We start from the raw sequence: 53,713 nt of genomic DNA on the forward strand, positions 1-53,713 counted from the left end.
TTACTAATCATTTATTTGTTAAATGGATGAAATCCCATTTCTGACTCATTTTGCCTATTTCTGTATGGCATCACAAAGCATAACAACCAACCACAGACCTTAGCTCAACAAGTCCACCAGCTTGGTGCAAGTACCAGTGCAACAGCAGGGACACTTAAAAGTAGAAGAGAAAAGACTGCATTCATATATCACAGTATAGATACCAGGAACTATTCATGAACTGTTCACCAGCAGTGTTCTTCAAGGCTCACAAAATGTGTGTAGCATGCTGGAGGGTGTACAAACATTTGCAGAAGACAACTGTGGTGGCAAAAGTGATCTGTGTTGTGGAATAAAAAAGAGGCTTCTTACACATCATAGACCTCCTCTTCCATGGCATGACTGACCTCTCTACTAAGATGATCAAAGGTGTTGCGTCTCAGGATCTCCCAGCCACGGTGAGAACTAGTTCTGGATGTGCTCCGTGACAATGACAGAGCAGACAGTTCCTTCTTGTACATGATATTCCTATTGATTTCCAGCTTTTCTGAACCTTTGTCATAGTTGTCCCTATCCTGAGCCTTAAATGCTTCTGTGTACCACATCATCTTGTGTTTGTTGGGATCAACTCTGTCTTCAACTCTGTAAGAGGATAAAATATATAAACTGAATGAAGCAGAAACATGCCAGTTTATCAACAAAACCAGTCACAAGAAGCAATCCCCTCCCAAAAATATACTTTCTGACCCAAAAATTCCAGAAAATCTACATAGAAACAGGAAACTGATTATAGGCATAGTACTAGCAGTTGCTGGCACACAATTATCTCCTAGAGCACCATCCCCATCACTGACTTTAGTACCCTTATCTGTCTGTGGTTTCCTGTCCTTTAACTGATTTCCCAGCCATTATTTGTCCTTACCATTTTGCCAGCTGTAAGCTATTGGCAGACCTACCCCACCTGACTCTAGCTCCAGATCCTTTGTACATACACATATATTCATCCATTTCCTTTGTTCTTGTCTTTTTTCCTCTGATACTCCAGGATGTCTCTGGATGTCACTTCTCTTATTCCGAACTTTTATTTAGCTGCTTCTCTACATCCCATCTGCATATTGGACTGAAGGTGCAGCATATTGGTACCACTTTATGTCTACTTGTTCTGCCCAGCAAACCCGAAAATCCACAATGTTCATTTCAGAGAATCACAGAATCACAGAATGTTAGGGATTGGAAGGGACCTTGAAAGATCATCTAGCCTGATCCCCCTGCCAGAGCAGGAACACCAGGATGAGGCTACACAGGAAGGCATCCAGGCGTGTTTTCAATCTCTCCAGAGAAGGAGACTCCACAACCTCCCTGGACAGCATGTTCCATTGTTCTGTCACCTTCACTGTGAAGAAGTTTCTTCTGATATTTAAGTGGAACCTCCTGTGCTCCAGTTTGTACTCATTGCTCCTTGTCCTATCATTGGTTGTCACCGAGAAAAGCCTGGCTCCATCCTTGTGACACTCACCCTTTACATATTTACAAACATTAATGAGGTCACACCCCAGTCTCCTCTTCTCTAAGCTCAAGAGCCCCAGCTCCCTCAGCCTTTCCTCACATGGGAGATGCTCCACTCCCTTAATCATCTTCGTGGATCTGCACTGGACTCTCTCAAGCCATTCCCTGTCCTTCCTGAACTGAGGGGCCCAGAACTGGACAAAATATTCCAGATGCAGTCTCACCAGGGCAGAGTAGAGGGGGAGGAAAACCTCTCTCAGCCTACTAACCACACCCCTTGTAATACACCCCAGGATGCCATTTGCCTTCCTGGCCACAAGGGCACAGTGCTGGTTCATGGTCATCCTGCTGTCCACCAGGAACCCCAGGTCCCTTTCCCCTACACTGCTCTTTAACAGGTCATTCCCCAACTTATACTGGAAGGTAGGGTTGTTCCTACCCAGGTGCAAGACTCTATCTACACTTGTGATTGTTATATTTCATTAAATTTTTCCCCACCCAACTCTCCAGCTTGTCCAGGTCTCCCTGGATGGCAGCACAGCCTTCTGGTGTGTCAGCCACTCCTCCCAGCTTGGTGTCATCAGCAAACTTACCAATAGTGCACTCTATTCCCCCATCCAAGTTGTTGATGAATATATTGAATAGTACTGGTCCCAGTACCGACCCTTGAGGCACTCCACTAGATACAGGCCTCCAACTAGACTCTGCCACATTGACCACGACTCTCTGGCTTCTTTCCTTCAGCCAGTTCACAGTCCACCTCACTACCCGATCATCCAGTCAATACTTCCTCAGTTTACCAGTGTGGATGCTGTGGGAGACTGTATCAAATGCTTTACTGAAATCAAGGTAGACCACATCCACTGCTTTGCCATCATCTATCCACCTGGTTATGTCCTCATAAAAGTCTGAGGTTAAACATGACTTCCCCTTGGTGAATCCATGTTGACTGCCTCTAATGACCCTCTTATCTTTGATATGCCTTGAGATGGCGCCAAGGATAAGTTGTTCCATCATCTTTCCAGGGATGGAAGTGAGGCTGACTGGTCTATAGTTACTCGGGTCCTCCTTCTTGCCCTTTTTAAAGACTGAAGTGACATCTGCTTTCCTCCAGTCCTTAGGCACCTCTCCCATTTCCCAAGACTTAGCAAAGATGATGGAGAATGGCCATCACTTCAGCCAGTTCCCTCAGCACCTGCGGGTGCATCCCATCTGGACCCATGGATTTATGGATGTCCAGCTTGCTTAATTGGTCCCTAACCCAGTCCTCATCAACCAAGGCAGACTCCTCCATTGTCCTGCCTTCCTCTGGGGCCTCAGGGGTATGGGGCTCCTCAGGACAGCCTCTAGCAGAGTAGACAGAGACAAAGAAGGCATTCAGTAACTCTGCCTTCTCTGTATCTTCTGTCACCAGGACACCCACCCCACTCATCAGTGGGCCTACATTGCCTCTAGTGTTAATTTCATCTGCCACGAAGAAGCTCTTTCTGTTGTCCTTGACCCCTCTACCAAGGTTTAATTCTAAGGAGGCCTTAGCTTTCCTAGTTGCCTCCCTATCACCTCTGACAACTGCCTTATATTCTTCCCAAGAGGCCAGCCCCTCCTTCCATGATCTGTAAACTCTCCTCTTCCACTTGAGCTTGCCCAGCAGTTCTCTGTTTAACCAAGCAGGTCTCCTGGCTCCCTTCCTTGACTTCCTGTGTGTCGGGATGCTCTGATCTTGAGCTCGGAAGAAGCAGTCCCTGAATGCTAACCAACTACCTTGGGCCCTTTTACCTTCAAGCAGCCTTGCCCATGGGATTTCCCCTAGCAATTGCTTGAAAAAGCAAAGTTTGCCCTACTGAGGTCCGGGTTGTGATTCCACTTGGTATTCTGTTCCTGCCACATGAGAACCTGAACTCCACCATCTCTTGATCACTGCAACCAAGGCAGCCCTCAACCTCTGCTGCTTCAACCAGACCCTCGTTAGCGAGGATGACATCCAGCAGCGCTCCTCTTCTAGTTGGCTCATGCACCATTTGCATCAGGAAGTTATCGCCAATGCACTGGAGGAACCTCCTGGACTGTGGCTGGTTGGCTGAGTAGTTCTTCCAGCAAACATCAGGGTAGTTAAAATTCCCTGCAACACCCAGGGCCTGTAATTGGGAGGCTGCTTTCAGCTGCCTATAGAAGGCCTCGTCAACTTCCTTGCCCTGATCTGGTGGCCTGTAATAGACACCCACAACAGTATCTCCCCTGCCAGCTTGCCCCTTAATTCTCACCCACAGACTCTCAATTTGCTCCTCATCCACCCCTGGACAGTACTCAATACATTGTAGTTGCTGTCTCACATAAAGAGCAACTCCACCACCTCACCTTGCCAAACTGTCTTTCCTGAGAAGGATATAGCCATCCATGACCACATTACAGTCACGTGAGCTGTCCCACCATATCTCTGTAATTGCCACCCATTCTCTGCTAAAACTTGCAGAACGTCATATTTCATACAGTCACCACACACCAATTAAAGATAATGCAGTTAGAAAAGATACATGTTCAAATAAAGCTTTTTCTTTTTTCTTTTCTTTTCCTTTCTCCTTTCCTTTCTCCTTTCCTTTCTCCTTTCCTTTCTCCTTTCCTTTCCTTTCCTTTCCTCACCCTGGTATAAATATTGATTAAATCAGAAATAATGAGGAATCTAGTGTTATCTAGACAACAGATAATTTGCTATTTCAGTGCCTAAACTGAAATCATGGACCTAAGACTTGGCCACCTGTTGCAGTTTTTGCAAAGTATAGTATATTTACTAGGTTCACACCAGAAAGAAATCTTGTCTTTAATTATTCCTGTCCTGTTTTTGAAGAATCTGTAGTGCAGTTCATTGCTGCTGAATGCCTAATTGATTTATTCTGTCTGTGCCATTTCACACATCTAATAGATAGGGACAGCCAAACAAGCACAGCAGTGAAGCTTTGTGATAGTCATTGTAAGAAGTTCAAAAGAAAAAATCAAGCCTCATAACCCACGCAACTTCTGGGGTCTGCCTCCTGTGACTACTGCATAAGAAAACATCAGCTGATTTCTCAAGGAACTGCACAACAGAGCTTTCTGAGAGCTTTCTGTGCTTGTCTATCAGTCACGGAAAGAAAACCGATTGGGGTCTGTATTATGGAAAGGAAGGACTCCAAACACTCCTCGCCAGGCCACTGGAAAGGCACTTTATTAACATCCATACATTGGATTTTTCTTCTGGGATCCTTACATGCACACACTGGAAGAGAACTCACCTGAGATACCATCGGTCCCCTAGCCCATAATCCCGCCCACAGATTCCAAAGCGAGGCCAGAGACACCGTGGCAGTTTCCGCTCCAGCATGACAGTAGTAGCAACAACCTTTAGAATTTAAAAAAAAAAAAAAAATAGAAATAACTCAGATGAATTAGAAAGAAATCAGACTATCTTTCAAAACTATCAGTTTCATGAGTACTGACTCATTACTGTACCTCATTATAGCTCATGTGCTAAAGAAAAATCAGAAAGTCAATAAAGTTTATTATAGGAAAATTCACTGGTTTTGTCCTAACTGTGCTGTGTTTTGAGGAAGCAATGGTCCTCTTAAAACACTGTTAAATTTCTTTCCTTTTATACCTGATGGCAATGAGTAGGGTAATTAATTTGCAGGCTAGACAACAGTACTGTATCTTCATTAGCTATCATCAGAACTTACAAATGTGGCCAGAAAACTACATTTAACCATTTGAATTATTGCTTTCTCACAGAAAAATACTAGGAAAATGATTTCCTGTTGAGCAGCTATATAACTGATCTGGTTGAATTTTTTTGCCTTTTGAGCAAGAAAGTCAGGCCAACTTCTTTTAATGGATCTAAAGATGTTACTGACCTACTTGTAATCATTACCTTGCATTCTATCTCACCTCAGTCAATTACTAAAATTATAATTTAACTTTCAGTTACACAGAAATGTTATTTTTAGAAAAAGATGCACCTTTAATTCTATTTAACAAGAGATTCCATGAGTAAGGAACAAATAGCTAGGGAGACACAGGATGGACAAGAAAGGCTGGATGGGCTTCCAGCTGCTATTTGAAATAAGGTAGGAGTACCAGCATAGTAAAGATATACTGGAAGACAATTTCACATGGGAAGTTATGCAGAAAAGTATTCTTGCACTGAGACACTTCAGACTTATAGAAAGGATGAAAGAAATTGGTGGCTGATGTACAGAAACTGTAAAACAGAGTTAAAAGGACATGGTTGCTGTTTTAACCCTTGAGAAAACTGAATGCCAGGGAAAGGTTTTAAAGTACCTCCTTTAGAGAACAGATGGCAGAGTAATCGCACTATCTAGCACATTTTCCCTGGACAATATTTCCCCTTCTTTATTCAAAATGAATCCCCTACCTAGATTAGATTACCTGGGCTCTCCAGAGCTCATCCCGCTCATGGGCCACTCTCCAGTGGGTGTCACCCATCATGGCAATTAACAGGTTGAGCATAAGAAGGGTGGCAATGATGGCGAAGGCAAAGTATACCACACTGTACATAAAAGGCAGGTCCACATCATAGTTGGCAGGGCCATCAATGATAGTGAGGAACAGCTCAAAGGTGGTGAACAAGGACATGGGATAGTTGTAGAACTGCCCAAGGTTTTTTGGATTCTCTGTCTGGAAGATGATGTAAAAAGCTGGAGGAGAGGAACAGGAATAAAAAATAGAGAATTTAACAATGGGAATCACATTCCAAGGGCAACAACAGGGAATAAGAGACACTGACAACACAAAGTGGTCTGGGAAGAAGCTGCATGTGTTTCTATGCTAGTGAAGTACCCAACAAAACAAAGACAAATCTCTGACTAGAATCACTGGTCTCCATCATAAAATGTCTCAGTATTTCTTTGACTATTTATTTGTGATCTTCTTCTTCCAGGATATAATAGATCTATTTGTGTTAATCTCATTTTCTGAATACAAATATCATAAATGCAATGTGTTTTTAAACCCTGACTTACATATAAATAAATATTTGGATTATCCTAATTTCTATTGCCCTGGAAAGAGCAAGAATTGAAAATCAGACTCATGAGAACAGAAATCAGTACTGGGAAAATGACTGTACTCAAAGAAATAGAAGCTATACATCACATCCACCTTTGCCAGATAACTCAAAGGGCAACCCGAGAATAAATCAAAACCCACACACTAAATTCATGCTAAAAAAGTTGTCAGGGGTAACATAACGCTGTTTTCCTTTTGTAGACTCACCTGATGCAAAGCCTAGTATCACCACAGCCATGAGCCAGCAAAAGCGCATAAGATCTCCAAATATCATCTGTAGAGCAAAGACAGAGCCATCATAAGGCCTGCACCAAGTCACAGTGCAATCCTATGTAAATAATTTTCCAGATTATAAGACCATGAGTGTCCAGTGTAAAGGAAACTTCTGCAGTAAAGAGAGAATGTAAAGGTCCCAAGCCCTCCACACAGACAAGAATTTGTCAATTTGCCATTTATACTAGTCCTGATGGAGAAAAAATATTCTTTCAGTTCTCTCTGTCTACAAAGAGATGTCGGAATGTGCATAACAAGCCCATATTTGTTTGTGTCTTATACCTTCTGGATCATGATGGTAAAGGGTCCGAGCATCTGGAAGCCTCGTGCGAAGTACATGACATTGCACCATCCTAGCACCAGGGCAAAGGACATGGGGACCACCTCACCAGTTATGCTGGTGAGACGCATCACCATGGTTACTAGAATCATGCAAGCATATGTGATGCTGCAAAGGAAGAAGAAACAGTGAAAAATATTTGGTAAAGAAACCTCACCCTCTTTTTTCTTTTCAAAAATTCCAAGATGGGCACATTTAGCCACCAGCCCCATAGGCAGAGTTCTCAGCACTATCAACTCTACCTGTCCACTTGCCTAGCTTCCTACACACCAGTTGAGCCAGTAAGAGAAGTAAATCAAGAGAAGGAATACTCTAAAATAATGGAGAAAGTGATTAATCTCACAGAAGACAACAGTGGGGAAAATAAGAGACAATATATTTATTAGACTTAAAAAGTGGTGTACTTACACAATTATGTGAAAAGGCCCTCCTAGGATGGTTTGTCCAAAGTATTTTGCTGCTCCAACTCTAAGGATATCTGGGATCTAAGAGAGACATCCTATTGACCTTAAGACTTGGATGGATTCCACTATACTATTAAATATCATGCTAAGTGCCAATATTCACATGATCTTGGGGCCGGCTGCATCTGCTTTGTTTGCTGGGTCATAGTTTGATTTCTATATTACTTTAAAAACTGAATGTTGAGCCAGGTTGGCCCCTCTCAAAATGTGACAGAGATTGCTGGAAAATCTAAGAATGCTTGGGCAGGTTGAGAGACTTTGGTATGAGGTAGAGAGATGTTGCAGCACAGAGCTGTGAGCTTGAAGTTCATGTGGATAAGTAGAAACCAGACAAACAGCTGAGCCTCAGAAGTGAAGACTAAAGAGATCTTCTTGGGAATCAAATGAGTTTGTTATAATTCGGACTCGCTCTGTTAGTTGTAGTATGGCCCCAGAGTCCTGACCAAACACAAGAAGAAGGATATATCCTTCCAAAACGTATATGGGCAGAGAGAAAGCTGTTTACAAGCCCCATTTTACTTCAGTTCACCCTGGCATCATCATTTGAGTTTTCTCATATAAATGTTTCAGTCATCTATTTCATACTATAATAAAATCAAGTGGGGGGATGCATTTGTTATAATTTAAAGAACTTTTGTTTTGTTTCATTTTGTTTTGGTTTCAGTTTTGGTTTTTGTTGTTGTTTTTTGTTTTCTTTTCTTTTCTTTGGAGAGTTCATGGTAAGAACAGCTAAACAAGTCCACCTCAGAATTCTGGTTGAATAAGGATCCTGTTATAGGCCAATACCATCACTGATCTCCAATTAAATATAAACTTCTCTGTGTATGCACAGAAATTGCTTTAGCCAGCACCCTTAAACACATGAGTATTTAGGGGTGCTGGGTGGAGAATCTGTAAGAATCTCATGCAACGGCTGGGATTCAGCTGGACCCACAGATGGTGCTAATGAGAACCGTGGCTTTACCTGACAGATAGTATTTAACAGCATGGCCAGCCCTTCTAATTGTGTCTTCCACACGTGGAGTCTTACTAGTAGGTTGTCACACTCTCTGTTTCATCCAATAGATGCTGTTGACAGAGTCTATTGATATGGTGTATACCAAAGCACTTAGACTAAGCAAATAGCCCCTACCAAGTTGTGAGCAGATATCATGTTTGTCTAGTAGGTAAAATCTGTCTTGATTAAACTTGAGACTATATAGCTCACTGTTTCTTTTACCTCAAGAATCAAAATAACTATAGCTCCAACAACTGTGATCAGCTCCCCCACCAGCCTCAGCTCATCCTCATATGTCACATATGATTCCTGGAAAGAAAAAAAAAAAGGTGAAAGAAAATTTAAAAAGAAGATGGGGGAAAGTAAGGCCCAGTGTTAGTGTAATAAACATGACTAAGCCTGACAAGGTCAGAGGAACCAGCCTAGTCCCAGCTATGGAGAATGCTCCTCATTGACAAAGGTCAGCTGGCAGACAGAGAAAAGGACAGCTGCAATAGCTGGCAACTCCTACAGACACAGTACCTGCAGCATTTTCTGGACATAAATTGTATTGTCTCTGCTGCTTGTTTTGTTGCCTGTTCGGGGTTTCAGTGGTCGGTAGACACAGCACATAGTGAAGCAGACCATGTAGAGTATATAGAATAAAGTCAGGAAACAGAAATATGGACGACCATACATATTCCACTTCAGGCTCACCAGCTCCTTCACAGGTGTTAGGTCCAAGATCTGGCGTGCCTAAGAATGACAGAAAGAATTAATTGACATAGGGGCATTTGTTTATAAGCATCATTCACAGTTTCCTGGGAGAATGTTAACAAAATATTCCCACCTACTGCATTCAGCATTTTGCAAAATGCAGTGCTCAAGTGAGTTTGGATTTGCTCAGTTTGCCACTAAAGAGCTTTGAAAAAAAAACGTAAAAAACCATATCCTGCAGAGAACATCTTTTGAGTACCAGTGGGAAGTGCAAGAGAAGTATGATAGATAGTGGAGTAAGTTTGTTGTCTGAGTAGGCCTGAACTGATATTAACACTTGAGACAAACCTACAATCTAGGTCCATGAATACAAATATATGAGGATATGCTACAGAAAATAAGAAGTATTATTGTGGCCTCCAAGATCTGCAGTAGCTGAAGAGCTAAATTTCTACCTTGGAATCAAACGGATCACCTTGATGTATTTTCAAAACAAAATGTTACTTTTTTATTCAGTTATAACCCATAATCTGTTAAAGTGAAAGCAGAACAAAGGTATTTTGTTTATTGGCACCTGCAAGCCCAGAAAATCAGCATGGAATCTTTTTGTGGTTTTCTGTCATCTCACTATTACTGTTAAGGGTCCATCCGCAATTTGGAAGAAATCAGTATAGCTGAACTGAAAATACAATTGCAATGTTTTCCTACAGTTCAAGAGTGAGCCTGTAATCCTTCATCTGTCTTCCCTATCTGGAAGTGTAATTTCTATTGATGTAAGTAGAATATGTAAATACTTAAAGTGTAGAAACAGGACTACAGCTGATATGTTTATGAAGGATCAAAGTTTGCTTTCCAGGTTAAGGGGCTCGGTCTACTCCAGAGATAGTCTAAAGAAATTGGATTCATCATATGTAGGGTTCATATGATCAATAAGCTACTTTTCCAAGAAACATTTTTGAGGTTGCCAGCTAAGTGCCAAAATGTCAACAAGGCCTTTTCTGTAAAAGCGAAACAAAGGCACAAATATAATTAACTGGAAATTACGCTCAGCTCTAATGGCACCTTGAGGGTAAAAGTGCAAGGAATATGTATGTGGGCATCACTCTCAAATGGCCTAAGAAGTGTCCTAAAAGATCAAACGAAAATGAGAGAGAGCCTTAGGTGTTCTGTTTTGTGTAGAAGTCAGTATTCTAGAATTCTTTGCATAGGAGAGTAAAATTATTTTTCAAAAGGATGGTAGAAGTTTAGAAACTTACTATAACCTTCCTGTAGATTAGTTCCCTTCTATTTTTGCCACTTTTAATCCACTTAAGGGTCAGGGAATGTATCTTAGTACCTATTTGTTTATGCATCTCTCTTAATACAAGAAGAACCTGCTTCTGACTAGGGCCTGATACTGGACTGGGAGGATATGAGAGAATGGGGTGACAGATTGCATTCTTCTAGAGCAGACATCAAGTATTTTTGACCAAACACATATCAAATACAAATGAAAAAAAAAAATTATCTATGCATGCAAAAATCATTTATTGCATATTTAAGAGCATTCTGGAAAACAAAGACATCATAATATCTCGTGGTATTTGGGGACATCTTATCCTCTGAAGTTAGGAATCTTGGATCTGCATGCACCATATGTTTTGGGAGGAGATGGGCACCATATTCTTTTTTCTTTTAGGACTATGGTTTAGTCTTCTGGATGACTTCTTAGTTTGTTCTGGTTTTTTGACACAGACTTCTTTCCATTGAACTCCTGTATGTATTGCCACACAGAGAAATTTAGAGGATTTTAAATTAAAGCAAGTGAGAGTTTCATAAGCTTCCTCCACATTGTGCAAAGTTCTCCGGGAGCTGAAACTTTTATTAGACAAGTTTGGCTACAATTTTGATAGTTGAAAATAATACAGGATGGATAGAATTGCACAAATTAAAGTGTTTTCTGATTAATTTCCTGCCCTATTAGGGTTATTTAAGATGATTACAACTGATAGGGTAGTGTACCTTGAGAATCTTAAACACATCTGTCTAAGCTTGCCATTATACTTTCCTGTTATTATCTTAGTGATCCTTTTACAAGGGTTTGAGCCTGCAGCAGAGATAATTCAACTACTTTGTTTGGAGTCATGACCTGGACAAGCAACATCATTAAATGAAGGGAAAAATAATAATAAGCGGTTTTAAAATGCATTGCAGATTAGGATTTCTGAACATAGTTGTGTCTCACAAGGACATTGTGACAGTCAGTCAGTATCACCGTTATAGAAAGCTACTTGCTAGAGCTACTCAAGAGCTGCTTTTCACTGATATCTTTGAGCCTGGTGAAAGAGAGAGAACCCTTTACTGAATCACACAATGTCATTTCCTATGGAGTGCTCATACTAAGTTCTTTCAATCATCTGCAAGTTTCACACCTCAGAAGATGTAGCCAGACCATTAAAAAGCTACTAGATTTCATGTGTTCCCTGCAGCACATGGTACAAAGTCCTTGCTCTTTGGATAACATAAAACAGCTTGAACCTTCAAACTCATAATTCATCTCCTTTTATAATCACCACGATCTGCACACAGTACCTCTCTCTTCTTGGCTGAAACAATGAGCTCAAGGAAGGACTGATCTTCAGCCCAGGAGTCAATCTCTGTGAGATCATAAAGCACAGAGGTCAAGGGGCCAAAAGACCAGAGAATGTGCTTCCGCTTCTGCATAAGGTATTGAAACATCTGAGAAGAAAAGAATGGGGTGGAGGATATCAGAAGTTTCCAGTATACAGTGTATTTGCAATAAAAACAAATAAAGTTGCTAAAAAGCATTAATTACAATGTCTTTTCCTTTAACTTGGCAGTTGTTGTGTTTCCCATATCTCTCAGGAACAATTATAGCAGGCTAAGAAGTGAGAGGACTTTTTCTGACTCCCACTTGATAGCTAGCTCATGCTTGAGGTAAAGGATGAGTGACTCTTATTCTAAATTTTAATCAAACTGCTGAAGATATTTGACACTGTTTCACATCATGACAATAGATTTCATATGGAATTATGTGTTGATTAGAAAAAATTATTTTATACTCTTCTACAAATTATCAAGAGAGAGGTGTGGCAAGGGAAATGATCCTGTCCTTTGTGCATCTACAGAGGAAACACTAACCATCTTTTTCTTTTTGTTAAGGGGAAGGATGAGAGTTTACATTAAATAAGGAGTTCTTGACTATGAATAAATGTTGATGCCTGAATAGGTTTCCTATGTGTCACACTTAGGGTAATGAAATCTAAACAAAAAAACCCAATAATTTCAGTCAGAATTCTAAAAAATTACTTGGAGTGGATCTTTCTGTTAACACCCATTTAATTCAACTCTTCAAAAGTGGTTCAAAAGATTATTCTTTCAGCACTCATTTCTTTAATTAGGGTCAAGAAATTTCTTATGCAGGTTTTCTGGTCCTATATGAGACTTCCGGAAAAAAACAAAGAAACAAAACCCCACACCAATACCCCTGAAAACCCCAGCTTGTTATGTATATTCTACCCACTGAGAACATGCAGAAACTCAGTCTGGATTATGTTGTTTCAAGTTCTCTATTTCTGAATAACCTCTTTTGTATGTAGGTAACTGTGTCATTTAAACTTACCACGGTATTGCCCTCAACTCCAGCCAGTTTGAATGGAGTAAGCCCCTCATTATTAGGAATTAATTCAAGTGATCCTGGTCCATCTTTGTTTCTGTCATAGGAAAGCATCAGGCTGTACATGTGGCAGGCAAATGTTTTATTAGGTTGGAGGACCAGGATGTGAAGAACAGTGTTACCTAAGAAGGAAGCAGACCAGATAAAGAATAGCCCTGACATGTGCAAAGACTGGCAACTGAATAATGCCATTAACAGTGGCTTTCATTTTCCTCACGTCTCATTCCACAGCTGTTTGTAATGAGAGAAAAATATGTGCATACAGAGATGACAGGATCTTATTTAAAGTATCCAGATCCACTGCATACAACTCACTGGACCCCACAGAACATACCCAGATAATCTTGAGCTCTAATGTCAGCTCCATTTTCAATGAGCAACTGTACAATTTCCTCATTTCCCACACAGGCAGCAAATGATAAAACATGTTCGCCTGCAAAGAAAGAAATGGAGAGAAAGATTAAGACCACGGGAGGCAGGAGAGGCTGAAGCATGCAAGTGAAATCTATCCATGCTATGAAGCCAGAGGTTATGAAAGGAAGAGTTCCTTCAGTTGACCTGTAAATTTCCTGACCTATTCCTCATCTTACTCAGAAAGGAAAAGAAGACCTGCCTCACACAACACTAAAAGGAAGAAGTATTATTTTCAGATTATCTTCATAAGAAGGTTGACACGTAAGTTGCAGTATATGCTGCTAGGAAGAAATAAGTTATAATTCTTGTGCATTTTTTATTTTTTGTATACATGGAAATATATAAAACGTGTATAATTTATATATTTATATTTATGTAGTATGCACACACTCAGATGGAGTCTTACAGCCTGCTAAAAGGTGTGTGACTGATGACACTTGGAGACAGGAGCCTCTGTTTATCTGGTTTAGATGGGAAACAAAGAAAGCTTCCCTCATCACTCCGCTGATTCCCTTCCATAGCAAGCAAGGGGAGAAGATAAGGCCGTACCGAAATAGAGAAGACTCTGGGATCTGTGCCTGAAGAAGTTCCCAGTGGCTCGTGCTGTGCAGGCATTGGCCCCTCTCTTGAGTAAAGCCTTCACCAAAGTGACATTCTGGTTCACTGCTGCAATGTGGAGAGCTGTCTGCCCTGTAGGACACAGAAATAAACCCTTGCCTTCCAAGAAAGCAGTTTCAGGTTGATCAGTAGCCTCTTGTTTCACATTTCACTCACGGTAAAACTATGTTTTTTGAAACTGCATCCATAGTGGTTGCATGATTTAGCTTTATCCGTGTTGTGTGCAGAAGGTTGGACTACAGATTGTCCACGGGTCCCATGCTATTTGAATATTTTAGGAATTAATCAATAGTGACTTTACAACACGACCAAAAAACCCCAACAGGATGCACTTTCCAGGTTTTTTCAGGGGCGGGGACAGGGTGGGGTAGGGAGAAGGGGAGAACTAGATGTGCCACACTCTTCCAGGAAGCACACTGAAAGCTCATGTCTGGCAGAAAGGACTATGCTTTCCTTCAAGGTACGTGAAGGCCAGGTCAAGACAGAGCTCCCAAAGAAGACTTGGCCTAGTCCATAAAACTAGGTATTAGAATTTTTTAAACTCCACTTTTATTATTTTAGTGGTTTCAAGACCCTGTTTTGCATTTTTGTGTAGTCAATCAGAACCATTCTTTAAAAACTTGGCTCAGAGTCTAGATTCAAAAGCAGTGGCCACATTTGCTTTCAGTCCCTATTCTTTGCCAACCAAAGAACCATTTATTCTCCTTTCAGAGGAGATCAGGTAGTTGTCCCATTTGTTACACGTCTATGACAAACAGCAAGCTGTATATATCCTTGCAATCCCAGTACAGCCAACAGGCCCACCTGGTGTTAAGGGTTTATCAATTACGCGTTTGCAAATGTGTGTACTTGGGTTTAATATAAAACCACTTTCCACAAATGGTCAGGAGCCATTTGTATGTTGGTTTTGCTATATAGCATTCGAGCAATATATTGAACCAGGAGCAGTATAAGCCACTTCCCTAAATGTGTGGGTAGTACTTCCTCTCTCCCCCTACAGATCCTGCCCAACCTAATTCCCTGAGATGTTACCTTCATAGAGCTCTGACGTCATCCTCTCATTGACAAGCTCAGGAGCTGCTTCCATCAGTGTCACTGCAGCCTCCACATTATCATACCAGGCAGCTACATGAAGTGCAGTCTCTCCCACTGCACCTGAAAACAGTAAGAGAAGCATATGAGTCATCTAGATATTCACTATATGGATTTATTGGTGTTGAGAGTTATGGGACTGTTAGATCCTCCTTTGAGTACTTCCAGGTGTTGCCACCTCATATGTCATGATAACAGCCACATAACTACATAGTCTCTGTCCTTCACCCCATCAAAATCTGAAAGCTGAACAGAGTTTTCAGGTGCCTGTAAAGTGACAGCAGACTTAGGTGTGAAGTGAATGGACACACAGCCCTCCCACAGCAAACCACCTCCCTCAGGCCCTCTTAGAAAAAAGGCCTGTTTGATCTGTAAACCTCTGATTTTCACCATTCCTTCAGGGTTTGATGAGCTCTCCAAGTTATAAAACACACTTTGTTGCAAAGCTGAGTCTGCTAACAGAGATGTTTCAACAAACTAACAAACATACAAATCGTTGTAGCAGGCTCTTGTCTTCCACAGAAAACAATTTGTTGAGTTACCTCTCTGATAAATATCACATGTTCTGTCAGTGAGAAGTTTCCTAATAGCTGGGAGGTTGTTCTCTTTGGCAGCATGGAGGAGTGGAGTTTCCCAGATCCTGTAGTCAAGAAAAAGTATCTGATAAGAAACACTGTCAAACACATGACGCCTCTCTGCAGAGCTCAAGACTGTATGTATCTTCAACATTTTTACTGAAAGATCAGGAATGCATACTTACCATCGGAGGTATTTTTTTGAATGAAAAAAAAAAAAAAAAGAAAAGCACCTGCAAAAGCGAACAAGTGCAGTACTAAAAACCCAGGATTTACTTAACCATATGGTGGCAGCAGAGGGAAAGATAGGAAAAAAGGAATAACCAATATGTTTCTGGTTTATACAGCCCTCATTTTTGAGCCACAGAAGATAGCAAACGATGGCTGGGTCACTCTGATACCCCTCCTGCCAGTAGACCAGTTACCTCAGGTGCCAGAAAAAGCCAGTAGTTTTTCTACACAGCGCAATAAATTAAAAAAGGATCAATATCTGATTACTCCCATAATGGCTGGAAAATAAAAAGTACAAACAAGAATTTCCCCTGTGTCATAACAATGCTTCCTATGGTACAGTTAAAAGAGTGTGCTCTGAAATGTAGTTCCTCATCACACAAAGTTATGAGGAAAAATTTGAAAGTTTAGCTGTTCTATTTTTTTCTCTGATGCTGAAAAAATGGAGGAATTTGTCGAGAACTGATATGTATGCCTGTCCTGGGAACAAGCATGCCATCAAACAAGTTCTAGACTGAAAGGTTCACTTACAGTTGAAGAATGCCCTTGGGTATTCCATGAGGCTCTGGTTTATTTCAGTAGATCCTTTGGGGCTAATGAAGAATAGACAAGCACAGTCACCAAATTTTGACTTCACAACAAGGTCCTTTGATGTAACAGCAGGCTAAGGGAGGTGATGCTCGCCCTCTGCTCATTTCTGGTAAGGTCATACCCAGAGTCCTTTGTCTGCTTCTAGGTTCCCCAGTACAAAAGACATAGGGAGCTACTGGAGAGAGTTCAGTGAAGGACTCAAAAGATGATTATGGATCTGGAGCACCTCTCATATGACAAAAGGCTGAGAGAGCTGGAACTCTTTGGCCTCCGGAAGAGAAGGCTTGGGTGGGGTTCTTATCAATGTGTATAACTACATGACGAGAGGGTGCAAAGAGTTACCTGCAATGCCTGCTTGCTCAGCATCCAACCAAGCTTGCCAATGTTCAAAATAATGAGTTGGCCACCCAAAAATCACAAAGAAAAAATAGAAGAAAATCTACTAATTTGGGGTAAATATTTCTATTATCCTTAAATATATTCAGAGTTGTCTTTTAATTCATAAAATGTGTCTTGCAGTAGAGTTTTTTTATTTTTCTTTTTATACAAATAAAGAATTCTAAGTAGTCCAAGATTTAAGGGGAAGAAAGACACTCAAAACCAAAGAAACAGCCTACATTTCATAAATTTTCAGCATGAAATAGAAATAGATTCCTCTTTCCAAATAGAATAAATTCAGTTTTAAGTCTCTGTTCAGATGCAAATTTTGTGTTTTATCTCATCTCTGCTTTCTTATAATACAGATGTTTAATTTGTTGTTAATTATCTAGCATGGCTCAGGTGAAGCTGTAATGTGTGATATGGAATAGGTCTAAGGAACACAGTACAACGATGACAAATTCAAGCTGATATGAACAAGGACAATGTGAGACCTCATTTTCCTGCCAGCCCCAGCCTGTCCTTTTACTGCAATACTGTTCCAGTATTTTACGACCCTTATTGTAAAAAATTTCCTCCTCATGCCTAGCCTGAATCTTCCCTCCTTAAATTTAAAACCACAACCCCTTGTCCTATAATAACAGGCCCTGCTAAAAAGTTTGTCCCCTTCTTTCTTTTGGGCCCCTTTTAAGTACTGAAAGGCCGCAGCAAGGTCTCCCTGGAGCCTTCTCTTCTCCAGGCTGAACAACCCCAACTCTCTCAACCTGTCTTCACAGGAGAGATGTTCCATCCATTTGATCATTTTTGTGACCCTCCTCTGGCCCCTCTCCCATAGGTCCATGTCTTTCCTGTACTGAGGGCTCCAGAGCTGGACACAGGACTCCTGGTGGAGGGGCAGAATCACCACCCCTGACCTACTGGCCATGTTCCTTTTGGTGAAGTCCAAGATACAATTGGCCTTCTGGTCTGCAAATGGGCCTTCTGGGCCGGCACATTGCTGGCTCACGTTCAGTCTTTCATCCACCAGTGTCCTCCAGTCCTTCTCCACAGAGCTGCTCTCAATTCTTTCATCCCCTAGCCTGTATTGATATCTGGGGTCCCCGAACCCAGGTGCTGGACCTTGCACTTGGCCTTGCTGAACCTCATGAGTATCACATGGACCCACTTCTCGAGCTTGTCCAGGTCCCCTGGGATGGCATCCCGTCCCTCAGATCTGTCAACTGCACCATTCAACTTGGTGTCATCTGCGAACTTGCTGACGGTGCACTTGATCCCAATATCTATGTCACTAATGAAGATATTAAACAGTACTGGTCCCAGTACGGACCCCTGAGTGACACCACTTGTTACTGATGTCCATCCAGACATTGTGCCATTGACCACTACTGTCTGGGTGCAACCATCCAGCCAGTTCCTCATCCACCAAACAGTTCACCCATCAAATCCATATATCTCCAATTTAGAGGGAAGGATGTTGTGAGGGACCATGTCAAAGGCTTTACAGAAGTCCAGATAGATGACATCCATAGCTCTTCCTTTGTCCACTGAGGTAGTTACTCCATTGTAGAAGGCCACTAGGTTGGCCATGCAAGACTTGTGCTTTGTGAAGCCATGTTGGCTGTCTTTAATCACCTGCCTGTCCTCCATGTGCCTTAGCATAGCCTCTAGGAGGATACGTTCCATGATACACCCGGGCATAGATGTGATGCTGACAGGTTGGTAGTTCCCGGGGTCCTCCTTTCTACTCTTTTTAAAAATGGGTGCAATGTTTCCCTTTTTCCAGTCACCAGAGACTCTACCTGACTGCCATGACTTCTCAAATATCATGGAGAATGGTTTGGCAGCTACATCAGCCAATTCCCTCAGAACTCTGGGATACATCTCATCAGGTCCCATGGACTTAGGTATATTCAGATTCCTTTAGTGGTCACAAACCAGATCCTCACAGTGGGAGGGACTTTGCTCCCCCAGTCTCTGTCTTGCAGATCATTTTCCACTCTAGAAGCATGGGAAGAGACGTTGCCCATCAAGACTGAGGCAAAAATGTTCTTGAGTACTTTAGCCTTCTCCTTGTTTGTTGTCACCAGTTTACCAGTCTTGCTTATCTGGGGGGACATGGTTTCTCTGACCTTCCTTTTCTGGGTGACATACCTGTAGCAGACTTTCTTGTTCTTTGTGTCCCTTGTCAAGTTCAGTTCCAGCTGTGCCTTGGCCTTCCTGACCCCATATCTGCACAACTGGGCAGTGTCCGTATACTCTTCCCACAATCCCTGTCCCTGCTTCCACTGCCTGTGCATTTCCTTCTTGCCCTTTAGTTTGACCAGCAGGTCTCAGCGCAGCCATGCCAGCCTCTTGCCCTCCTTTCCCAATTTCTAACACCTGGGGATCGCCAGCTCTTGTGCTCTATGAAAAACTTCCTTAAAGATCTGCCAGTTCTGTTCTGCTTCTTTGTCCCGGATGGCAGTTTCCCAGGGGAACCTGTTGACTAGCTCCTTGAAGAGCTGGAAGTTGGCTTTTCTAAAATCCAGACTTTACTCTTCACCTGTCCCACATCCCTCGGTACTGCGAACTCCATGAGTGCGTGATCACTGCAGCTCAGACTGCCTCCAGTCTTGACGTCACCAATTAGCTCTCTTGCATTGTATATGAATATAAATGACCCAATGCACAAAATATTTTCTCAGAACTTGTACTTATTAAGCATATGTTGATTTAAAAATAAAACCAGGGGAAAACAGGCAACATAAATTCTGTCTTACAGAAATATATACTTATTACTTTAAATTATTTTTTATGAACAACAGAATCTTGAAACAAAGCAAGAAAATGATATGTCATTATCTCTGGATTTAATCTGAAATGTGTGAGTATTCCACACCTTTATAGCAGAAAGATAGTGACACTTAAGAGAATTTGGGAGACAAAGCAAAACAAAAAGAAGTGCCACATTAGACAGATAAATAGGAGTAATTTAAGTAAGTGTAAATTAATTAATGGGCATGGTCTACAAGTAATAAAAGTATAATTGAACATTATATTTATCATTCCATAACAGGAGCATTTCCTATCACCAACAGCACCCCATTATCTAAGTCACTGGAAACTAGTAGAAAAACTCTGAAGAACAGAGGAGAAATAAAAGTCTTCAGAATATAAAGAATCATCCTGAACAAACCAGGGAGCCATTCTGAGATATTTTTATGTGTCCTTCAAACTCCTAGCCTTGCTGCTTTGTGAAACATTCTTTATTTAGCCTTCTGATGTGTCGGTTGAAGTAGTTGCTAATTACAAGATGATTTGATGTAAACATTGCATCTAGGATCAGACAAATAGGAACAAAATAAAGAAGCACTCTGAGCAAAAGTTGTAAGATTCAATATCAGTGAAGCAAGCTTGCCATCTCTGCTATTATTTTAGCTGAGAAAGACTATGTTCCTGGAGAATGTAAGTTTTGGTGGCAGGAAGTGGGAAGGAGGTGAGGTTTCAATGATATAAACAGTGCTACAATTAACATGTTGATGCTTTACTGGGTAGACCTTTATCCCTCAAATGACCTCACAAGAGGAGGCAGGATTGTGCAAGAGACAATGTGGGAGGACACAAACAATACCTTTCTCACAAAATTCTCCAAAGCCCTTGTAAACAACCAATTAAATTACAAGCCTGCTAAGAAGGACACACCTAATAACTACTATACCCAGCTTTCAGAAATTTAGGGCAAAATTGTCAAACCTTTCTACTTGTTGTAGGAACCTCCAACCAGACTTAAAGAACCAGATATCTCAAGCCAAATAGCAAGCTGGTGAAGAACCCAGAAATGTTGGTAAATGTTATGGCACACTGCCTCTGACATCTCAAAAGTCCATGACTTACATGTTTATAACATATGCATTTACTCTTATTTAATTTTCTGTCCCCATCTGAGGCTCTCATTGAAAATATACCATTATCATTATCAACTCATTTGTAATGCATTACGGAAATGTGCTGAGCATATATATGTGAAGTATTAGGTGAGCCACATTCACAAATATAAAAAATAAAACAAAGTCACCTGAATCTAGAACCTTCAAAACATTTAATTTTTTAAAGTTCTGTATATCTAACCAATTTTCTTCCTGACACATCAAGCACAGCATAAATTTTACATTTTACAGCTCTAGTTCCTGTGTGTCAAAGCAGCAGCAGCTAAAATCTGTAACCCAGTCTCTTAACAGAGCTGCCTACAGTAGGCACTTGCTTTCCATAACATACAATTATGTCAGTGGATGGAGAAGGTAGCTTTCAGAGAATGATTCAGCAGAGACCTATTTAGATACTCTAAATCATTCTCTTCATCAGCTCTGAAGTCAAGGGACACTAAGCTCCTAATTTAGCCAGCTAAGTTAGGTCTGTAACACCAGGCAGCACTGATGTTGCTTTATAGGGTCAGTTTAGGATAAGCACGGCTACGTAGCTAACCAGTAGTTCTGATGGGCAATGAAAACCACAACAGTATCTGCATGGATGTGCTCCTGGTTTCTTCTTGCTGAGCTAAGGAATGCAGCTGTGTTGAGGCACCTAGTAAGCCTTGATCATGTGTTACTATATCAGCCAGTTGTCTTAACAGATGATTCAATCATATACTCAGGAACTGCGAGTTGTTTTTCAATATAGGTGAGGACAAAATCAGGAACACCCAAAAATGCATTGTGAAACAAAGAGAAGATAGAATGTAGGTCAGATTCTGACTGAGAGAGTCATGTAAAATAGTTTTGAACAAGGTTAAGGATTTCACAAGCACTTTTTGCTGGTAATACAAATTTACAGTTTCTTCAGCAGTTCTTTTGGAGTGTATCCTGCTCATTACACTTATAAGGAGATAAAGAGTGCAAAGACAAGTCTGTAAGTCTTAACCCTGTTATAGAAAGAACAATTTGGACTTACAGCGTTATTCTTTTAAAACAATGAAATATGCTAAATATGTTAACTGTCTGGACAACAACCAATCTGAAGAGTTTTTTTCAAGGCTGAGCTCACCAGAGGTCCAAGGGAGCATTTCTTTCTCCTCTTTTCCTTCCCTTCTCAGAGGTTACTACTTGAGTCATTCATTGTATGGAATTTTCCTGTTGTTTGCCTTAGTTTAAATTTGGAATCTGCTAACTTTATTCTTTATCCCCATAGCTATGTCAGTTATTGAGGGTCTAAAGCAATTATTTTTAACTGAGCTATAAATTCATCAGCAGGATATTATTTAATCTTTCTTTTCTTTCCCTGTTGTGCTGTTCAGGATATCCATTCTCAACACTCCATCATGAAGTTGCCAAAGGAGATTAATCTTCTCCCTTCCTTCTGCATGTTTTTGTAAGTGCATGCAAGACTTCAGGAGAGCAGAGGAACACTCAGAGGAAGCTAACCAGCTAGAAGGAGGATCAGTGCAATCATCTAACAAGATGCTAAAGAATGAGTTCGAAAGTAAAAGCATGAAGTGAAAGGGAGACAGATAACAGGGGCTATGACAATCGACACAGGGACAAGCTCAGCCAGTTTCTTCAGCACTGACAGCAAGACTCAGAAAGTTAACTGGAACCTCTTGTGTATGTATGTCAAAGCCCCTTCAGCTGACAGTAAACAGGCATCTCTGGAAATAAATTAAACAGGTTACTAAATGCTGATGCTACTAGACAAGAAATGGACAGGGAAGTCATATCCCTTCAGATATTTACCTATCTACCACACTAAGCAATAGAAATCTTGCTTAGTCACTTCCAGGAAGGTAATCTCAATGCATTAATCTCCTTTTTTAATTCTGCATCTGAGACCATCCTAAGAATAATCTTATGCAACAACTGGATTAACAGTTCAACAGATGTTAGTTATGATTTATTATCACTGAGTTATTCGTAAAACAAATTTGTTCTCTGAAGTATAACTTCATCCTGCATAAAAACTTCCAACCCTCTTCAATAGGGATTTTTTTTCAGTTTTGTTCAACATTGTGTTTCTCACCCCGTGTCTAATTAGTTCTCTTTAACAACTTTTTCATTTGGGGTGGGGTTTTTTTCAGAGCACAATTTTCATGTTTAATTCTTCACAAGGAAGCCTATAGCCAGCTTTAAGAAGACTAAGCTTAAGCTTTAAGTTTCCTAAATCTATGAGTCTAATGCACACGTTAGACACTGAGGTCAGCTTTGTGTTTGTCTGTGCACTGTTGTGGAAATGGGGAAATGCGAGTTCTGGAGGACCTTTAGGCTTGTGAAATTAAGGAGGCTTGTTTTCCATTGTTAGACTCAAAGCTTCCATTAGGATGAAAGCGTAACAGTGTAAGAAAAGGCCAGAAATTCTGCCAGTGATGCCTTTGACTTTATTTTACATGCAGCAGCAGAGTTTCCAACAGGTTGTTCTCTGCATCTTGACTACTCAGAAGCACCGTTATTGAAACATATTACAAATGAAGCAGTAGAACTGGGAGTTGTCATCTTTAGTTCATGGTCACCTTTGAAAGCAAAGGAACCAGTTAATACTGACAGGCATTGTGAATTTTTAGACAGGACAGTCCTATGCTAATTTGTGCACCGAAAACTCAGTAATTCTGTTTAGACAAATGAACAGCAAAACTATGATTACATCTCTCATCTCCTACAAACCTGAAAAGCTAGAAGCTGTCTAGAAGCTGTCTAGAAGCTGATGGCTCTTGGTGTCCCTGTACAACTCTTAAGCAACTCACTTTATATCAGCTGAGCTACTTTTTATTTGTGCTGTGTATGTTTTCAGGGTAAGCAAAACACTTCACTAATATGTCTGTGAGACTAAAAAAGCAAATTTTCCCAAGCACCTGTAATGCATTATTTCTCATAGCATAGATTAGATTTCTATATATTTTTTACATGTACCACACTAGTTAAATGGTTTATTGTCATTAGAATAATTAAGCCTCAGAGCACCCCATGAAGGCCAGGTGATACCACTAATCCTTAAACAGCAGCTTGAGAGAGAAGAAACACAAAGAAGATAGATTTTGTATCCATCAAAATTATAGAGGCAGGCAACAGCAGAAAGAAAAATATAACATAATTGTCCTGGATCCAAGCTCTAATTTATTAGTTATTTTTTATCAAGAGTGCAATTGTCATGTGGTGGGATTTCTAATATTATATGCTAGGGAGACTTCGTTCACATTTCCTTAGAAAACTGAAAGCCAAACTAAAAAAATAAATCAAGCAATGGCTCTCATAATTTCCAGAACAGCTATTAGACTGTGAAAGACATGTGATTTCTTTTCACCTCTATCAGGCCTGAATTTTCATAAATGTTTATGTCTTTGTTCCCCATAGCTATGAACTATGTTGGATTTTTATATTCATATGCTCCAAGCTATGTAGATCACAGATTTTACTTCTAAAGATAATTCTAGAAAGGATGAATGTGACCACTGCCCCTGAGACTCCACACTGAGCTACGGGCTATATAAAAAGGAGAGTCTTGGACAGAAACCAGCAGAGTAAGGTAAAATAAAATCTTTAATATTAGGGGATTGTATCAAATTTCCTGAATTTGGATATCCATTTGGGAAGTGTTACACAGTGCAAAGAAATGCCTCACTGTGAATAATGCTGAGGTCAACTGCCAATAAGATTCAAGGAACTATTATACATGAATAAAGAGAATGAACAACAGTTCCAGTGAAGGTGAGAACTACTGAAACTGTCAGCTTTCAGGTATTGCCATCACCTGTTGTAGAACAGGAAAAAGCGTTGTTGTTCTCTTGCAGACTTTCTTGTGTGTAGTCAGAGCATACTAGTTAAATAGTAAAGTATTTACCACTGGTTTTCAATAAGATAGCAATAGAATTTAATTGCTGCTTATTACTGTATGTATTCCAGCACCATTAACACTAAGAACTCTAGCTGAAGCCACAACACTGCATCTAGAAATGACAAAGGTAAACAAAACACTGCACTTCCACACAATAAAATGAGAAGGTGAAGTAAATGTCCTCTTGGCTTACAACATTTTTTCCACAAAAGCAAAGGTTTTATAAGAGTAGTTCCCATAGACATGTCACCACAGAAGGTTCTCCTGTTGTGTTTTTCTATCCGTACATAATTAAGAATATGAAAGCAATAAAACTGATTCCAGTACTCTGCAAAATGTTCATTTTATTTCTTATCAAACTCAGAGCATCTGTGGGGACAAGAAAGAGAAGAAAAGAGTAGTATAAAAAGAGGGAGAAATGGTCCTGTCCCTCTTTAGGAAAAGAGTGTCCACATAGTGGCACCATGTAATTTCTGACCAAATAGCAGAAGGCTAATTTATGCTAGATGAAAGCCGTTGGAAACACATAGACCTAAAATGGAAGGGAACAATCGTGTCCCCATGCAACTCTGATTCCACAGACAATGATATCATATGCACTCTATGTGTTGTTATGCAGAATTGTATAAGGAAACACAGAAATGTTAGGTTTGGGGACCACTGGCATTGTACTGTAGTGACCTAAGTGAAGTTTATGAAGAATGGTTTATATGCCCAACACCTTTTCTGTTCTTCTCTATCAGTAGCAACACACAAGATATCCATGGGCCTGTAGCATAAGACTGATGAGGACTGTCAAGCTAAGAGAAGGTTGCATGACAACCTAGTAGCATCCTATGTGAAAGGGATCAACAAAAAGGAAGAGGCCAGACCCTCCTTGGTAACAGCAGGTGGTAAAAACAGGGCCTCTAGCATCAAATGATGATTTTGGAGGTTCAGTTCAGGCTGAATATCAGGAAAAAAAAAAATCACTGGAAGGGTACTGCAAGACTGTAACAGGTACCTAAAGATATGGTGGAATCTCTGCCCTGGTAGGTTTTCAATACTGAGCTAGACAAAGCCAAAGAAATGCGATCTGTTGCTGGCCAGAAATAGTTCAGCATCAAGTGAGAGGTTAGATAGAGACCCTCACATATGTAGATATTTCTTTTTTACACATTCATTTTGATATTACAGAATCTGCTAAGAACTTATTTTTCAGTTGCCTGTGGTGCTTTTTATGAACATACCAAAATGTAAACACTTCATTATTCTATGGATACACTATTGTTCCACTGTTGCTCCCATTTTAAGTGTATTTAAGTGCCACTGCTCTTAAGTAAAATAGAACAGGCTTTTGTTATTTGGTCAAAAGATAGATGATGATATATGTAAGTTCCTTCCCTAAAGACAGCTATGTAGATTTGTCCCTCTTAAAGGTACTATCCTACTTAATTCTATACTTATATGTGTGTATACATACATACATACATAGGTACAGATAGATAGACTTTGCCCCACACAGCCATCTTTTTGTCCCCAGAGATGTCCAGAGTTTTGTGAGGAAAGAAGAAACATTTTTTAGAAAGGACTGGAAGCAATTTATTATTTGAGTACTACAGCATTTGTGCATGCAGAAATGACAACAACAACAGCAACAAAAATGTTTCAGCTGTATTTCCATAAATTCTCCTGTATTCCTGTGTGAGGAAGGAGCAACCCTGCACAGCAGCATCAAACAGTCTAGATTCAGTATTTACATGTGAAGACACGGGCAATCTTGATTATGTAAGGTCTAAGAGGAGCCACTGTACATGTTGACCCCCAGGCAGTGGGGGTGAGAAACAGCACCTCTACCCAGGAAGTCACTGACCACCACAATGTGGAACAACATTAAGCACACTCTATCTGACAGTAAGGGTAACCTTTAGAGAGACAGAAAGCAGAATCCTTGCAAAAAAACCCCACCATTTCAGTTGACTGCAACATATATGTCACACACATGCTTAATAATTTAGAAAACCCAAACCAACTCTCATGCATTTTCTTATAAGCTTTACCAATGAAGCAGGAAAGACAGGAGTGTACGTTATTTATTTGTGATTGAAGTCCTATACTGAGGGTAATTTCAACTGAAACCTAGTAAACCCATTTGTGAAAGCAGATAAGATTGGAACTCCAGAAGCATTCCACCTTGAAAGAAGAAATCTGATAAAGTGCTCCAGGGTTGTTTAAAGTTTATCTACTGGAAGAAAAGCCTAGGGAAAAAGAGAGAAACAGCTACAGGGAAAGGGCAGCAGAAGAAAGGCAAGACAAGAAGGCTGAAATGCACGGTACCTTTTCTGCTGAAGTAAGTAGATTTCATCCAGATGTTTATCCCAGGACTTTTTGCCTTGCAGCTTCTGGCTTAGTCCGTTCCAGATTTGGAAATAGAAGGGCTTACTGTCCCCAAATAAAGGTACCCCCATAGCATGTCCCTTTTTTTTTTTCTCCTGCCTAGATGTCTGAAAGCTAGCAATCTCCACTTTGAAAAAGTCAGGGAAGGATCACTACAGGCCACCACTCCTCCGCCCCCAGTCTGTTACTTACAGAGGACACTGTCTGGCAGCTGCATCAGGTGACCCAAGTACATGTAAAAACACAAAATAAAACACTTATCCCTGGCAGACCACACCTTGAGCCTCATCAGTTACTTAGTTTCCAAAATAGCCCAGCTCAAAGTCATGTCTGATTTAGAAGTAGCTCACTAGCAGCCTTACCCCTCACAAGGACCCTATACGGCACTGAAGAATTCACACAGCATCAATGTACTAGGCTTCTAGTATTTTGTTTCCAAAGTCTACAATTTAAAAGTAATCATCCTCCTTACATATCTCTGAATTCCCGAACAAGTCAGGCAAAACACCTTTTTGGTGAGTGAGCTTGTGAGAACGTGCCCTAAAAGACACTGTGCTCTGGGAAGGCAGTATAGGGGAGGACACACCTCCCACCTCAGTCATCTGCAAATCCCATTAAAGAAATCATAATTATAGACTCCACCTTCTCTGCGTCAAACAAAATCATTTAACAATTTGGAAGAAGAGTTTATGTAGATTAATGTGCAAACTTAGCATATTTAATTTTCCTTTAGTGTTCTACAGTGTTTCTTTATGTTTCTTCCAGAAAAGCTTATTTATTCTGTTCAGGGTGCCCACACCTAGGCAGAATCAGTAGGTAAGGGAGAAAAGTACGTAAACCAATTGGGCTGAGTCATCTCTTTCAAAACTCCTCATTTATTCAGAGCTTGCTTAGACTTACCAAACCAGGCTTCACATCCAAACTCCTGCAAACTTGTGATATATTCTATCCTATCAAAATATAAATCACCACACAGAAAAAAACAATCCTTTATGGCAAACTTGAGTACTATCCTGAAACATAGGAATCACTGAATTGTCCAGTTCTAGGAAGAAGTGTCATAATGGGAAAAAAAATATTACTTGCTATATTGAGAGGTTAGAATGTAATACCAACCAGATATTATAAGCAAAATGTGAGTGATTTTTAACAATGTCAATAATTTATCGCTTCTAACATTCTTGAGGGTGGGAAGCAATTCCAGTCAAAGTTGAGAAAGATATTTAGACACTGAAATGTTAAGTGCCTATGACAGACAAACACAATTGCTATTTTCCTGGGCTCTTCTCCCAAGGGGAGAATACTTTCTGCTGTCTCTCCAAGGAGAAAAAGCCCTAGAAGACCGGTATCTGTGGAAGCAAACAGTGACATTCTTTTTTGGGGGCAGCAGTACAGCAGCTCTAAGGTTGAAGAAGCGAGTAACAGTCAGACAGCAGGTTGAGGACAGAGTTTTCGGCTAACGATGAAGGCAACAGGTGCAGCAGTCAGGGCAGCTCAAACAACTGCAAACCAGCATCTCAGGTGTACTCCCCACATTGTCATGGAGGGCTCATTACAGTTCTCATTATAGCTTCAGATTACAGTAAATCTTACTCAATAGTTATCCTTTATCCACTTGTATGGACATGAAGTCTTAGAACTTCAAAAGAGTGTTTTCTTGTAATTCATGATAGAGGTCATTTTCTAAGGCAGTAGAATACAGAGACGAAAGACAGATGAAATATGTAGGATCTCTTTAATAGATCATGGCTGTACCTCCAAATCACTATTGGACTTTCAGTCTAGCAGGAGGCTGTAAACAGTTTTTCAAAAACTAAAGACCTGAGAAGGCCTAGTAGTGAAGGGGTGGATTATAAGTCTGTACAGTTTTGGTGTATATGGTTTCCCACATACCTGAGATCTGCTTTTTGTCCTTTGTATCCCTTCCCATGGCTCCCAAGTCATACTGTGACTCTGGCTCCCCGACCTCTTTCTCAAGGCCTACCTTTAGCTCCTGACATTATTCTAGCTCTACCCAACCCTTGTTTGAGGCTGCTACTTCAAATAGGGTTTTCATCCAAGCTGCCAGTGATGCCTTTTCCTGCTGTGTGTCTTGGCTTCTGTTATTTCTGACTTGGGCTAATTCTGACTGACCTGATTTCTGGCATCTTTTGATTCCAGCTTGGCCCTGCCTAACAGATATGACAGCTGATGACAAAAACTTCTTACACACAATTTCTCTCCTATGTCCATAGGCTATGAGTAGCAACGTAGGCATGAAGAAACATGAAGTACAACTTTGCCAAATGTGTTCCTCACACAACAGTGTCTACCACCAAAAAATTAGGATAGGTTGATGTTGGTTCTGTGCAGTTCAGTCACCCCTTGGTTCTAGGGGATCTATCAATATTGTATATGTCACAGTTAGGATGTGCTGCCCTTTGTAGAGTTATAGAAACCATGTAAGTAAGACAATATGTGGAAATAATTCAGGAAGGAATTCCTATTTTCACATTTGCTGCTGGTGATTGTAATCTTGTCAGATACACTACTCTACACTTTTTTTTATAGTGCATTGCAATTCTTTTAAGTCAGCCCAGGTTTTTTTTTGTTTTGGTTTGTTTTTTTGGTTTGTTTGGGTTTTTCTTTGTTTGTTTTGTTTGTTGTTGTTGTTGCTTTTAATAGCATAAATCTGAACAGCTGAGTATGGATGAATTGACTTTTCTTGACCCTGGAACTCAAGTTAGCCTTTTCCAGTAACAAGGCTGAAAAGGAAAATATTATTACACAGAAATTATAGAAAAAGGAAAATTTTCTGCAGTCTCCAGTTTTCAGTTCATCTCAGTCACTTATCTAATTCTTTCTTTCTTTCTTTCAAAATTATATCAAAATGGCTAATACTTGGCCTACTGTAAAAGTAACTTCAGTGCTAATGTAGGGACAGACATAATTTGCACAGTACATGGCATGGATTCCTTTCCTTCTGAATGGCTCTGACTCTTACATTCCATGTTCTCACAAAACTGTTAACCTTCCTGGAAATTCTGAGTGCTGAAGGTATGTAGGATTGAATCCAATGTGCTTATCTGGTAATAAATGAGGATGGGTATGTGTGTTCTTTTTTCTCTGTCTCTGTTTTTCTCTTACAGTTTCTTTAGATGGGGGGAATTGCAAAAGCTGGGTGACATTTTAAACTTACTACAAAGATATAAGTGTAATCCTAGTCTTTCACAAAATCCGTGAGAATGTGGGCTGTGATTAGCAGGCAACAGGGAAGAGAAAGGGCAATGTAAATGTAAGGAAGCCTGTTGAACCTAAAGGAGAAACAATATTAGCCGTACATGGTAGAAGTCTCTCATTTTTATCTTCTGTAAATGTTTTGAAGTTTTCTGTTAAGCACAGAAAATTATGTAATGAATGCTATCAGTAAAACTTACCCAAAGTGGCTTTTGAAGAGAAAGGAAAAAACAGGAAGTCAACTTATTTATTATGATGAACTGAAATTCTCTTTTACATTTGCCTTCCATGTTTGCCCCCTAAATCCATGTTGAGCATTCAGTAGACAAATAAATTAGCATAACTAGATGTTTAACACACCTTCAGAGCATCATACAGCCACTGAGTAGCCAAGTTGTATTAGGTAGTCTATAGCCACCCCAAGTTGTCTATGTCAGAGATAAGTATTGCTCCAACCCTTCTGCTGATAGCACAAAGATTTGCCCATTTTGCTGTCTTAGGGACAGCATTAGAGCCAGAGGCTCCCAGGTCATTTCAGAAGCTCTTATTCTTCCACTGCGTATTTCTCCCTGTCTTGTTCCATATATTCTTTCCAAATCGCATATATTCTAAAACCTTAAAAATAAAATTACATTTTCTATTTTTTCTCCAATTCACAAAAAAAATTTCACCTTACCTCTTGGAAAAATTTGCTGTTAAGAAATTCTCACTTCAGAAATTACAAGATAAATTTTGTTGCTTCAGCAAAGGCAAAAAAACAAAGTGCATGGATTCCATACCCAAGTTTAGGCTACCATCTTAAGAGTAAAAGCGGAAGTGCAGCCTACAACCAGACTTCACTCTTTCAACATCACATCACATCACATTTCTGGTTTCTTTCCTTCCATGCACATTTCTCGTTGTTTCTGACTACAGACATTACACAGAACAGAAAGTCAAGAACTCACCAAATCAGCAGTAAGCAGTGATGTAGTATCTCTGTGTGTATAATGGGTAAACTGCCATCTGAGAAGGCTGTAATAATGACTAGTCAACAACAGCTTAATGTATTAGAGATACATTAGGGAATCCTGTAGGACTGTGATATTTCCAGCCGTTCAAGTTATAGGATCTTACTTGTGTAGCACAAGAAAGCAAAGTTATGGATGCAAATGCACAGTATTATGTGCAGTTTCATTTCACAGAACGGAGTGGTGATATATATCAAAAACCAAAACTAAGTAAGAAAGGAAAATAGCTAGATATTCCAGAAGAAGCATACCACCAGTGTTATCTCCACCAATCTTCGAAACTCTTGTATTCCCAGGATCTCATCTACTATGTAAATAGGAATTACTTAACCACCAGTAAATCACAGTTAACTCATAAATAGAAGTAACTTTATAATACATTATAAACTGTATCAGAGCATACGTGTCCTTTAAGGATCTATTAAGCCATCGGGATACATTATGCAACTAATACTGACGTGTAATTATGTGCATGCCATCTCCTGGCCTGAAGGACTGCAAAAGGCTGGAGGCAAGTTTGTTTAAAATAAAACTTTATCCTGAATTATCTTAATAGTGTGCATTAGTGGTGTGTGAATTTGTGTGTAGTAAGATTTTTTACTTTGAAGAGCCGATACTCAGTGTTTGACTGGGATAACATTGTTACTTGAACAACACACACCATCTCTCACAGCCTCCTCATAGGCAAGCTCAGGAAGTGCAGGCTGGATGAATGCTTAGTGAGATGGATCATGAACTGGTTGGATGGCAGAGCACAGAGGGTTGTGATCAACAGTGCAAGGTCTGATTGGAGGCCTGTAGTTAGTGGGATTCCCCAGGAGTCAGTATTAGGTCCAGTCCTGTTCAACCTGTTCATCAATGACCTAGATGAAGAGACTGAGTGCACCCTCAGCAAGTGTGCTGATGATACTGGGAGAAAGGGCTGACATACCAAAAGGCTGTGCTGCCATTCAACAAGATCACAACAGGTTGGAGGACTGGGCAGAGAATAATCTAATGAAGTTCAACAACACCAAGTTTAGAGTCCTGCACCCGAGGAGGAATAACCACAGGCGTCAGTACAGGTTAGGGGTGGACCTGCTGGAAAGCAGCACTGCAGAGAAGGACTTGGGAGATCGGGTGGACAACAGGTCAACTATGAGCCAGCAATGTGCGCTTGTGGTCAAGAAAGTGAATGGTATCCTAAGGTGCATTAAGAAGAGTGTGACCAACAGGTTGAGGGAGTTTATCCTCCCCCTCTACTCTGCCCTGGTGAAGCTGCATCTGGAGTACTGCATCCAGTTCTGGGCTACACAGTTTAAGAAGGACAAGGATTTACTGGAGGGAGTCCAGCGGTTGGCTACAAAGATGATTCAGGTCCTAGAGCACCCTTCTTATGAAGGCAGACTGAGAGAGCTGGGTCTGTTCAGCCTGGTGAAGAGAAGGTTGAGAGGGGATCTCATCAATGTTTATAAATATCTCAAGGCTGGACGTCAAGATGATGGAACCAGACTCCTTTCAGTGGTGATAATTGATACTATGAGGGGCAACGGGCACAGACTGAAGCATAGGAGGTTCCATCTAAACACAAGGAGAAACTTCTTTCTTTTGAGAGTGACAGAGCACTGGAACAGGCTGCCCAGAGAGGCTTTGGAGTCTCCTTCTCTGGAGACATTCAAAACCTGCCTGGACACATTCCTGTGCAATCTACTCTAGGTGAACCCGCTTTAGCAGACAGCTTGGACTAGATGATCTCCAGAGGTCCCTTCCTACCCTAACCATTCTGTGAACTGCTTGGAAGTGGGTCAAGAGAACAGCAGCCAACAGAACACTTTAAGTAGTAACTCATATAAGGAGTATACTTTAACTTTATTTAGGGATGAAAATCAGAGTGACACCTGTGCATTTTTGAAGGACATCTATACTTATCTGACTACTTAGCTAATAAGCCTGGTTAAGAAGAGACCTAAAGTGGAGTGGGTTTCCACCTCTTGACTTGGAGCAGCAGAATCAAGGCCAACTACTATGTCAGGATAGCAGACAGGAAATGTGGATTGTGAGTGGTTTATTTGTATGACAACAGGTGACACCCCTTAGCACTTGGAACACACAGCTCTGAGTTGTCCAAAGCATCGTTAGGGAGCTCCTGAATATATATTTTGGTGGAAGAGGAAGAATTTTGAAGGTAACTGCTGATAACAAAGGCTCAACATTTGTTCTGGATAACATGGGAAATCTGGGCCCTGTTAAATGTTTGTCTTTGAGAACATTGCTGATGGCTTGGTAGAGCCATTTGACTATACATCACAGATTATGGGACATGCTACAAATGTCTGTAACCTGTGAAATTCCAGAGCAGAGTAAAAATATTTTACATATTTTTATTTCCCCCTTCCACTTTGTTTAGGTTCCTGAGTGTATTAAAAGGCTTTAATGGCCCTGAACAGCCTCACCTAGGGTCTCCACCCACACATTCCTCACCTCAAAGCCTGTCCAGCCTCCCAGGTTCCCTAGGGGTAGCTTGGACCCTTTCCTCTGCCCTGCTCTGCCCTACCCCACCCCCAAAGCTTGTCAAGCATTGAGTGAGTTTTTGCCCCCCTTTTGTAGTATGTTGAGGTTTTCTTCACATTCATGTTATCCAATTAGACTTCATCAGCCAATGAATTTTGGGCATGATATACCAGGACACCTGAAGGAGCTACAAGAGCTGTATTTGCATTGGTGATTTGTCACAACTTAACAAAGCAACCAACAAAGCACTACATATTTGATATAATAAAGTGGTATTAGGAGATGACTCTGTAGTAACCTCACTTCTCCCTCATTCAGTCCTTATGTTCCAATATGAAGGTGGGGCCACTGTACATCCACAATCACTAAACACAAACTCAAGGCTCAGTGTAATGACCAACAATTGAATAACAAGCATAAATGCATATTTTATTTTGGCTATTCCCAACAATCTCAGTAGGTGTCCTGGTTTTTAACCTACTTATCTATGAAACACAACAAGAGCTAGTGTAGGGATGGTATGCATCTTTTGACATTTCTCTTTGCCCTATGTGTTAATTAGCAGAGACTGACTGCCCTCTACTGGTTTGAAGAATGTTTGTTCACATTATTAATGGTACCACAAATACATTCAAAGTACCAAGGCTGCCTTTGATAAGTTTGCAGATGACACTAAAGTGTGAGGAGTGGTTGCTATGCAGGAGAGCAGGACTGCCATTCAGCGACTCCTCAACAAAATGAAGCAAGAGGCCAACAGGAAGCTCATGGAGTCCAACAAAGACAAATGCCCAGTCCTGGGTCCTGAATAGAAAAACCTCAACATGTCAGTAGAGGCAAGGGAAAGACTGGTTGGTGAGCATCTCTACAGAAAAGAATCTGCAAGTTGAATGTAAGCCAACAGTGTGTCCTTGCAGCAATGAAGGTCAACCACATGTTGGACTGCATTAGCACTACCATAAGCAGTATGTCAAGAGAAATTATTATTCCATTTCAGAGAGGTTACGTTGCATATATGAGACTGCTTCCACAGCTGGGCCCCCTAGTGCAGGAGAGATATTGGCAAACTGGAGCATGTCAAACAGAGGGCCACTAAGACAGACAACACTGTTTGAGGAGAGAATGAGGGAGTAGGTTTTGTTTATCATGGAGGTAGCTAAAGAGGGCAGAGGGTTTGGGGTGGTGTGGGCAGGGGAAGGTACAGGTCTAATTGCAGTGTCTAACTACCTTAAACAAGGTCGTAGAGTAGATAGAACCAGACTCTTCTCAGAGGCACCAAGGACAAAAAGCAACAACTTTCAAACACTGCAGTGAGAATGGTTCAGCACTGGAATAGATTGTCAAGAGGATGGTGAAATCTTCATCCTTTGAGCTTTTTAAAACTCAGTTGAACAAGACTCTGAGCAAGCTGGTTTAGTTTTGATGTTGGCACTGCTTTGAGCAAGGACAGAGTACAGCCTTTTTAAAGGCTATGAACCTGTAGAAGTGCTTTTAAAAACTAAAAATTTGACAACTCTTTAAAATTTACATTTTTTTAAATAACATATGAACTTCCTGTATCTGATCATTACCTGTTCACTGATATCAACACATGCTAAAGCTGTACAGCCACTACAATTAACATCACTGTCATCTTATTCAAGCATTAGCCAAAGAAGATACTGGAGATGAACAACTGTCCAGTAAATGTGACTCTGTTGTCCTTCAGGGTTTTCTGTGTGAACCAGCTTTATTTGTATTTTCAGCACTTGCTGAGACCTGAATACTGCTTAGAAACATACTTCAATTTGTGATACAGTCATGAGTTGTTGTAACTAAATCAACGAATTGTACTTACAAGTAGCAAAAAGCTAAAGCTGCATCTCTCATTTCTGCTGAAAAATAATTTTTAAAGGTTGACCTTAGGAAACAAGAAAAAAATTCACTTTGTTGTATTATTTTTTAAATTATTTTCTGAACTTATATGTATGAGGTTTGGAGGGTTTTTATTTTGCTTAAATAAATTTACAAGATCCCAATTTGCAAGGAAAAAAGTATAATTCACCATTTATAACACCTGGAAAACAACTGTCTTCCCAAGATGTACCCTCTACCAAATAATTTTTGCCTTGACCTGTTTGGAATATATACACATCAAGGGTACAACAACATTGTAGTCACCGTTGGATCTCTGTGTATTAGGTAAAGGATTTTGAATGAGAATCTGCCACCTAGCAGCCACAGCAGCTTAGAATTCAGTGTAAACTAATAGTGCTACTACCAGCCAAGCTAGCTAATTGGGAGCTAGCTCAGGTAATCTCACCATTACAGACTGTTGGGTAAATCTGCTTCAACAAGGACCCTTTTAGCTTTCTTCACACACAAGATTCCCCTATGAACTGTTCTGCTTCTTAATCTGGTATCTCTTGAAAAATGCATAATCATTGCACTTAGGAAGAAGCAGCTTCTCTTCTGTTCCTTGTGATTTCAGAGTCAAGTTACTGGAGGTTCAAAGCCACTGGTCTCCAAAAAAATAAAATGGCAGCATCATTTTTTGGGGAAAAGACCTCTTGAGACATCCAGTGTAAACCCCCACTTAGAGTGGGACCTTCACAAACACTATATCAGATCAGCTGAAGCTCCCAAGTAGATTATTTCCCCTTAGCATGGCAGAGTAACTAACATTAGGGCCCAAGTATTTGCCCATCTTCTGATTTTAAGCCTGTAAGATCAGAGGTCACTTTGCTAGAACTATTGTAAGAACATTGTATCTGCATGACCTTCATACAAACCCTGAGGAAAAGACCACAAAGTATTTTTCCACCTGAACATCCCCCGTGCACCCACGGCATTTTTCCATAATTTGCCCTTTAGAGTCACAAAGTTTGCAAGAAATGTTAACAAGATACATCTCTTCCATTTGGCTCCTACTGTATGTGGGACTGCCAAGGAAAATTGTTATGTATTAAAGCCTTCTCTGCCTCCTAAATTCCTTCTGAAGTCAACTGCAAACTCACAATCTATTCTCATGTGATGCCGTATACAAACTTTATTTGAAAACTGATTACTTCTGTTACAGACCAGATCATTAGATTAGTGTTTTGGTTGCAGTATTTAAAAAGTGTAATGTCACCTCTTGTGCTTTTCTTCTTTAGGTTACATAGTGTTTTTAATCTTTCGTCGTGTGGAAACTTCATTTTCCAAACAATTTGACGCATTTTCATTTCCACTATCCAGTAACAAATCTCTCACACCTGTTTCTTTTTCAGAAATAATGTTAATCAGAACTTGGAGTATGGGAAACCTGTACATATAATCAATACGTTAATGCTTATAAAACCTATAGAAATTATTTCACCAGCTCATTTCCACAGTTCACAAAATACTGCTGATTTGCAGACCCAGGAGTGCTCTGCAGCTATTTAATGGACGCTTTTAACTCCCTAACATTTTTTAGTTAAAAGTGCATTTGAAAAGGGTACATTATTGTCAAGGAGAAGTTGAGGATTGATTGTTACTGATTAGTTAAAAAAGAAATGGAAGTGACTATACTAACAATATAAATTTAAACTGTTTTACTAAACTTATATGAACTGATAGTTCCTTCAACTATTGCAGCTATGTCTGAAACTACCTATACTGATTTCTTTGCCATGGTGTGAACACAAGCTCTTACCTGCATTTTTAGTTCACATGCTGACATACAGTGTGTATTTCATAAAGATATATTAGTGATGACTCTATGAATTAGGGCAATCATTCAGCTACTTTTTTAAATTATTATTATTACATGTGGGAGATGTATTTTAAATAATGAATAGAGAAATTATAACCTGGCAATATATTATGAGATAATTTAACACTAAATAATTTAAATTGTCAGAGGTTTTCCACAGCTGTCTACCCTAGGAGATGTCAATATACATTGAAACCTTACCCAAATGAACAAATGACTTGAAAAAACGGGAGTAAGTTGCCATAAGGCTAATAAAATATAATTTTGCAATTTTCAGAAAACTTCTCACTATCAGAAAGTAAAGAAATTTCTACCATTTCTACCATTTTAACTTTTGTGTCAGTTCTTTAATATTGTCTGTGCTCTGTGTACTATTATCCTTTCCTATGAAACTATATAAAATATTTTTATATTAAAAGCATGCTGATTATGTTATGTAGAAAAAACAAACATTCAAAGGCATGACTAGAAAGTCATAGGGAGAAAACCTGACGAATATAACTTTTAACTATGCTATTTCACCCCACCTTTGTGGTTCATCTTCACAAAAAAACTCTTGTGAATCTGCTATCTTTGGAAAAAATGAGGAACAGCAACAAAAAAATCATCAAAACAACTTCTGCTATTTGTTTCCCAGGGCTAGACTACCAGAGACACATCTATAGCTGAGCTCAGGTGCTGCACTGGTGCGCATGGTTCCAATTGCAGAACATACAGATCAGATTACAAGCTGGGCATCACATTAGTGAGACTATTATGGGAAGAATGCACATTCTAGCATCTTCTGCCCTCTGTTGCAATTCTGAGAAAGCATGACACTATTATGGTACTAGAGAGTACTGCCACAAATATGTTTTCAGAGCTTTTTAATTTGCCTTATAAACAGGACACATCATTTGTTGTCACTATCAATGTATTCCCATTTTGGAAGGAATATCTGTAAAAGAGAAAGCCTCAGCTTTAAAAGAGCTTTAGCCAATAGTTAAAGGTCAAGCACATTATAGAAGATGTAGATAATGCACCGCATCTAAGATCATATCTTTGAAGCTGCAGCTGTTATTTTTCCAGTCTGTCCTGCAACACAGCCCTCTTAGTTTAAATGCTTCACAGTGGGACACAAATACTTCTTTCTACCTCTCCAGACAACTCTGTGTACACAGTTCAAGTAATTTACCAAGAAACAGCATCAAAACAGTCAATTTTGGGTTCACTGGTTTTGTTAGAGCAAACTGGAAGTAAAGGAAAAAAAAAAAAAAGGGCATTCTAAAACTTCTAGAGTACAGTAGTACAGTATTGTGGAACTACCTGCACTGCTTGTAACACTCCCAATAGCTAGTACACATGCAGAGACTACTTCAGCAAAATCTTGGCTCCAAATGAGCTATTTTGCAACTAACTTCTTTTCTAAATCAGAATACAGTCATGTTTAAAGGGACAGTGCAAGCTCTTACATCTGCCTACTCTGTTAGAGCAAGTCAGTATTAGAAACCCAGGCTTATAAATACTGGAGGAAGAAACAGTAAGACCAGAAATTCAGAAGTGAAAGTCACTGAGGTTAACATACAGTGTTACATTTAGAAAACACAATTAAAATAAAAAGACTAAGTCTCATTTTCTTAATAATCATATTTGTTTAAACACAGAATTATGTATTTAGTTTATTTAATATTAAGTATTCTTCCTTGCTAGTCAGAGTGACTGAAATATATTGCATGACACAGATTGTGCAGCTTCAGGAGCAGTTCATAGTAGCACCTGGCCACAGTGAACTATCACAGTCTTTCTTACAAACTACCTGTTTATCTTGGATCTCCATCTTGTCATTGTACTGCCCTCATTTACCCCAAACAAAATTACAGCCTGGAAGGAGTCTGTAGTGGTGATTTGTGTACCTTATCTAATGCATAGTTACACCATGTGGTCAACTCTGGGAAATGAGTTCAAGAGAAATTAAGACAAAATCTTGTATGATAGCCCATTCATAAAGAAAACATGTCAGAACAATGTCACTGATGTTTTGCTTGGGGAGAAAGGTATTCAAGACCCTTACAATGCACCTAATGACTTTTGCATTCCCATGGTAACTATACCATTGCATTTCTCTGTACTTTTGACAGGTGCATGGAGAGTTTCCTCACATTGTCATTTGCAGGAACCCTGGGCATATGTAGCCTCTACCCATTTGGAGGTCTCATTTTGTTGCCATAATGATATATATTCATTTACTAAACAATAATGACTAATTATATTTATTTATTAGTCTAAATAAATAATAATGAAACTGCATATTTTCCTGTATAGACTTCAGATCACTTCACAAATGAAGAAAAACATTAATATCTACATCATAAAAGCTGCATAAAAAACCAGAAGGATGGATATCTAGAGATTCCATAGGTAATGAACATAACTTGCATTTTCCAAGCTCTACAATGCCTTCTGCACAAAGCCTACGGTGCATATTGGACTGAGTCACTGGATTTTGCCAGCTTTTTAAAAAGTGACTTTCCAGATTTCATTATTAAAAAAGGAACCCTGAAAATGTTTATCAAGCATATTCAGAGAGCAGAAGGCAAAGAAAATTTCTCATACTGTGTTTCCTATAATCTCAGAGACAGTTTATTGTTTTTCTTAAGAACTTTCTGTTTTTCTGAAATAATAAGATGCTGAAACTCTTTTGAAGTAATTTATGTTGTATGTTGTGTCTATATCTGGCCAGGGTAGCCTGAAGTAAATCAGAGAAAAAACATAAGGATGCTTTAAAACAATAATACCATTATAAAGGACATTTCAACATTTATTGAATTAATATAGAGCTGGTTATGATTGCCATAAATATATTTGGATAAATGATGTGAGGCTTGAGAGGCCAGACAGAAAGACACTTCAAGAGTTAAAGCTTCTATAAAGCTTCTCTAAGTGTCTATTACAGGCCACCAGATCATGATGAGAAAATTGATGAGGCCTTCTACAAACAGCTGAGAGTGGCCTCACAGCCCTGGTTGTCGTCGGGGATTTTAGCTACGCTGATGTTTGCTGGAAGGACTACTTAGCAGCCAGCCACAGTCCAGGAGGTTCCTCCAGTGCATTGACAATAACTTTCTGATGCAAACGGTGGAGGACCTAACTAGGAGAGCTGCACTTCTGGATCTCATCCTCACTAACAAGGAGGGTCTGGTTTAAACGGTAAAGGCTGAGGGCTGCCTTGGTTGCAGCATCCACGAAATGGTGGAGTTCAGGTTCTCATGTGGCAGGAACAGAATACCAAGCAGAATTGCAATGCTGAACTTCAGCAGGGCGAACTTTGGCCTTATTAAGCAACTGCTAGGGGAAATCCCATGGGCAAGGCTGCTTGAAGGTAAAGGGGCCCAAGATAGTTGGTTAGCATTCAGGGACTGCTTCTTCCGAGCTCAAGATCAGAGCATCCCGACACATAGGAAGTCAAGGAAGGGAGTCAGGAGACCTGCTTGGTTAAACAGAGAACTGCTGGGCAAGCTCAAGTGGAAGAGGAGAGTTTACAGATCGAGTTTACAGATCATGGAAGGAGGGGCTGGCCTCTTGGGAAGAATATAAGGCTGTTGTCAGAGGTGATAGGGAGGCAACTAGGAAAGCTAAGGCCTGCTTAGAATTAAACCTTGCTAGAGGGGTCAAGGACAACAGAAAGAGCTTCTTCCAATACATGGCAAATAAAACTAACACTAGAGGCAATGTAGGCCCACTGATGAATGGGGTGGGTGCCCTGGTGACAGAAGATACAGAGAAGGCAGAGTTACTGAATGCCTTCTTTGTCTCTGTCTACTCTGCCAGAGGCTGCCCCATACCCCTGAGGCCCCAGAGGAAGGCAGGACAATGGAGGAGTCTGCCTTGGTTGATGAGGACTGGGTTAAGGACCAATTAAGCATTCTGGACATCCATAAATCCATGGTTCCAGATGGGATGCATCTTTGGGTGCTGAGGAAGCTGGCTGAAGTTATTGCTAGGCCACTATTGATTATCTTTACTAAGTCTTGGGAAACGGGACAGGTGCCTGAGGACTGGAGGAAAGCAGATGTCACTTCAGTCTTTAAAAAGGGCAAGAAGGGGGAGCTGGGTAACTATGGACTGGTCAGCCTCACTTCCATCCCTGGGAAGCTGATGGAACAACTTATCCTTGGTGCCATCTCAAGTCATGTCAAGGATAAGAATGCCATTAGAGGCAGTCAACACGGCTTCACCAAGGGGAAGTTGTGCTTGACCAACCTCATAGACTTCTATGAGGGCATAACCAGGTGGATAGATCATGGCAAAGCAGTGGATGTGGTCTACCTTGATTTCAGTAAAGGATGCTCCCATAGCATCCACACTGGTAAACTGAGGAAGTGTGGTCTGGATGATCAGGTAGTGAGGTGGACTGTGAACTGGCTGAAGGAAAGAAGCCAGAGAGTCATGGTCAATGGGGCAGAGTCTAGTTGGAGGCCTGTATCTAGGGGAGTGCCTCAACGGTCAGTACTGGGACCAGTACTATTCAATATATTCATCAATTACTTGGATGAGGGAATAGAGTGCACTATGAGCAAGTTTGCTGATGACACCAAACTGGGAGGAGTGGCTGACACGCCAGAAGGCTGTGCTGCCATCCAGCAAGACCTACACAGACTGGAGAGTTGAGCGGGGAAAAATTTAATGAAATATAACAAGGTCAAGTGTATCACAGTATCACAGTATGTTTGGGATTGGAAGGGACCTCAAAAGATCATCTAGTCCAATCCCCCTGTTGGAGCAGGAACACCTAGGTGAGGTCGCACAGGAACATGTCCAGGCGGGTTTTGAATGTCTCCAGAGAAGGAGACTCCACAACCTCCCTGGGCAGCCTGTTCCAGTGTTCTGTCACCCTCACTGAGAAGAAGTTTCTTCTCAAATTTAAGTGGAACCTCTTGTGTTCCAGCTTGATCCCATTACCCCTTGTCCTATCATTGTTTGCCACCAAGAAGAGCCTGGCTCCATCCTCATGGCACTCACCCTTTATATATTTATAAACATTAATAAGGTCCCCCCTTAGTCTCCTCCAAACTAAAGAGACCCACCTCCCTCAGCCTTTCTTCATAAGGGAAGTGCTCCACTCCCTTAATCATCTTCGTTGCCCTACTCTGGACCCTCTCCAGCAGTTCCCTGTCCTTCTTGAACTGAGGGGCCCAGAACTGGACACAATATTCCAGATGCAGTCTCACCAGGGCAGAGTAGAGGGGAAGGAGGACCTCTCTTGATCTAGTAACCAACCCCCTTCTAATACACCCCAGGATGCCATTGGCCTTCCTGGCCACAAGGGCACAGTGCTGTCTCATGGTCATCCTGTTGTCCACCAGGACCCCCAGGTCCCTTTCCCCTACACTGCTCTCTAATATGTAATCTCCCAACCTATACTGGAACCTGGGGTTGTTCCTGCCCAGGTGCAGGACTCTACACTTGCCCTTGTTAAATTTCATTAGGTTATTCCCCGGCCAACTCTCCAGCCTGTCCAGGTCCCGCTGGATGGCAGCACAGCCTTCTGGCGTGTCAGCCACTCCTCCCAGCTTCGTGTCATCAGCAAACTTGCTGATAGTACACTCAATTCCCTCGTCCAAATCGTTAATGAATATATTGAATAATATTGGCCCCAGCACTGACCCCTGAGGCACTCCACTAGATAAGTGTAGATAGAGTCTTGCATCTAGGTAGGAACGACCCCAGGTTCCAGCATAAGTTAGGGAATGATCTATTAGAGAGTAGTGTAGGAGAAAGGGACCTGAGGTTCCTGGTGGACAGCAGGATGACCATGAGCCAGCACTGTGCCCTTGTGGCCAAGAAGGCCAATGGTATCCTTGGCCCTATTAGAAGGGGTGTGGTTAGTAGGTTGAGAGAGGTTTTCCTTCCCCTCTACTCTGCCCTGGTGAGACCGCATCTGGAATATTGTGTCCAGTTCTGGGCCCCTCAGTTTAAGAAGGACAGGGAACTGCTGAAGAGAGTCCAGCACAGAGTCACGAAGATGGTTAAGGGAGAGGAACGTCTCCCTTATGAGGAACGGCTGAGGGAGCTGCGTCTCTTTAGCTTGGAGAAGAGGAGACTGAGGGGTGACCACACTCATGTTTATAAATATGCAAAGGGTGAGTGTCACAAGGTTTGGAGCCAGGCTCTTCTCAGTGACAACCAATGATAGGACAAGGGGCAATGGATACAAACTGGAACACAGAAGGTTCCACTTAAATATGAGATGAAACTTCTCAGTGAGGGTGACAGAACACTGGAACAGGCTGCTCAGGTAGGTTGTAAAGTCTCCTACTCTTGAGACATTCAAAACCCACCTGGACGCCTTCCTGTGTAATGTCATCTAGATGTTCCTGCTCCAGCAGGGGGATTGGACTAGATGATCTTTCGAGGTCCCTTCCAATCCCTAACATTCTGTGATTCTGTGATTCTTCTCCCTAGGCTATGCTGACTCCTCTGCTGCTATTGAAGGCATCAGGTTCTTCATGCGTGTCTAAGATGGGGCCCAGCATGCAGTGGAGTAGTCTGATTTAGAAGTTCCTAGCTGTGAACTTCCTCTTTTATCTGAATTCGCTTTCTCTCAAAATTACAAGCAGAGATGTTTATTTCACTTAATCTAGATATTTAAAAATTAATTAAGTCTAAGTTAGTGTAAGAAGTACCCCAGACAGGTTTCTACTCTTTTCCACCCCTCTTTCTAAGTTTTCTATGTACTGGTGACCTTAGAAGCTGTAAATTCTACATGAGGAAGCAAAGAGGGAGAGTGCATGCCTTCCTGCATCATGGATATTGCAGTCATGAAAAACAGATTCCATCAAACTAGTTGCCATTCTGATAACAAGCATGACAGATAAAATAAAAACCCCTGTCTGTCAGAGGGCAACTAGTTTCTCAGAATTTGCAGTGCACTTTTTGAGTCCCTGCAACAGTAGCCATAATAAAGAACTGTCTGCAGTCACTTCACCACAGAGCTCCACTCTCAACTGTCTGTGGCCTGATCTGCAGCAGATTATTCATCTCAAATCCAGAATTTCCAGCACTCATTATTCCTGTCTTGCAGCTGCCCCGTCATTCCCACTCTATGATCCTCAAAATCCTTTGCCAGTTCCCTCTGTCCTGCACTGCATCTCATCACTTGTTTCTGTTCTGAGATCTTCATACAGTTTTGATTGTGCCATTCCCCATTATGCTATTCCCTGGCTTTTGTAGTTCTGGGTGCTCCCAAGGGGATCTGGTATCAGTCGTGTTCTGGAGTCCTCCATTACAGACTAGAAATATCCCCAAGTTCTCCATCTGTATCAGTTTTCTGATAATACCATCAAAAACAACCAGTAGGTGTGCCTTTAGTTGCCTGGCACTATCTTGTTCTCAAAGGAACACAGCCTTGGGGTAGGATGCAGAAATTCACTGATTATGATCTTTTGGTCCATTTCCTTTCTTCCCTCCAGTGGCTCCTTTTTGCCTTGAGGCCCTCACTGCTCCATCTTGGGAATGACTTTACAGCCTCCTTCACCTCCTCATTACAAATCCAATTTGACCTCACACAGGAGAGTCATCTGATGCAGACAGTGATAACCTTCCTGCTGTGTTGCCAATTGTCCTGTGCTTCACTGGACCGGAGAGCTGCTATGCTAGATTTTATGCACCAGCTCTTTCAACCTGATGAAGGAGAAAGCATGTATTAACTAGTTTGTCTTATCCCCCTCCCCCAGCCCAATCTAAGAGCAGTAACCAATGTGCTGTATTGGCTTGGATAGTTTGATTTTCTTTGCACCTCACGCTGGGTCATGTTGTAGAATTAGTTAGGAGGGGAAAACATGAAATCTTGATTGAAATACCCTAGAAAGAGAAATTATTGCTATGACTCTGGTTTGTCCAATTGTTTCAATGTCATCATCTCTCTCACAAGGTGCTCATTCCCCACCATTCTGGATCCACTGTATGGACAGAGAAATCCATATCCATTGTTCTTTTCTATATTGCAGCAGCCTCTGCTTCAGAGGAGTCCAAAGGCAGTCCTTTGGACCACACTAAGAATCCACTCCATTGGCTGCAAAAATGCACCTGTAAATGCACCCGTATCTCTTGGTCTGTTTAGAAAAGCACAGCCTTAGGCAGGAACCTGTTGTCCAGTGTAGTCATTGAAATGTCCAGTGCAGCAGAAATAACCATAAAGATTCCAGAAAAGGTCAAAGCCATATGGACTGAGATTTTTGAGTCAAAGTCGAAACTCTTCAGAAGCAGGAAATTATGTTAACCTGCTAGTGTGAAAGCCAGGGGAGCCCAGGCATGAGGACTCTCAGCTCAAAATATATCCAACTTAGGAAAAATATCCAAGAACTCTTAAACAAATTAGTTTAATTAACCTATTGAAGATAGATTTGTATAATATTGAGCAATCTTTGCAGTGCTGACAAAATGTGATTTAATTCTGCGAACAGAGACAAAGTGGAAAAAGAGTCAATATTACTTTAATTCTTTCAACTGTTTTGTTGCTCTATCTTTCTTGTGCTGAATGCATATAAATTGAAATTTCCACATGTACTTGCACCCACACATGCAAACCACTGTAACAGAGACCATCCAGGGAAATATGCATACAAGGTCTGAGATGGATAGCTGAATATCCTACTACTGACAGCCACCCATTTGCTAGACAGTCTGTTTCTGTTTGCCTTTATTTTTTTTTTAAGAATGTTGCATTTTGATTTTATGAACCCTTCAGCCATGGAGCTGTGTTTAAGGAGCACTGCTATCAGCTTAAATCATTCTCATTTCATATTTCATGTTAGTATATCCCTTTCCTATTTTTATTACACATATTCTTTGCTGGTGAACATATATAACCACAGACAAAGGAAGAGTCAGAACTCTCTGAACTCAAGCAAGGATTGCGTAGTCACTCTGTCCTTTTTAAGGCCATGGCTTCTGTTGGATTTGTAGTGTCTGTGTGTGATCCAATGCAGGCAGATCGCAAGAAACAACCAGAGGCCACTAATGCAATTGCAAAGAGCAAATTTATTTTAGTTACCTTAATACCAGGGGATCTCTGAAACAGCACCTAAGCTCCTGGCCAGAGGTGACACAAGCGGAGATGCAGGTGCTGCAGAATTCAACCCTGGTAGAAGATCACTTAGCCTACTGTGTTCACCTGTATTTCAAGGCTTCAAGCAGGCACAGCCTTTGGCTGTGCTCTGCTCTTTCTCACAACAAAGCAGGAGTCTCAGGCATAATGATAAGGTACCTTGGAGTTCCTCACAGGCCCGTGTTATCTAACACAGAGGTTCTACTTGTCAAGCACACGAGGTCAGTAAAATAATTAGTGTGATGTATCTGTTTTTTCTATACCCCAGCTGCAGTCACTTGAGCTTATTTACAATGATCCTCCTCACCATTCTTCCGCTATATTCCCATACAGTCCAGCACTCAGTAAAGGACAGTCTAGACTACCTCTGGCCCACCCCAATCATTCATTCCTACTGCCTAGCCACAGACCAGCATTTGTGTGACTGCACAGTTAACTGGATCCAAAACTCACTCATTAGAAGAGTGACCTAATAAAATCTGTGTTTAAAATGGTTTAGTTACCTAATATGCCTCATTAATGGAGATGCAACAACACTAGCATCAGCACAGGAAAAGATGTAGGACCAAGTGTCCCATGGCAGAATCCCTTACTGAGGCAGGAGGCTGGACTTACACCAGAATGAATATGTCACCATGACCTCAATAGCGGTATGAGTTTCCATATCTGACATTTATTTACTTACCTACTTTGGTTAAATAAATAATTTCAGAGGTGCGCATGAGAACTTGAAAGTATTCAACACTCCCTGTGAGGAATGCAAAACACCTTTTATATACAATCTTACACTGAATTGGGTACAGATTCCTTTAGATACAGAGATCTTTGTAGAACATGCCACTTGAAGTTGCTTGACTAGTCACGCTGTAGGACTGAAAATTCCACATTCCAGTCCCACTCCCTCTTACTCTGTCCAATGTGCTCTGTCTTCAGTTCTGTTGAAGCTTCTGTCCTTGTCCTGTGTTAGAGTACATAGCTACTGATACCTGATCTCACTCCATATTCAGTAGGAGACAGTACATGGGAAATTTATACAACCGTGTGATATTCAATCATTCAACTTAATGAATATTTCTGAAAAATGGATCTTCTAAGTTCCTGAAGTCTGGTTCTAATCAGCATTTTCCGGGCCAAATGTAAGATCTTTTGAAGACTAGCTAGAAAAAATCCTTTGATGTTTTGTATAACAAGATGAAAATGATCCAGAACCACCAGCTGGTGTAGAAACTCAGTGTCTATAAATAAGAGTGTATATATTCTTGCCAGTGCTTACTTCTGTAGTGACTTTCATAGGCCTGGGATAATTATTATCTTGATCTGACAAGCTAAATTCTAGACCTGACTAAATTCCAGACAGGTTTTTGGGCATCTCGGAAAAAAATGTGAAGATCTTGAATAAAGAGACCATTATTAATTGAAGAAAAAAAGAAAAGAAAAGAAAAGAAAAGAAAAGAAAAGAAAAGAAAAGAAAAGAAAAGAAAAGAAAAGAAAAGAAAAGAAAAGAAAAGAAAAGAAAAGAAAAGAAAAGAAAAGAAAAGAAAAGAAAAGAAAAGAAAAGAAAAGAAAAGAAAGGAAAGGAAAGGAAAGGAAAAGAAAGGAAAGGAAAAGAAAGGAAAAGAAAGGAAAAGAAAGGAAAAGAAAGGAAAGGAAAGGAAAGGAAAAGAAAAGAAAAGAAAGAAAAGAAAAAGAAAAGAAAAGAAAAGAAAAGAAAAGAAAAGAAAAGAAAAGAAAAGAAAAGAAAAGAAAAGAAAAGAAAAGAAAAGAAAAGAAAAGAAAAGAAAAGAAAAGAAAAGAAAAGAAAAGAAAAGAAAAGAAAAGAAAAGAAAAGAAAAGAAAAGAAAAGGAGAAGCCGGGCAGTGGGAGGGAAAAGAGAAAGCCAATGGTAACATAAAACGATGTAAGTTCAGGAGGAATGGAAGATATTTGTTATAGCAAATGTTAGTTGACATTAAATGTGAGTTCAAAAATAATTAGAAGGTTGTCTCATAGGCTACATGGTGGGAAGTCATCATCAGAGTCCTAAAATTTAGAGATTTAATTAAAGTGGGCAATCTGATCCGGTAAAGTGAATAGCAAGGGTTAATAAGGGTTAATAAGACATGAGATTTTTTTTTTTTTTTCCCCTTTAGAACAGAAGCTTGGTAAGGTGAGCTGTTTCTGTATTGCTGTTGTTAGATCACCATCTAGAGGACATTTTTAAAAAACACATGCTTGTCATTCTACTGTGCTTTTTTAAAATTTGTTTCCATTTACAGAGACTGTGTGAGCCAAACATCACAAAATCCTAATAAAGGGTTGAGAACTGAAGTGAGAAAGTAATTACATTTTCCTTTCCCTTCCCCTTATACCAGTCTTATAAAACATTTTTGTCCAGTTTCAGTCAGTTACTTGTGAGCATGACTTTAAGGGGGAGCTATAGAAATGCTCAGTATTAAGTGTGATTTTTCACATTAGATAGTGTCAGATTTTTATGCTTGTAATCCCTTTCATTCTATTTCTTTTTAACTTTTGAGCAGAGGTATATTCTTATTGATTCCCACAAGCTTTCACACTCTTTTATGTTTTAGATTAGCTACCTGTGACACAAAATCCACAGTGTCGAACAGCATATGACACCTTTGTATGTCAGACAAGCCCAGTGATGTCACAATGTGCCCCAAGTAAGACTGTGGTGCTAGGAAAATCTTGACTCCATTAGCTGGAAGCGGGTGAGGAGCAAAAGTGCTTTGTGCTAGACAGGAAAAGTGGATGGGGGATAACCCAACTCTGATAGTTTCACTGGGATTTACCATCTATCTGGTGGCTATGTTCTCAGCCAATTACTGCCCAGTCTTCTGTGATGCCTTCATACCACTGAAAAGCCAGACCATGATTTACACAGCTGAGAATAGACAGGAAGAAGGAATCAGTCCATCAGCAGGTGAGAGGATGGGTTGAAATGAGAGGATGAGAGAGAAGAGGCTTGCAGAGGCAGAAAATGAGATGGGGTATGGATACAGAAGCTTGGTTTTGCAAAGACAAAAGCAGAAGAGGAATGAAAAGCAATATGTCAAGGGGCACTGAGAGTCAGATGGGAATGGTAGTTATAGGTAGGTATAGGTAGTAATTCTGTTAAGAATACAGATCATTGGGTAAGTCCATAATCACAAGGCAGGATCAAAGTCAAGCCAGGAATAAAAGTCATCAAGCAAGGTCAGGATAAGATCCAATGAAAGAAACCAGGGTCAGCCATGGTTCCATGAATGCCAGGCAAGTCCATAGTAATAAGCCATATTCAAGGTCAAACCAGGAATTCAATTTTAGGTCAGGATCCAGAATAACAGAGATCCATGGCCAGTAACAGCTGTCATGGAGCTGGAGATAGTTATACTTGTAACAGACCACAAATAGAGACTGGAGACCCAGGCCTGAGCTTAAATTAAGCTCCTGGACCCATGGGCCAAGGGTGGGGGTGAAGGCTCTATTTGAGGCTGGCAAGAGCCATTAAGGCCTCTTACTACAGTCATGGCCCTGAAAAGATAAAAGAATGAATCTGGAATGACTCTTAAAACTGAAAAGTACAGGAAAGGATAAAAGGAAGACACAAAGCAATGTGAGTGAGGAGAAAGTGATTTCCAAAACAAAAGATTTCAAAAGACCTATTTCAGGCAAGAACTCTCTTATTAATATAAGCAATATGCTTATATGAATATTTAATTATGCTTTGTACTAGTCTTGTTTTATACAATGTTCTGATATTCATTTTGGGAGACAGTCACATTTGCCACTGTGTTTGTGATCTTTCTTATGCCATCTCTCCTACTATTACTCAGTGTGATGTAGCCTAATATTAAAGATCTTTGCCCAGAAACTGGTGGTTTCTCAAAATAGAGTCATAAGGAAGCAGGAATTTTGTTCCAAGCCAAGCTTCCTCAGAGTGTTGTGGAACCAGGAAGCCAGAAGCCCTGTAAGAATCTTAGAGGCAAGAGTTAAAGCTTTCTAAGGAGAAAATAAATTCTTAGAACATCCTACCTGCAAGAAAAAGCAAGTGTTGCTAACACACAACTCCCTCTAAAAATCAGACTACTGCTTGAGTCAGCAATATCTAAAACAACTTAAATTGCTCTGTGGCAAGTCAGTAATCACTGCCCCTAGTTCCTGAAAAAAACACTGACTGGCTGTGCACTGACTGGAAAAGACAATGGCTCACTTTAAGATCTGGCAACTTTTCTGAAGTGATCAATACCTCTCAATCTGACATTAGCTCCGTCTTAAAAAAAAAAAAAAATGGAGCTTGCAACATGCTGGCCATTCAAGTACTATTTCCTGGGCTTCTCTTTTCTCTTCATACCTCTATTTCATTGCTCTACTGGACACTTCTCTCCTGTCTGTCATTCAGCAATGAAAATGAAGAATAAATATGAGACATTGTCAAACCACACAGAATAACCAGGAAACAGCCATGCAGTCATTCAGGAAGAACAAGTCTGAGAAGCAGGACCAGTATGGGAAGAAAGAAAGCAAAATAGGCAGTTATCAGGGAGGAATTGTGTTGAGAAGTGAGGAAATTGGCCAAAGGCATGAGTGAGAAAATGAGGGAAGAGAAAGTCAATGGAAGAAAGACACACTTCTAACAAGAGGATGGGAAAGATTGTCTTGATAAAAGAAGGGAAAAGAAAAGTTGCTGCATCTGTTCAGTTCGCCTTCCTGGGTGACCACTTCCTACCCTTCTGCAATTGCATGCACTTAGCAGGGTGAAAGCAAGGAAGCTTAGGCCAGGTTTGCACGCTCACATCCATACACATCAAGAAACCACACCTGTGAGTTATGAGGATGCTATGGAAATGGTGAGCATAGAGGAATATAAACTGAATGAGGAAAAACAGAAGCAAGAAAAGGACAAGGGAACCAGAGAGTGGGAAGGAGTATGAATGAAAAGTTGCTTGGTATGAAGGAGAAAATGGACACACAGTAAGGGTGAAATGGAGTTGAAAATTTAGAAAGCAGGGAGAGAAAAGAGGAAGAGAAGCAGAGGTGAAAAGGATCCGATTATGAAATAAGAGAACAAGAAGAAAACTTACATTGTCCCCACCCACCCTCAGTTACAGGGTCAGAGCAAATGGAAGAAACATTTGTGGCCTCATCAACAGGGGAAGGAATGGAGGTGATCAACATGGTGCAGTACGAGGACTCAGAGAGATTGAGGAATTCGGTGGCGGAGGATCTGCTGTTTGATCTGGCTCTTTCCCTGAACACTGGCAGCATTTTTCTCTTTTTTTTATGTGTGATATAAAGCATGAAATAATTTCTCTGGCACGGATGATATCAATTTAAACATCTACCTGTGTTTCATGATCACCTAGTAAGCAGCATGGCTTCTCTTCACCAACCACAGCCCAGGGAACTTGCAATACTGAAGACAGGGGCAGGAACCTTGTGCACATATTGAAGGTGTTTCCTTCTCTCCTTGAGAAACACAATAAATTCTCAGCACAAGACTAATGCATTTTTTTTCAAAGTCAGACCTCCCTTCTTGCACTTCCCATATGTTCTTTGTGTAAAAACATTATAGTCAGTAATAAACAAGAATTTATTCAATTCAGCAACTCCAAGGGTGACCCAGTCTTTCAGACAGAATATTCATAAATTTGTCATACACTGTAAGAAAAAATTGCATATTCCAGGGAACTGTCCTCCCCATACACTTAATAAGGTAGATACAAGAAAAGTTGAAGACTCCTCAAAAGGCAGACTTTTTAATAGCTTTTGCTTTTTCTATACATTATAAACAAAGAAGCCAATTAGTCTCAGTACACTGAAATAACTTCTATATTACACACAAGGTCTGGTACAATGCTAATCTTCTTAGCATCTAAAAGTAAGACCGTCTGGACACGCTGCTAGGACAAAATTGATTTAACAAGCGGAGGAAGAGGATACACTGTTTAAACGTATAGATAAGCACATGACCAATTTTGCTTTGTTTTGGTTTTAATGATGGATAAATAAATAAAATTATTTTGAGGTATTATTGTTTGTTACTTGTGAAGTTCAGCTAAACAGTTGCCGAGGGGAGCTGCTCCAGACCTGATCTGGTCTGCAACAAAACAACAGCAAAGTGGGAGCAAAGCAGATCTCAGTGCAGGCAGGGTTTTCCCAAGGCAGGGGACCAGCAGGGTAGCACCAGGAGCTGACAACTCTTGCGAGAGTCACTGATGAGACCTGGGCGTTGCTGTGGCAGTGGTCACCCTACCGATAAAGAGAAGCCTAGGGAATGCCAGTGACCAGAAGCCCTGTGATCAGAGCAGGGAAACAGAGCGGGATGAGGCAGTTTGCACAGTAGTTCACGCAGGAAGGGCAGGGAAGCTCTGCCAGGTCAACTGGGGAGTAGTGGTATTCACCTGGCAGAAAGCCATGGCTTCTGTAAGGTTGCCCTCCAACACAAGTGATGCAGCTGTCCAGACCAAGGCCCAGTGGGAAGATGCTGGCACCCAGGTGTCAGGCTGCAGGGTGTGCCTGGCTCTTACACCAATACTGGATGGCAGCATTGAACACAGCTGTGGGCAGTGTGCCCAGGTAGAGGAACTCTTCTGCTTAGTGACAGAGCTCTGGGAGGAGGCAAATAATTTGAGGAGTATCAGAGAGTGCAAAAGGGAGATAGACCAGTGGAGTTGCACCCTAACCTTCCCTGGGGCAGGCCCAGCAGGTTGACAGGGCACATGGTACAGATTACTCCCTACCCTCTCTCTGCATGGTGCAACACAGTGACTCAAGGGACAGGGGAAAATGGCAGCGTGCTTCTGCCTGGTGCAGAAGGAATAGGATCTCTGCTGTGACTACCCTACCTTCCTAGGTTCCCTTGTAAAACAGGTATGAGGCTCTGCAAGTGGAAACAAAAAACAATATTGAGGAAGAAGGTTCAACTAAGCTGGAGGTGCTGCAGAGGACAAGTCAGTCTGCACCCTTCATCAAAACTACTTCTATAAAGAAAAAAGGGGTTGTTGTCATAGAAGACTTCTTTCTAAAGGGAACAGAAGGCTCAATATGCAGACCAGACCCACTTCTTAGGGAATTCTGCTGCGTCCTTGGGGCCAGGGTTAAAGACATGAAGAGAAAACTTCCCGCCCTGGTAAGGCCCTCAGATTAATTTCCACTACTAATTTTTC

The 53,713-nt window shown here is 40.7% G+C and overlaps 1 protein-coding gene across 1 annotated transcript; it reads right to left on the bottom strand.

Moving 5' to 3' along the window:
* Positions 1–347: 347 nt before the first annotated feature.
* LOC309439675 (transient receptor potential cation channel subfamily V member 5-like) lies at positions 348–27,126 on the bottom strand (the record flags this gene model as incomplete). The annotated part of the gene is made up of 15 exons (XM_082052582.1): positions 348–621; positions 4,752–4,858; positions 5,902–6,170; positions 6,748–6,814; positions 7,096–7,261; positions 7,562–7,638; positions 8,837–8,923; positions 9,137–9,349; positions 11,882–12,028; positions 12,933–13,108; positions 13,321–13,419; positions 13,950–14,090; positions 15,051–15,173; positions 15,653–15,750; positions 26,996–27,126. 15 exons carry the CDS (start codon positions 27,124–27,126, stop codon positions 348–350), a joined length of 2,175 nt encoding a protein of 724 aa, XP_081908708.1.
* Between the last annotated feature and the right edge of the window lie 26,587 nt (positions 27,127–53,713).

This window comes from Streptopelia decaocto (genome assembly GCF_964273445.1).
Source record: "Streptopelia decaocto genome assembly, chromosome: 1".
NCBI classification, from domain to species: domain Eukaryota; kingdom Metazoa; phylum Chordata; class Aves; order Columbiformes; family Columbidae; genus Streptopelia; species Streptopelia decaocto.